We start from the raw sequence: 72089 nt of genomic DNA, 5'->3' as shown, positions 1-72089 counted from the left end.
CTACTGATTGCACAATTTCATCCCAGTATGTATTTTGCATGCTGCTAAGTGATAGCCCCTCGTTGCATTACTTCTAGGCCACAACATAGCGTGAGTTACCACAGCTCAAAGTTTTTTCAGAAGGCTAAGAAATAAAAATGAGGATAAATCTGAAAATGCGTATTCATTCCTTCTTTCCTTATCAAGTACAGTAATAACAGTATAGGGTACCGATCATGTGCTTACAAAATCATCTGCTGGAGGAAATCTATTATTTAAAGCCCCCCCCAGTATGGGAGGGGGATCAGTGAGAGACGGCTATGTAATACTTTCTGAATTGTAGTCAATGCTGTTCATGGTGGTGATCAAAAGGCCAGTATACAGTAGGTCCCTGCCTATCTTAGATATGGCTAACAGATACCTATGCATTTTATACTATATGCAGAAACAGTTATAGGAAAAATAACAGTGGTTTACATAGACATGTTAGGTATTGTCATACTTGTAATAACCAGATAAAATATTATTTTTTCTCAGTTAAAAAAATACAAAAAAACAAAACAGACTTACCTTTATTGCTCCCCTGCCAACTGACAGTGTCCTGAAGGTCCAGTCCTTACTGTGCAACACTTCCAGGTTCAGGACTACAGGATATTTTGGGGTAGTATATGCCTATAATCTAAGCTGTTCTGATCTGTTTGGAGGTGTTGGGATTAGGTTGCATGAAAGCAAAAACATGGCGAGAAACCAAATTGGAATGCCTCTGCGCCTCTACTCAACCCATACCACACGCGATCAGCTCCCTATACACCCTCCTCATAGATGAGACCTCTGTCCAACCTCTAACCTTCAAATCGGGCTGGGAGAAAGAATTAGGACACCCCATCCCTGAAAGAGACTGGCGTGTAGCCATGAGGAGCTGTCACAAGTCCACCCTCTCCTGTAAAGCACAGGAAACTAATTCTAAGGTGCTGACCAGTTGGTACAGGGTCCCCTCTCTGCTGGCGACCTTCTATCAAGGGGTGTCGGACAGGTGATGGCGCTGCAACAAAGAAAGAGGCTCCATGCTACACATCTGGCTCACCTGCCCCTCCCTTACTAACTTTTGGGCGCAAGTAATAGACGTCATTACACGCATCACTTCGGTGTGCTTAGACCCTTCCCCAGAAATTGCTCTCCTGTCCATACTCCCCCCCCATGATGCCTTTACCCAGACGCCGGTTGACCTCCTTCCTATTATTAGCAGCGCAAACAGTTATCCCCCGTTTATGGAAATCCTCTACCACACCCACCATAATGGACTGGCTTAAGGAAGTATCCCATATCAACAGAATGGAATAACTTACTGCCACCCTTCGGAACGTCTTACCATGCTACACCACGATCTGGCAACCCTGGACCGCCGATTTCCAGGCCTTTCTGAACTTTACTTCCCTGCACCTCACTTTACTTCCCTAGCACTCCTACCCCCATGCTTTCAGATCACACAACCTCACTCCTCCACACCCATACCACACATATCCCACACTGACTTACCTATTACTATCATTGACCTAGGGTTCTCTCTAGATGTCATAGCAACCTGGAGTCTCACCTGCATGCGAGGTAAGCTGGTCTTCCCTCTTAGGTCCTACCACACTCTCCCTTTCTATGCTCTCCTCTGTTTCTCCTCTTCCTCCCTGTCTTCTTTACTATTATACCTCTTTAGGATGCTTTGTTTCAAGTTATTTTGTTATGAGATAACATGACTGCTGAATACTTCTTGAAGACGCCTCATTCAATTTACCTCCCATGCCGATTTGGTTCCCAACCCAAGTCTGACCCTACCAACTTGGGAGAACATGTGAGCCTCAGTTGAGTGATTTATTTTTTAGTTTTCTTATGCAGTCGCCATTGTTGTTGCATTTCCTTACCAGACAATGTATGTTTGTTATACTTTATTTCTAGTTGAAAATACTTCAATAAAACTTGAATTTGGAAAAAAAATTTGATTGTCCAACAAACACGAGTACCCCCCACAATTTCCTTGTCCACCATGCAGACACAGATGGCACAGTTTTTACATATCCCTGTCTCCGTCCAGACCATTTCCAGGTGCTTATCAGAAGGACATTTTCTGTCACAATGCCCAATACATTTACAGATTCAGCAACTTACAAATATGAAGGCAAATATGCCTCAGGATTCCATACAGAACTTGTATGTCTCCATATTGAACTGGGGTTGGCTTAACATGGTACTAGAGCCTTATTTTAATTGTAAAATTTTCCCCAATAAATATATCTTTTCGCTCCAATATTATAACTACTTACATAGTTCATCATTCTATTCACACATATAAAGTTTCAATTGATTCCAACTCATTTCATTTGATTCCAGCCTCTCATCACAGTAATAAATAGATCAAAAGGTATTTTACATATTAACAGATGCATATTATTATGCATACAGGTCTAAGGGCACATATAAATTGACCAAAAATTTGCAATTGCCCGTGCGGTTTAACTAACCTTATACTTTAAATGTTTGTACATTCACACATGCGGCGGTACCACATATAATTATTTTTGTTACATTATTTTATTTCAAAAATGGGAAAAGGGGGGGGGGAAATCAAACTTTTATTAGGAAGGGGTGGATTCGCTTTTAATAACTTTTTATTTTACACTTTATTTTTTATTTGTCCCCATAGGGAACTATTACATGCAATCTTTTGCTTTGCCTCAGCATTGATCAGTGTTATCGGTGCTTTGCTTCTCTAGCCTGAGGCTTCCTGGAGACGCAGAGCACTGATCGGACAACGAGGAGGCAGGTAAGGGCCCTCCCTCCATCCACTTAGTGTATCGAGACATCCCAATTTTACCTCAATGGTCCTGATAGGCTCCGCTGAACTGCCAGGATTGTTAACCCTGCATTTTAGACACCGCAATCAACTTTGTTTGTGGCATCTAAAGGTTTTAACCGTGCGTCCTGGCTACTGATATCAACCAGGACCCACTAGGTATGAAGTGTGCTCAGCTCATGTGCACGTTTCAAACACCGGTAATCGGACCAGGACATACAGGTATGCCTTCAGTCCCTAAGCACCAAAGACCAAGGATGTACTGGTACGCCCTTGGTCCTTAAGGTGTAGAAGGGAACATGTTATCAGAGAATGACCTATAGGATAAATTAAATTTAAGGTTAGACAAATTTTTAAGAATTTTTGATAATGTTTTTCTAATTTTAAATTTTACTATTATATTATAAAATATTCCTGAAAACTTGCACTAAGCCTATTCTGGCCACTAAGCCTAATAATTAGCGACACTTCCTTTTCTGTAAAGAAAACATTTTATATCATCACATGCAGGATTATGGTGAAAGGTGACACCAGTGAGTAGATAAGATGGGATCAAGCAATAGGTGATTTTAGAGATCAGCCTTACCTCTTCCTTATACAATAACCACTGAAAAGGCACATAGCATGCATAGAAAACTCTCCCACAGAATTAAATAGGGGATCCCCTCCAGTCTATTGCTCCTATGTCCATGGGGCTGGTGTTAAGTCTATCTCTAAATGCTGATAATTGCTGCCCAGGAAAGATAAAAATAATAATGTACTAAAATTAAAATGTTAATTTCATAACATTTTATGTAATATTTAAACATTTAAGGCAAAAATAAAAAGTTAGTATAAATCAACACTGTGACTCCCAAATATTCAGATTTCAGCAGAAAGTCCTGCAGTGCCATGCTAGACTGGTAAATTTAGCTTGCTTCTGCCTGATATCTGAATGATAGAGAAATAGAGAAAGATGAGATATCCAGGAGAGAGGACAAGTGTCAGATAATAGGGGGCCTGTTCTCAATAGTGGTCAGAACCACCCACCTCACCACAATCTGACACTTACAGTATTTCCCATCAACTAAAAGTAATTTAACCCCTTAACGACCACGGACGTAAATGTACGTCCTGGTTTGGCTGGACTTCCTGCACCAGGACATACATTTACATCCTGTGTATGACCACGAACATCGGAACAGTGCTTGCGTCATTCACGGCAGGTTCCAGCTGCTAGTAGCAGCTGGGGACCTGCCGGTAATGGCCGACATCCGCGATCGCGGGGATGTCCGCCATTAACCCCTCAATACAGATCACAACATTTGCGGCAGTGCGGTTCTTTGAATGAGTGATCGGATCGCCCGCAGCGCTGCCGCGGCGATCCGATCATCCAGCATAGAGGCCAGAGGTCCCCTCACCTGGCTCCAGCCATCTCCCGGGGTCTTCTGCTCTGGTCTGAGACTAGAGCAGAAGATCACCGATAATACTGATCAGTGCTGTGTCCTATACATAGTACTGAACAGTATTAGCAATCAAAGGATTGCTATAGATAGTCTCCTATGGGGACATAAAAGTGTAAAATAAAAGTTGAAAATGAAAATTGTCAGTTTTTCCCATTTTACCGCCAAAAAGCGTAATTTTTTTAATAAACATATTTGGTATTTCGGCGTGTGTAAATGTCCGTACTATCAAAATATAATATTAATTATCCTGTACGGTGAATGGCGTAAACGTAAAAAAGTCCAAAAATTCTGCATTTTTGTCACATTTTATTTAAAAAAATTAATAAAAATGATCTAAAAGTTTTATATATGCAAATGTGGTATCAATAAAAATTACAGATGACTGTTCAATAAATGAGCCCTCATACCGCCCTATATATGGAAAAATGAAAAGTTATTGGTGGTCAAAATAAGCCGATTTTAGATTACTGATTTTGTACAAAAAGTTTTAGATTTTTTTTAAGCGGTACAAAAATATAAAAGTATATATCCATGGGTATCATTTTAATCGTATTGACCCACAGAATAAAGCACAAATGTAATTTTTACCGTAAAGTGTATAGTGTGAAAACAAAACCCTCCAAAATGCACAAAATTGTGTTTTTCATTTAAATTTCCTCCCTAAAAAAATTTTTTGGTAAAATGAGAGGTTTCATTACAAAGTACAATTGGTCGTGCAAAAAACAAGCCCTTATATGGGTCTGTAGATGGAAATATAAAGGAGTTATGGATTTTAGAAGGCGAGGAGGAAAAAACAAAAACGCTAAAATAAAATTGGCCTGGTCCTTAAGGTGAAAATGGGCTTGGTCCTTAAGGGGTTAAGTTTAGTGGTAAGATGAGCACTTTTTATAATTATTCAGTAATATGATGTATTCCTCCCTCTTAAAACATTGTATAAGAAAATAATTTGTAGTTTTTGCTCCTGTGGGTTTTATTTAAGCTGATAAATTCAAAGCAGGAATAAAAAAAATAAAAAAAAAAAATAAAAAACACTTCAGCTGTTTATAGACTGTACCATGAAATATGTGTTCACTTTACATATTGAAATATATTTACTTCAGTAGATAAACTAGAAGTTAGTTCACTGCTCCAGTATGCTGGCCACCGTGACCATAACAATAATGCATGGAGCTCTAATAATAAAGCTATAGGGCGCACTGGTATGATAATTGCTGCCATCCCAGGGACCTGTAAGACGCTTGCTGACATGTTGAGTGAAATGTTACACTGTTTTAATAACGGTTTTGAAGGAAATCAGAAAAGTTAATCATGTGTAGACAGAGGGTTAAGAAGCAATGTAACAGACTATTAACTTTAATATAAATATGTAATATAAGCATATGCAGACAGTCATTAGCATACATTCATGCAGCAGGAGAGCATTGTAGCATATAAGCAAATGGATTTATAGAGTGGGGTGGCAGCATTCAATCACTGGGTCACAAAGTCTCATGCCCGGCTCAGGGAGATTGACATCGATGTAAAATATATTTTTTGTTTTTACTTATTGCTTCGCTGCTGGAAATGTATTTCTACTTTTGTGGCTTGTAAAATGCAATAAAAAAAATATGCCGCAATGGTTTACTAAACAATTATGTACTCTTTATCTAACCAAAATTTTACACTTTATATAACCATGCAATTTTATGTCCATTATTATTACAGATGAAAAAAAAAAGTGCTATGGACTGCTTTGGGGCTGTTTAGTTGCAAAAAAAAGGGAAAAAGTCAGGGGGAAAAAAAACTAAAGTTTACAAACATACAAAAATTGGTTAAAATTTTTTCCAAATACTGTACCAGAAAATATGTCTGAAAGGTTGAGACTCATTTTGCCTGCTAACATTTATAAGGCTTATGACTCTCAAATTACTGTGTGTGCATAGTCTATTAATAATAGATACCAGGGAGAACAGTTGCAAAAAAAAAAAAAGGGGGGGGAGGGTTCTTGCCAAAACTCTAGCTCCTCTAGAAAAAAAATATATATTTAAAACATCCAAATTTTATTAAACATGATAAAAAAAATAGAAAAAATCAAGGGTAAAAGCTAGGTAGAAATGCCAACGGTATGGTTCTTAGTCATGGCACAACACGACTGATCACTAGCCTTCAATTTATATTCTTTAGTCATTTCAGGGAACACCCCCATTCGAACGTACTTCCTGGGATGAACCCATGACATCACATGGAAATTAAGTGAACCAAAACACAGCAAAACAAAAAATAAAAACATGAAGACACATCAAAACAAAGGTTTTGGCACATACAAAAATAAATAAAGAGGAAGAAAATAAAAAGCCTTGCTTTTAAGACATAACATTACAAGGAAATGTAATGAACTCCAGCATTGAAACATGCTTATACCATAAGCCAACTTCGGGAAACAATATCCTGCACTTTTCTAGTTGTCATCCAACCCATACAGTACGTAATCTCCCGATAGGGGAGTTCATTAGGGCAAAAAAGATGATAAATCATAAGAACACACTTACAATGATTTAACAGATAGACTAACTAAAAGAGGATACCCACCTAATGTTTTGAATAGGGCAAAAAATATTGTCCATTCCAGAACTAGGAACTCATACTTAGAGGATAAAACTAGAAAAAATTCACAATCCTCCCTGACGGTCACATTCTCGATTTAATACAGTACACATTTGTGTGATATTAATCGGATTATCAATAAGAATCTACCGCTACTGTATGAAGATGAGATTCTATGCAGGGTCCAGGGCTTCTAAAATGGCGGATCCACATGTCAGTACATGGGGAAAGGAACGCTGGGAATGTGGGAAGGCAAGGCGGGAAAGGAAGTATTGGCATGACCCTGAATCAAATGCAGGATGCAGCCTATCAGGATGCAGCATATCAGCAGCCAGTCACCCCTGTGATGTCAAAGCCCTATTTAATCGGCAGCCATCTTGCGGCCATTCACTTCATCACAATACACTGCAGAAGGATCATAGGACACAGAGCCTGTGTGTGTTACAGCAGATAAAAGCACATTCCAGCAGTGTTTAACATCCTCCTAGTCAGATCAGCGTTCTCGTGGACGGAGAGCATTGTTTTTTCACTGAAAAGGATTTTTGCTGCAGGCATTAATCTCCCAGTCACTTTCTTCAGCATTCTTCAGCAATTCAGTGTCTTTGTTCCACAAAAAATAATTTGCTGGTTATACTAGTCTGTAGATGGTATAATAACCAGCAGTCCATTCCTAATAGTGTTTGACAGAGTGCAATTTTGTGTTTAGTACACAGTTTTTTTTGGCTGCAGCACTGTTGTGTACTGTTGGTGTTTTACAAAAATAGATTTTTTAAGGGTACTGTAGCACATTTTTCTGCCCTCATAAGTGCATCCCGCATACGTACATCTAAGTAGTGCACTATTTTGTACCTGTTAATCTGTCAAGGGTCTACATACTATGAAAGGACAGACAAAAGTAATCACCTGCTGGTGTTTTTAAAAAATAAAGAATTTTTAGGCTTTGTAGCGCATTTTTCTGCCCTCATAAGTGCATGACGCATATGTTGTAATCAGATACTTTCTAAGTGTACTATAGAGCATTTTCCTGCCCTCATCAGTGCATACCAAATACTTACATCTAAGTAGTGTACTATTTTGTACCTGTTAATCTGTCAAGGGCCTAGATATTGTGAAAGGCCACCCAAAAGTGCACACCTGCTGCTGTTCTAGACAAATACTGTTTTAAGCGTAGTAATGCGTATTGTACTCCCCTCATATACGCACTAAGTATGTCAGGCAGAGAAGTGCCAGTATGTGCACAGAGGTGTGGCAGAGGCCTAAATCCTTCAGGCAGAGGTCACAGCAGACTAGGGGTGAGTGGCAGCAGGAATCGCAGCAAGAGGCCTGAGCTCCCATTATCAGCTAGCGGTCGTGTCTCGACCAGCAACCCATCTGCCGTCGTCGATTGGTTAACATGATCCTCCACTTCATCACAAGTGACATCTGACACCCCCAGTCAACAGTTGGTGGGATCCTCAGACACAACCCTCAGTTGGCATGGCCCGGGAGCAGTCCCTGTCCTCCCATTTCCTCTATCCTATGCTGTTCCCTCCCCTACAGAAGTAGTTGTGGGTTCAGCTCCACTATTCACTGAGGAAGATCTAATAGAGGACAGTCAGCATCTACTGCCCAGCCAAGAAGTGGAGGAGACATGAGCCGCTTCCTCCGCTAGGCAGGCAAGTAGTGATGAGGTGAGTGACGTGGGAGGCGGTGTTGCCAGGGTTCAGGGTCCTGAAACAGACACTGTTGAGGAACCTGAGTGACGTGCAGACACTTGTTGATGATGATGAAGCCAATCACAATTGGGAGCCGGGTGCAGAAGGGGCTTCATCATCATCAGGAGAATTAAGTTGCAGGTTGCTTGTGAGGTAGCAGCTGAATCAGCAAGGCGGTAGCATGGTTGGCAGTCAGCGTGGTGGAAGAAGAGGAAATTCTGAAGCAAAACGTGTCCAAGGGAGACCACCTGCTTCGCAGCAGCCTACTTTCCCGGAAGGTAGTGGAACAGGGGTTCCTGGAGACGACGGCAGTAGCAGTCAGTTAATGCGGACTGTTGGTGGGAAAATCAGCTACTCAGCGGTGTGACAGTTTTTCATCTAGCATCCGGAGGAGGTTTAACATAGCCACAAGCAAGATATGTCGGCAGAAGGTGAAGCGTGGCCAGGGTTCCATTGTTGGCACCACGGCCCAGCGTCAACATATGCTTTGCCACCATAAAGTGGCCTGGGAGAACCGTGGCTCTGATGTAGGGGTCCAGCCTGCTGCATCACCCAGTGGCACGCCGCTCCCTCTTTCAGCCAGCCAAGGCTCCACCATCTCAGCCGAAGGGAGCTGTGTGTCATACCCTCCTTCTGTCGCTTAGGATGCTCCTGCTCCTTCTACTTTTAGTCAGCCATTCCACCAACAATCCATCAGCGAAGCCATGTCCAAGAGACAAAAGTATGCGCCCACTCATCCAACGTCGCATAAACTGAGTGTGCTCCTGTCTAAGTTGCTGGTGCTGCAGTCCCTCCCATTTCAAGTGGTGGACTCTGCACCTTTCAGAGAACTGATGGCTTGTGCCGAGCCTAAGTGGAGAGTGCCAAGCTGTCATTTCTTTGCGAAGAAGGCAGTACCAGCCCTGCACAATTTTGTGGTAGAGAAGGTGGTCCAGTTCTTGAGCCTGTCCAGTTCAACCCTCAATTTAAATAAAAAAATCTTACATTTTAAAATCATAAATTTCAATGGTCTCCTCGTGATTCAGTCAACTCCAGGCTGTGTCATTCAGGCAATACATGGTTTACTGATGCTGCTGGGCCTGGGTCTGGGAATAAAAATGTTGTTATGGTAGCACTAGCTACCCAAAATCTTTGGTTTAAGATTGGCCCTAGTGTCTACTCATGCTGCTGCCAACTCCTGGCTGTGCCATTCAGACACTATATGGTCTTCTCATGCTTTAGCCACCTCCAGGCTGTGTCATTCAGCCACTATATGATATCCATATATTGACTGTGTATTGAAGGAAACATGTGGGTATCCTTGAGTTACTCTCCCAGCATCATTGCCATGTTGATACCAGACCAGTAATAAAAGGAATATTGCCAAGGGCTAGCAGAAACAGGGAACTGTGGATACTGACCATCGGCTGTTGGAATTTACTAACTATCCCAGGTGGTAGATTTACCATTTTGATGTTCCTCAGTTCCAGTAGGCTTTAAGTCGTTCATTCTTTGTTGTGGCTCTTCAGTTGCAGAATTAAGTTGAATCATGTTTTCCTGTTCCTCCGATGAGCTAATGTCACTGGAACACACAATACTCATATTGTCATCCAAAGAAGGATCCTTTTCTTCAGAGGACGTATGTATCATTTTATTATTTTGAATGTCAGGTGGTATTCTGACAGTTTCTAATTATAAAGGAATTTTGAATCTGGGACACAGGTAAAAATAAGTATTTTTAAGCATACTGTAGCACATTTTCCTGCCCTCATAAGTGCATAAAACATACCTACATCCATAGGCGTGTGCACGGGATGTGCCGGGTGTGCCCTAATCAAGCCCAGGGCAGGGGGGGGGGGGGATCCACGGCTGCCACTGAGCAGCCCGCAGGGGTCCCCTGCTCAGTCACCCAACCTGCCCGCTCAGTCACCTTCTTACTGGTCCATGAAGGGGGTGGTGAGTGACTCGTGCCCCGACAGACACCGCACATTCAAATATCGCCAGCAGAATAGCAGCGCCCGCCCCAGCGCCCTGTTGGTTAGCGGGACACAGTGCTAAACTACGGTGGCCGGTCACAGTCAGATACAGCCTGTGCGAGTATGCACTGTGTCACAACCACTTACTGCACCTGCCTTCATCCTCAGCCGTCTATGAGCTCATCAGAAAGCAGGCCAGGTGAATGGAGAGTGGAGCAAAGAACCGAGGAGACGCCCGGGACAGGTAAAGAGAGGGGTGGGTGAGGGGGAAGCAGGGAGAGGCATCTGTAAAGGCATGTCTGGACAGTATTTGTGTCTGTGTATGATAGATGCATGACTGATTTACAGTGTATGTATAATGGATGTATGATTGCTGTATAGTGTATGCATGATGAATGTATGACTGCTGTACAGTGTATGTATAATGAATGTATGACTGCTGTACAGTGTATGTATAATGAATGTATGATTGCTGTACAGTGTATGTATGATGAATGTATGATTGCTGTACAGTGTATGTATAATGAATGTATGACTGCTGTACAGTGTATGTATAATGGATGTATGACTGCTGTACAGTGTATGTATGATGAATGTATGATTGCTGTACAGTGTATGTATAATGAATGTATGACTGCTGTACAGTGTATGTATAATGAATGTATGACTACTGTACAGTGTATGTATAATGAATATATATTAACTACAAGCCCAACGCGGCTAATAATTTAATCAATAACCTACAAAATTAGCCCAAAGATATAGTCAAAAAATTCATCTTTATTATGTATACAAAAACAGGTAGAAAAAACACCCATAAAATGACCCACCCTTAAAAAACCCCAACACAAAGCTAAGCAGGATATCACTGGGATATATACAGTAATCGGTAATGCCAATATACAGTCTAACAGTATTAGTTTGGTCAGCACATAAGAAAACAATAACTTAAATCAACACAATACCTAATTGTGACATGCTGACGGCTTCCCAGTGATGATCCTGCAACCTCGACACGTGTTTCGGATGATTCCTTTCTCAAGAGGCGCTACATGAGGTAGGAACTAGTGTATGTATAATGGATGTATGACTGATTTACAGTGTATGTATAATGGATGTATGACTGATGTACAGTGTATGTATAATGGATGTATGACTGATGTACAGTGTATGTATAATGGATGCATTTGATGTGAATGTGCAAAAAATGGTAAGTTAAATGGTAAAACTCATGTTTTTCTTTACCTGGCAAACAGAAGAACGCTTTCACTATAAGATGGTGGAACAGAGGGGGAATATTCCAAATTGAATTTTTTTTTGCGCCAGATTGGTTGAAAAGTGATGTGTAGTTTTGCCTTTTATGCACCATTGTGCACCATTTTTTTTCTTGTTTTTTTTTTTATTTATTATTATTTTTTATTATAAATACCTATACACATGCTGTATCTGATATTCAAATATCGCCCGTGGAATAGCAGCGCCCAGTGCTCTGTTGGGTAGCGGGACATAGTGCTAAACTACTGCAGACGGCCACAATCAGCTCTAGCCCGACAGAGCGCAGTGTGCCGCATCACTTTTTCAACCAATCTGGTGCAAAAAAAAATCTATTTGGAATATTCCCCCCTCTGTGCCACCATCTTATAGTGAAAGCGTTCTTCTGTTTGCCAAATAAAGAAAAACATGAGTTTTACCATTCAACTTATCATTTTTTGCACATCCACATCAAATGCAGCCCTATAAACACCGACCAGCAAGCATACACACAAGTGGGAGGTCTAGTCAGGGCTGGTGCATGGATTTTTGCCCCTCTAGGCAAAACATAATTTTGACAATGCTTTGGCTCCACCCATTGAACCCCTTAGCAAATATAAGATCAGGGGTAGAATTAGTTCCGTAAGCCTCATGGTAAATTCTAGACTTGCCCTCCTCCCTACAATTATAACTATACTGCACCTAATGTGGGGGAACTATACTGCACCTAATGTGGGGGGAATGTACTGCACCTAATGTGGGGGAACTGTACTACACCTAATGTGGGGTAATGTGGGGGAACTGTACTGCACCTAATGTGGGGGAACTGTACTGTACCTAATGTGGAGGAACTGTACTGCACCTAATGTGAGGAAACTGTACTGCACCTAATGTGGAGGAACTATACTGCACCTAATGTGGGGGAACTGTACTACACCTAATGTGGGGGAACTATACTGTACCTAATGTGGGGGAACTACAACCTAATGTGGGGGAACTATACTGCACCTAATGTGGGGAACTACAACCTAATGTGAGGGAACTGTACTGCACCTAATGTGAAGAAACTGTACTGCACCTAATGTGGAGGAACTATACTGCACCTAATGTGGGGGAACTATACTGCACCTAATGTGGGGAACTACAACCTAATGTGGGGGAACTGTACTACACCTAATGTGGGGGAACTATACTGCACCTTATGTGGGGGAACTGTATTGCACCTAATGTGGGGAACTATACTGCACACCTAATGTGGGGGAACTGTACTGCACACCTAATGTGGGGGAACTATACTGCCAACCTAATGTGGGGGAACTATACTAACTGTGTGTGTATATATATATATATACACAATATACACGCGCGCAGCGTGAGTTTGTGCCTTAGGGTGCACACCCTAATGCAATAGGCTGCGCACGCCTATGCCTAAATCTAAGTAGGCAAAGCAAGTTGTCGTTCAGCTCACCACCGCCGCCTCCGTGCACGAACTCGTGCGGACACCACGCACACAGTCAAAGTAGAAAGAGATTGTCCAGCACTGTAAGCACGATGCAAAAGATGATTTATTGTAAAATCTCACAGCAAACAGCAACAGGGATCATGAAGTGACGCGTTTCAGCGACCTTAGCCACCTTAGTCGTACTAAAGTATGTCCAGATCTATCTGCCTCCTATAGTGGATCGCACCGCCCTCCCCCACCAGGTGCATGCACCTGAGCGGATTAGGGTGGCGCACCTCCACACCAAAGAGGCAGATTTACAAACGTATTCACATTGTATAAAATGAACACAATTTTTGGTACAAAGCACAAGTCAAAAGAATTATGACAACAAAGAAATACAAAGATACAATATCAGAAACAAAAAAAAAAACTTTTTTCTCTGTGATAATGCAGAATAAATCAATCAGCTTGTGACAAAACAACCATATAAGAATATAACAAATCTTCTTGTGTGTTCTAATCCACCAATGGTAAAAACAAAAAAGAACGCATATCCTCAGTGATGTTAAATTATGCCAAGCAACAACCTAAGTTGTGCCTAGTATACTTAAAAGAAAGAAGAAAAAAATCCAAATCACTGATAAAAATGATAAAATCTTATCCCATATACTGTGCCAATAAAATATATGTTTTAACCATAATACTAGGACAATATTGGTTTGGCACAGCACATGAAAAGAACTTAATGTCCAGGGTTCTATAGGAGGAAAATGGGGAAGGACCATTGATCCGAGACATGTATATGTATATATAAATACAGAGCCACACAATATTATTACAGATGTATATAAAAATAAAAATTGTTACCATATTGTGGCAGATATAGGTCAGGGATATCACTCAATGAGATGGGGGGAGGGACTACTAATACTGGGTGGTTGTGACACAGAAGAAAGGTAACTGGTGGTAGTGTATTGAAGAACCTCAAAAATAACAACAAATAGACTCTTCAATGAAAGCACAGATAATACTGTGCTCCACAAAATATGGGGACAAAAGAAGGACACCTTGTAACTAACTTTAATATTACAGTGATGTTTAATGGAAATATAGGCCTAAAGTATAACATGGTGTCCTGTCTCCTGTTCCTACCCATCGGAAACCTCGTATGTAATTTCAGAATCCAATAGACCTCTCGGTCTAGTAACTTCCTTCTGTGGTCTCCACCTCGCGGAGGTGCAATGACTTTCTCTATACCTTGAACACAAAGGCTACGAAAAGAGCCTGAGTGTTTTTCGGCACAGTGACGACTCACCATAGATATGTGTCGGGAGTTAAAATGGGGGATGTCCGACATGCCTCCGAAATCTCACTTTCAGTGTCACAACCACCCAGTATTAGTAGTCCCTCCCCCCCATCTCATTGAGTGATATCCCTGACCTATATCTGCCACAATATGGTAACAATTTTTATTTTTATATATATCTGTAATAATATTGTGTGGCTCTGTATTTATATATACATATACATGTCTCGGATCAATGGTCCTTCCCCATTTTTCTCCTATAGAACCCTGGACATTAAGTTCTTTTCATGTGCTGTGCCAAACCAATATTGTCCTAGAATTATGGTTAAAAACATATATTTTATTGGTACAGTATATGGAATAAGATTTTATCATTTTTATCAGTGATTTGGATTTTTTTCTTCTTTCTTTTAAGTATACTAGGCACAACTTAGGTTGTTGCTTGGCATAATTTAGCATCACTTAGGATATGGGTTCTTTTTTGTTTTTTACCATTGGTGGATTAGAATGCACAAGAAGATTTGTTACATTCTTATATGGTTGTTTTGGCACAAGCTGATTGATTTATTCTGCATTATCACAGAGAAAAAAGTTTTTTTTTTTTGTTTCTGATATTGTATCTTTGTATTTCTTTGTGAATACGTTTGTAAATCTACCTCTTTGGTGTGGAGGTGCGCCGCCCCTAATCCGCTCAGGTGCATGCACCTGGTGGGGGAGGGCGGTGCGATCCACTATAAGAGGCAGATAGGTCTGGACATACTTTAGTACGACTAAGGCGACTAAGTTTGCTGAAACGCGTCACTTCATGATCCCTGTTGCTGTTTGCTGTGAGATTTTACAATAAATCATCTTTTGCATCATGCTTACAGTGCTGGACAATCTCTTTCTACATCTAAGTAGTGTACTATTTTGTACCTGTTAATCTGTCAAGGCTCTATATACTGTGAAAGGACAGCCAATAGTACACACCTGCTGCTGTTCTAGACAAATACTGTTTTAAGCAAAGTAAAGCGTATTGTACTCCCTATACGCAATAAGTAAGTCAGGCAGAGTAGTGAAATTTCTATTTTAAAATCCTTCATTTCAATTTAAAAATCTTAAATTTAAAAATCATAAATTTCAATGGTCTCCTCATGCTGCTGCCAACTCTAGGCTGTGCCATTCAGACACTACATGGTCTCCTCATGCTTCAGCCAACTCCAGGCTGTGTCATTCAGGCACTATATGGTTTACTGATGCTGCTGGGCCTGGGAATAAACATTTTATTATGGTAGCACTAGCTACTCAAAATCTTCGGTACAAATTTCAGAATTCATCTTTTAATCTTAGGGATTGTGAAGCCCTAGTGTCTACTCATGCTGCTGCCAACTTCTGGCTGTGCCATTCAGACACTTTATGGTCTCCTCATGCTTCAGCCAACTCCAGGCTGTGTCATTCAGGCAATAAAAATGTTTTATGGTAGCACTAGTTACCATAAAGTTTCAATTTAATTTTCAAAATTCATCTTTTATTCTTAGGGATTTTGAAGCCCTAGTGTATACTCATGCTGCGGCCAGCTCCAGAATGTGTAATTCAGCCACTATATGGTCTCCTCATGCTGCCAACACCTCCTTGCTGTTACACACTGTGCTTCGGCTGCAAGCACTGGCCGTGAGCGCAGTGTCCCTGTGTCCCCGACAGCTGGTTGGCTGGGGTTCGCATCGAGGGACGCGCCCACATACGAATCCGGGCTCGTCTCTTACCATGCTCCGCTCCTGCAGCTCCTTCTGTCTCTCAGCTCCGGTATATGCATCTCCATCCCTTAGGACGCGCGTACCTGAGCTCTGAAATTTAAAGGGCCAGTACGCCCATAATTAGTGAATACACCCGACACCACATTATAAGTTGTTTGCGCCTCCCACACTTCCCTGCTGGATCTTCAGTGCCTATTGCCTGAGAGAAAGCATTCCTATTGCCTGTTTGCCATACTTGTGTACCTTCCTGCTACATTTTTTGACTATGAACCTTTGCCGCCTGCCTTGACCTTCTGCTACGTTGACTATGCTACTGCTTCTTCCTTCGGTACCTCACCGTGCCCAGTTACCTGTGTGGTCTAGCCATGCGGGGAACTTTATTGATGCCTCCCTAGTGCATAGGTATCATCTGCCAATGTCTCGCCTCTTAAAGCCATTGTGCTTCTCTACGGTCAATGGAGAAAGACTGGACTGTACCGTGCTTTATCGCACAGAACCCCTGTCGATGCAGATCGGTTCCTGCATGAGGAGAATTTGTCCTACATACTCCACACTGTACTTCTCCTCTTTTGCTTGGCCTACCTTGGTTGCAGCTTCATGCCCCACAGGTGGATTGGAAAACTGGAGAAGTTCTTTGCTGGGGTCCGTACTGCAACAACCACTGTATTGACATACATGTGTCCAAGTTGAAATCATCATCTAGTCCTCTGCCCAGTACCTTCATTCCTCCAGGACTTTGCTGATGTCTTCAGTGAAAAGCAAGCTGAAATTTTGCGTCCACATTGTCCATATGATTGTCCCATTGATTTACTGCCTGGCACCCAGGCCATGTCAATCTACCCCTTCTCTGTTCCTGAAACCCAGGCCATGTCAACCTACATCCAGGAGAACCTTCAGAAGGGATTTATCAGAAAATCCCCTTCTACTGCCGGAGCAGGGTTCTTCTTCATTGAAAAAAAAGATGGGTCGTTGCGTCCTTGCATCGACTACCGAGGACTGAATAAAATTCCAGTAAAAAATCCTTATCCCCTTCCTTTAATCTCAGAGTGGCTTGATCGGCTGCGAGGTGCCAGGATTTTCTCCAAACTGGATCTCCGTGGTGCCTATAACTTGATTCGTATAAGAGAAGGGGACGAGTGGAAGACTGCATTTAATACTCGAGACAGACATTTTGAGTACCTTGTAATGCCATTCGGTCTATGTAACACTCCAGCAGTCTTCCAGGAGTTTGTCAATTACATTTTTCGGAACCTTCTCTACTCCTGTGTTTTTGTCTATTTGGATTACATTCTCATCTGTTCGCCCAATCTCCACACTCATCGTCTCCATCTCCGTCAAGTTTTACAGCATTTCCGAGACAACCAACTCTATGCAAAACTTGAAAAGAGTACTATGAAAAAAACAGTCTTCTGTTTTTGGGGTATATTGTTACCAGTCAAGGACTACAAATGGATCCTAACAAATTATCCACTGTACTGGAGTGGCCTCAATCTTCTGGCCTGAAAGCGATTCAGCGCTTGCTTGGCTTTGCCAATTTTATTTGGCATTTTATTCCTCACTATTCCACCTTGGTTGCCCCCATCGTATCTCTTACCTACTGCCAATCTGAAACTCTGGACTCCAGAGGCCGAAGAAGCTTTTAAACACTTAAAGTCTGCCTTCGCTTCTGCTCCGGTGTTGTCAAGACCTGAACCGGATAAGTCATTTACTTTAGAGGTGGATGCTTCTTCAGTTTGTGCCGGAGAAGTCTTGACACAAAGATCTTCCAAGGGAAGGACTGTGACTTGCAGATTTTTCTCTAAGGCCTCCTCTCCAGCGGAGATAAATTATACTATAGGAGATCATGAGCTCCTGGCTATTAAGCTGGCCTTGGAAGAATCGTGACATCTCTTAGAGGGCTCAGTGCATCAAATAACCATCTATACGGATCACAAGAACTTGCTCTATCTTCAGTCAGCCCATCGTCTCAACCCTCGACAGGCTCGCTGATCCCTGTTCTTCTCCAGGTTTAACTTTTTTATTTATTTTTTTATTTCCTTCCATCTAGATCTTTTGAGGTACAAGACCTGGAATTACATCTTCAACATATTGTTCCTCCTGATCGTCTTATTTCCGCTGCACCAGCAAGTCTTCAGCATCTGCCCCCTGGGAAGACTTAGGTATCTCCTCGTCTGAGACTCTGAATTTTAAGATGGGGTCATTCCTCTCTGTTGGCTGGTCATGCCAGTATCCGTAAATCCTTGCAACTAATTTACTGACAGTATTGGTGGCCCACTCTGAAACTGGATGTCATTGACTTTGTTCATTCCTGCTTAGTCTGTGCCTTGGACAAAACACCATGTGCCAAGCCTGCCGGTCTTCTACATCATTTGCCTGTCCCTGACCTGCCCTGGACTAACATTGTAATGGACTACATTACTGACCTTCCTTCTTCTAGCGGCAATAATGTCATCTGGGTTGTTGTGGATCGATTTTCTAAAATGGCTCATTTTGTGCCCTTGCCTGGTTTACCATCTGCACCTCAACTAGCTAAACTGTTCCTTTCCCATATCTTCAGTATCCATGGATTACTGACACATATTGTCTCTGACCGGGGAGCCCAGTTGGTCTCCAAATTCTGGAGGGCCCTCTGCTCACATCTTCATGTTAAGTTGGATTTCTCCTCTGGCTATCATCCCCAATCTAATGGTCAAGTTGAAAGGGTGAACAAGATCTTTGGAGATTACCTTCACCACTTTGTTTCTGCCCACCAAGACGACTCGTCCTATTTACTACCATGGGACGAGTTTTCTTACAACCATAGGGATATCCACAGGAACTTCACCCTTCTTTGTGGTCTATGCACCTCATCCTCGTCCACCTTTGCCCTTGTCTTCCCCCTCCAGTGTCCCTATGGCAGATGAACTTGTACGTCGCTCCCTTCTTCGTGCCATGACCCGTATGAAATCTCAAGCCGACAAGAAAAGGCGTCCTCCTCCTGAATACTCACCCGGGGACAAAGTGTGGTTGTCATCTAAATATATCCACTTCAGACTACCCTGTTACAAACTGGGTCCACGCTATTTGGGTCCTTTTAAAGTCAAGAAATGACTAAATCCAGTGGCTTATTCTCTTCATCTGCCTTCTTCCCTTCGGATCCCAAATTCTTTTAACGTCTCCCTCTTGAAACCCGCCATCCATAACCGCTTCTCTAAAAGGGACATTCTTCGTACTCCCATCTCAGGTACCTCTGATGTATATTCTGTCAAGGAAATTCTGGACTCCAAATTCATCAGAGAAAAAAATGCAAACGTAAATTTTTAAACAGGGATCAATTTAGGTGGGCGGGCAGGGACCTAAAAATTTCAATTACAAAAATGTAGAAAGGGGCCATTTAAATATAAAAATAATATTTATTTTTATAATTAATTTAAAAAAAAATGTTTTATTGGTAATGTATTAATATATATTTTTTAATTAATTAATTATTGCGTTTAATAAAGTAATAAAGTATGTGTGTATGTGTGTTTCACTTTTTTTCTAAATTTTTTACATTTTTTTAGGTAGTGCTACTACACCCAGCATGAAACAGACTGTTCCATGTTGTGAGCTGTAATACATGTACTAACAGACAAATCACAGCAGGTATCACTCCTGACTCCCGGTGCAACTGTCCTATTTATTGCAGAGATGGAGCTGCTTTCTCCTGCGCTCGCATCACTGCACTATACTCTGGCCGACCAGTGATGTGAATAGAATTCACATTACTTATTCATATTTCCCGCCGAGAGCTTTGATTGGCCAGATGGTTCAAACCACTTACAGCTCTTTGCGGGAAATATGAATAATAGATATATACAGCATATACTCATACTACAGTGGGACCAGAGAAGAGCGGCAGGCTGCCTGCATCTATACATTATACAGGACCATCGCATGGGGTGTCAGAAGTGACACTTGCTGCGATCTGTCTATTAATGCAGGTACTACAGCTCCCAGCTCCTGACACCCGCATCTATACATTATACAGGAAGATTGCAGCGGGTGTCAGGAATGACACCCGGGGCAATCTGTTTATTAGCACAGGTACTACTACTCCCATCATGGAACAGACTCTTCCATGCTGGGAGTAGTAGTACTACCTAAAAAAAAAAAAAAAAAATGTAGAAAAAAAGTGAAACACACACACTTTATTAAACACATTATTAACATACATTACTAATAATAATTCACCGATAATTTTTTGGGGAACAAATCGATTCTTTTTTATTTATTTTTTTATTCAGTGATTCGCCTGAATCTAATTTTTAAAAAATTTGCTCATCTCTAATGATGAGCTGGTTATTTTTTCCTTTTTTTTTGTGTTGTATATTAATACTAGACCTGCTGTGCTTCTCAACCTGTTTTACTTTGGGTCAACCCTAGAAGCAAAATATATCTAGGAAATCTCTAGAATTTCCTCCTTTAGTCTACTTCTGCATGTGGAAACTGGACTAGATTAGATGGTAGCAGGTTATTCTGTATTGGTCATAGTGTGAGCTATAGATTGCCCAGCAGACCAGAAGACATTGGTGTGATGTACCAAGGGGTCAGGCAAAAATTGGGGTCTATTGGTTTGCCATGCAGGGTAGCCAAAAAAATTATCATAGCCTTTAACAGGCAGAAGGATCATGGCAGATGGCACAAATTCATGGTCAGCAGACTGGATCAAGCACAGAAGAGTCAATATTGTACTGGAGGATCAGGCAGACAGGGGAGATGAGAAGTAAGGAACAGGTTAAATACAGGATTACAGATCAGCTACACAGAATACCTACAAGACCTACAACTAAAATATTGTTCAGGTACAGATGAACTGGTGGAGCAGCCTTAAACAGGTGAGGCTAGGCAGGGATAGGTGGAGAACAGATAAAGAGTGTGCTCACTGGCCCCATAAGTAGCAGGGAGAGCACATGCACACCCTATGGGCCACACCAGAAACCACATCAGGAGGAGAAGAAGCATGGGGGTGGCTAGGAGGAAAGAGGGTGGCACAGACAGAGTCCCAGCTTTACTGAATATGGGAGTGACTGAATGCTGATGGGGATTGACCACTGGCAGTACACAACAATTATGGATAGTGACAATTTAGATATCTAAACTGTATTTAAAATGTCATAACAAATGATTAGTTTAATTAAAACGCAAATGGAAGGGAAATATGTATATTCCTGAGTCATTGCTACCACTTCCTATGTAATTTATCTAAACATGGACTGATGTTACATTGGACTACCGTCTCTTTTTGTTTTTAGGCATGTCTCCCTTTTGTCCTTTAAGAAGTCGTAGATGAGAAATAATCATCTTTTTTTCCCCCAGAAACAGCACTATTCTTTTTCAAAATCTGAATATAATACTCCCACACACTGTGTACCCTGAAGCTCCACAAGCTATACCTCTGAATATAATACTGCCACACACTATGCTGCTAAATATAATACTGCTTTATGTTGTCGTATACGGCTCATCTTTCATTGCTTAAATTGCTTTAATAAAAAAGTTGAGCTATGATTTGTGGCCGTCTATCTGACATATCTGATTTGAAATGTGTTTGATTAGATTTTTGTCTGAGCTTCAAATGAATTATAACATTCCCCTAAAATGTATTCTTATACACCCTGTGCTACCTAAAATGAATTATAATACATGCTTTACACCCTGAAATGAACTGCATTATGTAGTGTACCTCACTGAAATTAGTTTTCATAAACTTTGGAGGGAATTTATTAAGGTGTATGTGATGTACATGTTTACATGTGGTGTATTTGATGTGGCTGGGACTCATTTTTCAAATGGTCACAGAGCCTTTCACGTATTGTAATAGTAATGTCTGAAAAAAAATTGCGCTGTATGCACACTTTTTACCATATGGTCAGATTAGTTGTGCATAAATTAGCAACTTTTTACAAAGTGGCAAATGATAAATTGATGACCACTGTAAAAAACTTCTATGGTACACGCAAATGCAGTGGCATTTAAAAATTGCTATGTGAAATGTCTAAAAAAAAGGCTGCTGCACAGGTTTCTGCAACTTTTTAAGGGACACTTTTACACACCAAAAACATGATAATTGTCCCATTGTGCCCCATGAAATTATTTATATTATACAGTGTGCCCCCCGATGTTAAAGGGGTATTCCAGGCAAAAACTTTTTTTTATATATATATCAACTGGCTCCGGAAAGTTAAACAGATTTGTAAATTACTTCTATTAAAAAATCTTAATCCTTCCAATAGGTATTAGCTTCTGAAGTTTTCGGTCTAACTGCTCAATGATGATGTCACATCCCGGGAGCTGTGCATGATGGGAGAATATCCCCATAGGAACTGCACAGCTCCCGGGACGTGACATCATCATTGAGCAGTTAGACAGAAAACAACAACTCAACTTCAGAAGCTAATAACTATTGAAAGGATTAAGATTTTTTAATAGAAGTAATTTACAAATCTGTTTAACTTTCCGGAGCCAGTTGATATATAAAAAAAGTTTGGGCCTGGAATACCCCTTTAATTTAATAAAATAAAAAAAAAATAATAATATTTTCTGTGCTCCCTAAAAATTATATTTGCCTCAGCTGAAGGAAAAAATGCTTACTTGTTTACACTCTGTCATGGTGAGGCCTCTTGGCCTGCTATGAATAGGGAATATTTTTCCAAAATGAGAATAACCCTTTCTTAATCCATCCTCTAAAACATACAAGTTGATGAAAGGAAAGCCATAAAAAGATAAGAAAAGTCACTGCCTAACAAAAGACAAAACAGGATAGTGGAAGCTGGGTGTCCTAGCGTGGACTAGTAATAAGATTCTAGCAACTGGAACTGTCTTGAACTGGAACAGTTTATTAACTAGGAATAAGCTTCACTGGCGAGGACTTGCAGGAGCAGACCTCAGAAATTTCTTCACACTTTTCTGGTGTCTGACTTGTTTGGGTCCAACCCTCTGGGGGGGGGGGGGTAGACTTGGGATCTACTCCCTCAGCCCTTCTAGGAGTTTCTACATAGAAGCCAATTGGGGAGAGTCATGTGACCTATGATCCACTCATACAGTACAAATGTGATTCACAAATGGTGCCAGTGAAGAGGGCAAATGTTAACCCCTACACATTCAATCCATATTACTTCAGAGTAAGCAGAGCCACAATATAATAGCAATTTATGCAGATACAACTCACAATACTGAGACTGACAAAGTTTTACTCCTAAGCCATTTGACACCTTTCCTCTGTAGCAGCTGGTAGATGGTACTGGTGAAAAGTTGATTAAAATGATTCTGGCTGCCGATCTTTATATATATATATATATATATATATATATATATATATATACTTATAAACTTGGATGCCATTGCTAATGCTGCAAAAAGATGTTTGTTACCCACCCTTAACCTATAAATCAGCTTGCTATCTGCTTGTGACTAAGATGGAAACCTTGGGATGATGCCAGAGGAACCAAGATGAGAAGTCAAAAGACAAAATATTTGAGGAAGATATAGAAAGTGTAGAAGGGCAGAGAGATCTGGTATCTTCTGGTAGAATAGGGGGATGGTGGACTACGGCCAAGAAAGAAATTATCAAAAACATGATAATTGTCCCATTGTGCCCCATGAAATTATTTATATTATACAGTGTGCCCCCCGATGTTAAAGGGGTATTCCAGGCAAAAACTTTTTTTTATATATATATCAACTGGCTCCGGAAAGTTAAACAGATTTGTAAATTACTTCTATTAAAAAATCTTAATCCTTCCAATAGGTATTAGCTTCTGAAGTTTTCTGTCTAACTGCTCAATGATAATGTCACATCCCGGGAGCTGTGCATGATGGGAGAATATCCCCATAGGAACTGCACAGCTCCCGGGACGTGACATCATCATTGAGCAGTTAGACAGAAAACAACAACTCAACTTCAGAAGCTAATAACTATTGAAAGGATTAAGATTTTTTAATAGAAGTAATTTACAAATCTGTTTAACTTTCCGGAGCCAGTTGATATATAAAAAAAGTTTGGGCCTGGAATACCCCTTTAATTTAATAAAATAAAAAAAAAATAATAATATTTTCTGTGCTCCCTAAAAATTATATTTGCCTCAGCTGAAGGAAAAAATGCTTACTTGTTTACACTCTGTCATGGTGAGGCCTCTTGGCCTGCTATGAATAGGGAATATTTTTCCAAAATGAGAATAACCCTTTCTTAATCCATCCTCTAAAACATACAAGTTGATGAAAGGAAAGCCATAAAAAGATAAGAAAAGTCACTGCCTAACAAAAGACAAAACAGGATAGTGGAAGCTGGGTGTCCTAGCGTGGACTAGTAATAAGATTCTAGCAACTGGAACTGTCTTGAACTGGAACATTTTATTAACTAGGAATAAGCTTCACTGGCGAGGACTTGCAGGAGCAGACCTCAGAAATTTCTTCACACTTTTCTGGTGTCTGACTTGTTTGGGTCCAACCCTCTGGGGGGGGGGGGTAGACTTGGGATCTACTCCCTCAGCCCTTCTAGGAGTTTCTACATAGAAGCCAATTGGGGAGAGTCATGTGACCTATGATCCACTCATACAGTACAAATGTGATTCACAAATGGTGCCAGTGAAGAGGGCAAATGTTAACCCCTACACATTCAATCCATATTACTTCAGAGTAAGCAGAGCCACAATATAATAGCAATTTATGCAGATACAACTCACAATACTGAGACTGACAAAGTTTTACTCCTAAGCCATTTGACACCTTTCCTCTGTAGCAGCTGGTAGATGGTACTGGTGAAAAGTTGATTAAAATGATTCTGGCTGCCGATCTTTATATATATATATATATATATATATATATATATATATATATATATATATATATATATATACTTATAAACTTGGATGCCATTGCTAATGCTGCAAAAAGATGTTTGTTACCCACCCTTAACCTATAAATCAGCTTGCTATCTGCTTGTGACTAAGATGGAAACCTTGGGATGATGCCAGAGGAACCAAGATGAGAAGTCAAAAGACAAAATATTTGAGGAAGATATAGAAAGTGTAGAAGGGCAGAGAGATCTGGTATCTTCTGGTAGAATAGGGGGATGGTGGACTACGGCCAAGAAAGAAATTAATGTTTAATATGCTAATGTATACAGACACAAAACTCAAATAACCAATCAAAACATAACATGATGATTTTGACATGATAACTAACCTCCCCTTTTTGTCAAATGTAAAAACCTTACGTACTTCCGTGTATTAAACAGAACTCTCTCTGAAAACTCTCTGAGTTTCTTGCTGAGAGAGAGTTTTATACCAACTTTTTGTCTGGTGTATATTTCTTGTGTCGATAGCAGTCACGCACATTTTAAGGCCTCATCCGCACCCATCCTTGACACTGGGACACTGCATATGTACTATGTACCTCCTCCAATCGAGCAACCAGCTCCTCCCCTCCAATAACTTGAAAAGACAGAGATACTGGAATATTTTTTATTTTTTAATTTGGTTGTTGGTCACAGTTTTTATAAATATCCAAAAAGGCTTGGTTCTCACTACAGAAGCGGAATTCTCTTTTGAAATTTCACTCGGAAATTCTTGTGCAAGTGAGTCCCATTGCTGGCCACGGAATTCCCCCTTACAGTACACACTATGGAATTTTAGTGGCGGATACTTCATTGCTAAAATTCTGCCGTCAAAAGGATGGCATTGTCTATTCTTTAGGTAGAATCCGCTCCACATACATTACCATCTATAGAGACTTTAATGTTGGTGCTGGCTGCACTCTCAGTGTGAACCCAGTGAAACATTGCCCACCACTGACATTCCCTGCCCTACAGAAATAGTTTCCTTGCACCATGTTGGTGCCATGTCACTGGGACCCAGACGTCACAATGACAACATATGAACAACCAGCTGTGACATTCTTATCACAGTACAGAACATTTGGAATAAAGAATTGAATAAAAAAAATGTACAACAGTGAAAAAGAAACAAGTAAAAAAAAAAAAGGATAGGATGGGAAGTCTTGAAAATGACCATCAATGGAGCCCTGGCAATATATGGGTACTCTATACCTCAGGGGTAAAGCTGCTAGAACTCATGCCAGTGCAACCTTGTTTCTTTCACTATCTCTCTTCCTTCTACATTACCATATGTTAAAGGGGTACCCCGCCCCTAGACATCTTATTCCCTATCCAAAGGATAGGGGATAAGATGTCTGGTCTTGGGGGTCCTGCCGCTGGGAACCCCCACAGATACATTGAGTCAAATAAATGAATAAATTATTATCACTGGCAGAGATTATTCATTTTGGAACTGTTGAAAAAAAAGAGCAAATACAATATAATATCAGAACGTGGGCAGACACATACATTTGTAGACTTGTGGGTTTGGTGAGTGATTCCGCTGCAATAGACTTGATGCTTGAAAGTCTCTTAGTATATTTATACTACTGTTTAATTCTAAATCAATTTGGCATTAAGAAAGAGAGTTACTGGAATGGATTTTTTTTTTCTTTCAGATCCCGAAGGACGATATTTGTTTGTTTATTTGCCTGTCTATTCATTTTACATTTTTGGCAGGAAAAGAACAACATATATATAGAGTGATTACTAGGTGGCCCAGCTGCGACAATGTGATACAGAATCTTGCTGCAGCTAAAGCCAAAGCTAAAGGCTCATGCTACAATCTTGCACCTATGTAAAACTGGAAAAACGCCAGTCCAATGCATTAAACCACACTGTCATATTCTCCTGATATAAATAACATTGTCATCAATTCCAAAAGTCACTAGTTTTGTCTGTTTATTGAAAATTTTGCAAACCTATTTCAGAGTGCAAGTTATGATTGTCCTGCACATCTTTTCTTTTCATCTTTATTTTTACTTACTGGTGCCATGTTGTAGAATTACACAAACATTCGTTATCTACCACTGAAGCCATTATTCCTCAAGGGAAAATTTAAGTAAGTAGAGGTGTCAGAAATAAAACATTTTTTATTTTTTTTATTTGGATGGATTACAAAATGGAATAAGTAGTGACTGTTCACATGGACATAGGAGGAAATGCATCAAATCATATGCAGAGGAAAAGTTGACCAGTTGCCCATAGCAACCAGATTGATTCTTTAGTTTTAACAAAGGCTTTTGAAAAATAATAGAAGCAAAATCTGATTGGTTGCTATGGTTAACTTTTCCTCTGCACTGGTTTTAATAATTGTCCACTTTTTAGTTGTGCATATTGGTTGTAAGGTAGTTCTAGGAGTGTCAGGGTATCTACAATAAAAAATAAAAATAAAAATACCATAATCAACTTTGAAAAAGTTTTTGATTTAACATATCTTACAATTTTTTGATGGAATTGCCATTCAGGAAGGCTGTTTTCAGCAGAAGATGTACGAGAGTACCTCATGTAGTAAATAAAGTTCAGGAAACAGGGGGTTGGGTTTAAATAAACACTCTGGGTTTTGATAATTTTTGCCCATATCATGCATACTCACCATCACTAGTCATACAACACCATTTGTTTTATTCTAGCACAGCTGCATCCATACATTTCATCACTCTAATTTGGTCACATGATCACCAGATTAGTGAGATTAATGTGTCGCATGGAAGTCAAGTCTTGGGTCAGCTGACTTCCCTGTGAACTACAGGAGGACATCATCACCTACCAAATCCCCTCCTAGCAGCTCACACATTGCATCTGTTGCTGCAGTTTTTTTCTGTTTTTATAATGTGTGGTATTTTTACAGCAATTTTGGAAAATCGCAAAAAACAGGCAAATTGTAGCAAAAATTCAATATGCAAACTCATGACAATAGTTTTCGAAAAAAACACACTTTGAAGAAGATGAATGAAAACGGGAACGGACCTCAATCATAAATGAGTCTAATGAGTTCTCCTGGGATAACTTCAGCATAAGCAGTTTGATTAGATGAACAAGTGCAGTGATCAAATGCCATACCCTCATCCAGAAGATTTATGGGAAATAATGGCTACATTACAAAATCACTGTGATGAATTTGCAACCAAAATGGAGCATATCCCCGCCCTGCCACATCCGGTAAAATAGGTAAAAAGAAGAACCTCTACATTATTCCTTAACCCGTTAAGGACCACAGGTGTATGGGTACACCCTGACGCCCTGGTACTTAAGGACCAAGGGCGTACCTGTACGCCCGCGGGAACTTCGGTCCCCACCGCGTGCCGGGTGGGGACCAGGGTGACTGCCTATATCGATCAGCAGGCAGCCCGTGCAAATGCTCAGGGGGGTCATCAGACCCCCTCATGTCGGCGATCGCTGCAAATCGCCGGTGAATTCACTCCAGCGTTTTGTGCCGATACCGGGTCATACGGGTCTATGGTGACAAAGTGACCCGGAAAATAAGGGGGATCGGGGTTATCCAAGACACCCAAGATCCCCCTGAAGGGATAGGAGTGAGGTGGCAGGGGTGCCACACCTCCTATCCCTGCTATTGGTCGTCAAGAAGCAACAATAGCAGATCGGGGGCGGGGGGGGGGGGGGGGTTAACTTTGGGTTTGCCAGTCCTGCCCATCCACAATAGGCTGGGCAGAATGGGAAAACAGACGAGACGAGGACCGGCGTCGAAGTCCACTTACCCATCATCGGCATTGGGCAGCGATCGGCGGCAGAAGAGGATGGCGATGCTGCTCCCTGGACCCTACGGAAGCCGGTGAGTTGCCTAGCAACATCTGGAGCGCTACAGTTTGAAAACACTATACAGTGTTCTCTAAACTTTAGCCCTTCAGATGTTGCAAAACTACAACTCCCAGCATGCCCAGACAGCTGTTTGCTGTTCGGGCATGCTGGAATTTGCAGTTTTGCAACAGCTGGAGGGCTACAGTTTGGAGATCACTGTGCAGTGGTCTCTAAACTGTGGCCCTCTAGATCTTGCAAAACTACAACTCCCAGCATGCCGAGACAGCTGATTGCTGTGTGGGCATGCTGGGATTTGCAGTTTTGCAACAGCTGGAGGGCTACAGTTTGGAGATCACTTTGCAGTGGTCTCTAAACTGTAACCCTCCAGATGTTGCAAATGCCAGCATGCCTAAACAGCAAACAGCTGTCTCAGCATGCTGGGAGTTGTAGTTGCGTATCTCCTGCTGTTACATAACTAAATATCCCAGTTTTGCTACAGCTGGAGGCCCGCTGGTTGGAAAATATTGAGTTAGGTAACACAACCTAACTGAAAGTTTTCCAACCAGTGTGCCTCTAGCTGTTGCAAAAGTACAACTCCCAGCATGCATGGTCTGTCAGTACATGCTGGGATTTGAAGTTTTGAAACAGCTGGAGGTTTGCCCCCTCATTTGAATGTACAGGGTACATACACACAGGCAGGTTTACAGTGAGTTTCCTGCTTCAAGAATGAGCTGCGGCAAATTTTTTGCTGCAGCTCAAACTCCTAGCCAGAAACTCACTGTAAACCTCCACCTGCGTGAATGTACCGTAAAAACACTACACTACACTAACACATACTAAAGGATAAAACACTACATATACACCCCCTTATACTGTGTCCCCCCCCCCCAATAAAAATGAAAAATGTATTGTACGGCAAAGTTTCCAAAACGGAGCCTCCAGCTGTTGCAAAACAACAACTCCCAGCATTTCCAGACAGCCACTGACTGTCCAGGCATGCTGGGAGTTTAGCAACAACTGGATGCACCCTGTTTGGGAATCACTGGCGTAGAATACCCCTATGTCCACCCCTATGCAATCCCTAATTTAGTCCTCAAATGCGCATGGCACTCTCTCACTTCGGAGCCCTGTCATATTCAAGGAAACAGTTTAGGGTCACATATGGGGTATTTCGTACTCAGAAGAAATTGCGTTAAAATTTTTTTCTCCTTTTACCCCTTCTGAAAAGGAAAAGTTGGGGGCTACACCTGCCTGTTAGTGTAAAAAAATAAAAAAAATTACACTAACATACTGGTGTTTCCCATACTTTTTATTTTCAGAAGTAGTCAAAGGAAAAAAAGACATAAAAAAATTTGTAACACAATTTCTCCTGAGTACGAAAATACCCCACATGTGGACGTAAAATGCTCTGTGGGCGCACAACAAGGCTCAGGAGTGAAAGCGCACTATGTGCATTTGAAGCCTAAATTTGTGACTTCACAGGGGTGGCTGATTTTACAGCAGTTCTGACATAAACACAATAAAATAAATACCCAAATGAGACCCGTTTTGAAAACTACACCCTTCACGGAACATAACAAGGGGTATAGTGAGCCTTGACACCCCACAAGTGTTTGACCAATTTTTGTTAAAGTTGGATGGGAAAAAATAAAAGAGGGGGTGTAGTTTCCAAAATAGTATGCCATGTGTTTTTTTTTTTTTTTTGCTGTTCTGGCACCATAGGGGCTTCCTAAATGTGACATGCCCACCAAAAATCATTTCAGCAAAATTTGCTTTCCAAAAGCCAAATATGACTCCCTCTCTTCTGAGAATTTTACGTCCTAACATGGGGTACTTCCATACTCAGAAGAGATGGGGTTACACATTTTGGGGGGCATTACCCTTTTGTTACGTGCCTTGAGGGGTGTAGTTTCCAAAATGATATGCCATGTGGGGGTCTGCTGTTCTCGCACCATAGGGGCTTCCTAAATGTGACATGCCCCCCAAAAACCATTTCAGAAAAACTCTCTCTCCAAAATCCCATTGTCGCTTCTTCCTTTCTGGGCCCTCAACTGTGCCCACCAAACACTTAACATACACATATGAGGTATTTCCTTAATCGAGAGAAATTGGGTTACAAATTTTGAGAGGATTTTTCTCCTTTTACCTCTTGTAAAAAATCAGAAACTGGTTCTACAAGAACATGCCAATGTAAAAAAAGATTTAGAATTTTCTCCTTCACGTTGCTGCTATTCCTGTGAAACACCTAAAGGGTTAACACACTTACTGAATATCATTTTGAATACTTTGAGGGGTTCCGTTTTTATAATGGGGTCATTTTTGGGGAATTGCTAATATGAAGGACCTTCAAATCTACTTCAAAACTGAACTGGTCCCTGAAAAATTCAGATTTAGAAAATTTTGTAAAAAATTTGAAAATTGCTGCTGAACTTTGAAGCCCTCGGATGTCTTCCAAAAGTAAAAACATGTCAACTTTATGATGCAATAATAAATTAGATATGTTGTATATGTGAATCAATATATAATTTACTTGGAATGTTTATTTTCCTTATAAGCAGAGAGCTTCAAAGTAAAAAAAAATGTAAAATTTTAAATTTTTTCATCAAATTTTGGAGTTTTTCACCAAGAAATTATGCAAGTATCGGCAAAATTTACCACTCACCTAAGGTAGAATATGTCATGAAAAAAACAATCTCGGAATCAGATTGAAAAGTAAAAGCATCCCAGAGTTATCACTTTGCTTGAAGTGATGGTGATCAGATGTGCAAAAAACACTCTGGTCCTACTGTGAAAATTGGCTTGGTCCTTAAGGGGTTAATAATAGCCTCTGCTGCACAATATAAGCAAACAAAATAAAAAATAAATATATACATATAGTTCTTCTTTAATGGAGCACATCTATACTGGTGCAGATGCTTGGTGGTTACAATGTCTATATACAAAGAAGCAACGTCACTATTGTAGCTTGTCTCGTGTATAGTTTGCCGCCTATATTTCTCTTAAAAAACATTCCAGGAAATGATTATGTTTGTGTAGTGAAGCAATGTAGAGATTCTTGTGTATGCCTTATGCTTTTCTGATGTGGTGTGCATGACATAAACTCCATATTGACACCTATTCATGCTTTGAGAAATCTGCTGTACACCAGGAAATATGCTGGGCACTATGCTATGAGCAGAAACACACGGCTTTCCCCGCCTCAGTTTTGTGTGTGCAGTAAGGTTTTCAGGTGGGCCCGTGCATCACAATCATGTGGGCATGCTTGGCCCGCCTCCAAACCTTACAGCACACAGTGCTGCTGCGGAGAAAGCCTGTGTGGTCTGCTCGTAGCAAAATACATAGCGTATTCCTGCTGTGTATAGGATTTTTTTTTGCAGTGTAAGATATGCTGCTTATGGGACTTTCTGATCTCTTTTTATTAATTCTTTTCTGATATATGAACTGACCAAAAATTCTTGACTTTGGTAATTTTTTACATCTACACCATTCACTATGCAGTTTAACTAACATTATATTTAACTAGTTCAGACATTTACGCACATGGCAATACCACAAATATTTATTTTTATTTACATTAATATATATATATATATATATATATATATATATATATATATATCATACATTTATTCCCTGCAAAATGTGGTGCTGCAGTCAAACTTGTCAATCTATTTTTATTTTATTTTTAGCATAACATATGGTGGGTTAGCAAGGGATAACAAAAACTTACTCTGTCATGTCCTTTGTTGTCATGTCCTTTGTGGCTAATTTTCTAACTTGCAAGAGCACCTTCAAATTCATTGATATATGGGCATTCCGGGGAAGCACTCCTTCATGAATATTCATGGGGGTCTAATGTTAAAAAAAAAGGTGGTAGCGCTGAGTAGTAAAATAAAAGAAAGTGAAAAGTTAGTAATATTACTCTGTCCTTATTACTATTAGTATAAATTAGGCTAGGCTCTTCAAGGGCATTATTTAATTTTTTATAGTTTTAGGTGACATAAGTACAGATGAGCGAATTTTTTTAAAATCCGATTCAGCCGATTCACAGAATTTTCAGAAAAATTTAGTTTGGTCCGAATTTATTTGCGGTGAATCACTATTAAAAACGGCTATTTCTGGCCTACAGAGAGCCTCAATAGGGGTGTATTAGACTTTGCCTTGCTGTAACATGCATAGGGTATGTGCTGGGTAAGTGAAATAATACTTTTATTCAGTATGACATGCAGATTCCTTTGGAAATGTCCTACATGCCATAAGAATGTAGTGACAAGAGTTACCTTCCATTCTGGTCTTCTTACCTGGCTTTTATGGATCAAAATTATTTATTTAAATTCTATAAAATTTTATTTCAAAAGTCACTTTTCATAAATTATAAAAATCTTTAAACAAAGTCTGCAAACTACAAGGCAATCAGATAAGTGCTAAACATTGTTACATGATGTGCATTACAGACAGAGCTGTAGCTAGCTCTTTTTGCTCCTGAGGCAAGAACCTGAGTGAGGGGAACTCTGAGATTAATGTTTTGCCACCAGTTGGTTTCAAAACAATTTAATCCAGATTTTCTTCTACTTAAAAATCTTAACACTTCCACTACTTGGAGCTGGAAAAACCACGGCTGCTGGCACCAGACTTGCCCTACAATGGGTCTTTAAAGAAGGATTCAAAAAAATTAAAGTAAATGAAAATTTAATTAAATTACACACACACACACACACACACACACACACATATATATATATATATATATATATATATATATATATATATATATGTATTAGCACTTCCTACGATAACTTAAAATTAAGCTGCCAGGTGTTTTTTATGGGTCCCTGTAAATTTCAAGCTAAAAAGAATAAATAAGTAAATACCAGCGATAAGAATAGTACAAATGTTTTTATTAATAAATAGATAAAAAATTATGAAGTATCTCTCAGTAGCTGATTATGTCCCTGGAACTCAATGGCATTTCGAAATTTAAAGGACAGGGCTGCTATAACAGAAACAATGTAAAAAAATGTGTGTAAGAATATAGGCTAAAAGTTGCAAGTATACGCAGGGGATAAAAGTATGCTTTACATACCTATTTGGACGATTAGCTGTGATTTTTCAAGGCTGTCCCTAGTGGAGTGGCTACATGCAGAAAAGGTGCAATAGTGCAAGCCTGTATGAATAAATAATCAAAATATGTAAGATTAAATATATGTACAGTTCTATATTTTTGTACACAAAAAATTTAAAATAGAAAAAAGAGAGGCTTTCTCACTTGCTCCGTACCTATTTATTGTCTGAGGAAGATGGGACAACTAAGAGACACGGGTTCATCCAATTACTGACATTAATATAGATGTTTCCAATGATGCTTGTCTATAGTTGATGAAGAAAATTAATATTGTTAGCAATTTTTATAATAAATAGTCAATGTAAGTTTTTGAAAAAAAAAAAAAGAGAAAACCACGTACTGAACATGTTATAGATGTCCTGTATGTCAGTTGTTAATTAGCAGTAGGTGGGAAGTTACATTTATATATATCCCGTTATTCCTTGATGACATGCAATATGCAGTTGATGTCCCGCTTTTTTAAAATGAGTTCTTTTGGAGAATACACAGAGAAAAAAAAAAAGGTTAATGTTCTTGTTGAAAGCAGAGGTCCTCTGCAGTATTACAGTGAGCACTCTGTTAGATTGCTATAGATGTTAGGGGCCCAATATAATAAGCTTGCTGCTCAGCTGATTGTTACTGAAAAAATGCGTCTCACTGTAAAAGATAGGCTTAGTAGGAACTTAAGTTACTGGAAAGGGGATGTAAAAGTGGGTGCGATAATCTGCAGCTATGTCCAAAGCCCCGTGTAGTAACTAGTGATGTCGCAAACATAAAATTTTCCGTTCGCGAATGGCAAACGCAAATTTCCACAAATGTTTGTGAACGTGCGAACCGGGTGAACCGCTATAGGCTTCAATAGGCAGGCTAATTTTAAAACCCACAGGGACTCTTTCTGGCCCCAATAGTGATGGAAAAGTTGTTTCAAGGGGACTACCACCTGGACTGTGGCGTGCCGGAGTGGGATCCATGGCAAAACTGCCATGGAAAATTACATAGTTGATGCAGAGTCTGGTTTTAATCCACAAAGGGCATAAATCACCTATTATTCCTAAATTGTTTGGAATAACGTGCTTAAGGTGTGTTAAGTAGTACTATTCCTATCAGTTTAATCCCTGTTACATCCCCTATCAGGGGACATGTATATGGCATTGATTTTAGGAACCGGGAGATTGAAAAAGATGCTTGGTCGGTCCTCCTACTTCAAATTTGGGGCACTGCGCGTGCGATCTAATGTGCCACCACACAGGAGTGGTGTGTTAAGTAGTTCTAGTCTTATCAGTTTAATCCCTGTTACGTCCCCTATCAGGGGACGTGTATATGGCATTGATTTTAGGAACCGGGAGATGGAGTGACACTGAGCCCTGCAGGCCCAAAAACTCTCAAGTGTTTTGTAAACTGACTGATTTTATTTCACAGCCAAAAAAGTTTTCTTTTTTTTTTTTTCAAATTTACACTACTGTTACACCAAATATGACTTGCACTGGTGTGACACTGAGCCCTGCAGGCCCAAAAACTCTCAAGTGTTTTGTAAACTGACTGATTTTATTTCACAGCCAAAAATGGTTATATTTTTTCAAATTTACACTACTGTTACACTATATATGAGTAGCACTGGTGTAACACTGTGCCCTGGCAGGCCCTGAAACGCACTTGTGTGATGGAAAGTGACTGCTATTTTTTCACAGTCAAATTTTTTTTTTTTTTTTTAAATGTGCACTACTGTTACACCATATATGAGTAGCACTGGTGTAACACTGTGCCCTTGCAGGCCATGAAATGCACTTGTGTGATGGAAACAGACTGTTATTATTTAAAAGTCAAAAAAGTTTTTTTTTTTTTTTTTTTTTTTAAATATACACTACTGTTACACCATATATGAGTAGCACTGGTGTAACACTGTGCCCTTGTAGGCCCTGAAATGCCCTTGTGTGATGGAAACTGACTGTTATTATTTCAAAGTCAAAAAAGTGATTTTGTTTAAAATGTACACTACTGTTACAACATATATGAGTAGCACTGGTGTAACACTGTGCCCTTGCAGGCCCTGAAACGCACTTGTGTGATGGAAACTGACTGTTATTATTTCACAGTCAAAAAGTGTTTTTGGGGAAAAAAAATGCAGACTGATGTTTGAGCCCTAAAAAGGTCTTTTTTGGGTGCTGTCCTTACAGCAAAGATCAGATGAGTCATTCAGAACTTTTGTGGACACTGAATACTGTAGTTGCTTGAAAGAAAAAAAGTTTTCCACCGGAGTACCCCTTTTAACCAGTGGTTCCCAACCAGGGTGCCTCCAGCTGTTGCAAAACACACATGTGAAAGAAACTGACTGCTATATTACTGCTATATTGCAAGCTATTGTGACAGCAGATATGAGTGGTGCCACTGGGCAAGTGGGCACAATATACGCTGTGAGTGAGCCTGCCACACACGCAGCCAGGCAGGAAAAAGATATTAGAGTACATAGGGGAAAAAATGCAGATTGATGTTTGAGCCCTAAAAAGAGCTTTTTTGGGTGCTGTCCTTACAGCAGAGATCAGATTAGTGCTTCAGGAGTGTAGTGGACCCTGAATAAACCACCTAGCTATCGCTTTCCCTATAAAATCAGGAGCTGGTTCACTAGCCCTCCTCTCTCTAACCATGCAGCTTCAGAATTAAGCTAAAATGGAGTCCGTGAGAGAGGTGGGAGGGTCTGGAAGGGAGGGTCTGCTGCTGATTGGCTGTAATGTGTCTGCTGACTGTGACACAAAGGGTCAAAGTTTCTTGCAATGATGACGAATAGGGGGCGGATCGAACATCGCATATGTTCGCACGGCGCGGCGAACAAGCTGTGTTCGCAGGGAACCGTTCACCGGCTAACAATTCGCAACAACTCTAGTAGTAACCCTGCTCAGTGCGTTACTAGGGATACTTGCAGTTTACTGTCTTTTTACCTGTAGATACAAAAGAACCTTTATCCTTGATCCTGGGTCACTTTTTTTTAAGTAGATACTGGCTGCTAAAAGGAGAACAGAAGTGCAGGTGTAATGATCTGCAGCTGCACTCGTGCTCTCGAAAGAAAAGTCCCCGCTCTGTGATTCTTATAGAGATGCCTGTAATCTGCAAGTGACTTGTACATTTTTAAATAATATTTAATATAATTTAAACAAATAATTGCTATACAACCCACTGACTGTTGACTGGGGGTGTCAGATGACACTTGAGATGAAGTGGATGACCGAGTTAACCAATTAATGAGGGCAGATGGGTTGCTGGTCGAGACACGACCGCTAGCTGATACCGGAAGCTCAGGCCTCTCGCTGTGACTCCTGCTGCTACTCGCCCCTAGTCTGCTGTGACATCTGTCTGATGAATGTAGGCCTCTGCCACTCCTCTGTGCACGTTCTGGCACTTCTCTGCCTGGCATACTTAGTGTGTATATGAGGGGAGTACAATACGCTCTACTACGCTTAAAACAGTATTTGTCTACAACACCAGCAGGTGTGTACTTTTCCCTGGTCCTTCACAGTATCTAGGCCCTTGAGACTTTAACAGGAACAAAATAGTACACCTCTTAGATGTACGTATGTGGTATGCACTTATGAGGGGAGAAAAATGCGCTACAATACGCTTAAAAAAGTATTTGTGCACAACACCAGTAGTACACACCAGTGCTGCAGTGCACAGTCGCTGTGTACTACATCATAGATTGCACTTTTTCTTTCTCAATCTCACTCCCTTCTCTATTAGTGCTTCTAGACAGGATTTGTAATTGAGCTGAATCGCTGCTGTTCTGTGCAACACACTGTGCAACACACTGCTCTCTGTCCCTCTCTGTAATAGAACGCTGTAGACAGTGACTGGGAGGTAAATCGCTGCAGTAAGAATACTTTTCTGTGAAACACACACTGCTCTCTGTCCCTCTCTCTGTGCAATAGAACATTGACTTGACTAGGAGGTGAAACACTGCGGGAATAAAGCTTTTCTGTGCAACACACAGCGCTATCTGTCCCCATCTATCTCTCTGTAGTGAAAGGCTGAAGTGACTGGCCGCAATATGGCTTCCGATAATATAGGGCTGTGACATCATAGGGGTCACTGGCTGCTGACTGGCTGCTGATAGGCTGCATTCAGTGATGTGATTCAGACTCTGATTCAGGGTCATCCCGTCTACCCTTATTCTCGCATTCCCAGGATTCTTTGTCCCATATCCTCACATGTGGATGTGCAATTTTAGATGCCCTGGAGCCTGGACTGCACTAAATGGAGTTTAATGAAGTGATATTCACATTCATTGCGAATCAAATTTTTCCTGAAATTTGTAACTAATTCCGATTCGTCAGATTCGATTTGCTCATCCCTAGACATAAGCTATTTAGAGGGTTTTTCCAGGACTTTCTTTTTTTATTATTGATGGCCTATCCTCATCCATTAATATCTAATTAGCAGGGTCCAATACCAAGTACCCCACATTTCAGTTGTATGCCAAGGACACAGTGTTCGCATACACAGAAAAATTATTTAAAGGGGTTATCCAGGAAAAAACTTTTTTAATATATCAACTGGCTCCAGAAAGTTAAACAGATTTGTAAATTACTTCTATTTAAAAATCTTAATCCTTTCAGTACTTATGAGCTTCTGAAGTTAAGGTTGTTCTTTTCTGTCTAAGTCCTCTCTGATGACACCTGTCTCGGGAAACGTCCAGTTTAAAAGCAAATCCCCATAGCAAACCTCTTCTAAACTGGGCGTTTCCCGAGACAGGTGTCATCAGATAGCACTTAGACATAAAAGAACAACCTTAACTTCAGACGCTCATAAGTACTGAAAGGATTAAGATTTTTTAATAATAGTAATTTACAAATCTAAGGAATATGGATACCGATCTCACCAGCGCTGGACACCTCTCACACCTGTGCTGCGGACTGCCGGCACCGCCTCCGGCAACTCTTTATGCTAGAAAGAACTCCGTCCGGCACCAAGGTATGGGGTAAAAAAGGCTTGTCTTTATTTATTCCACTGCAGGATACATACAGATCAAGATGTCTGACGCGTTTCGCCCTTTACAGGGCTTAATCGTAGACTCGATTCGTGTCCTGTAGTTCTTGTGTTGTTTGCCTACCCCCTTTTTTTTTAATGCTGTTATCTATGTGTTTTGGTTAGGCAGTTTATACGCTGGACTCAGCACAATTGACCTCGCTAAGTGCCTTTTATGTACATATGCCCTATGCAGACAGAGGTATGTTCTTTCTTGCTGCCCTGCTTAGAACAGTTATTTTTCGTATATTGTGTCCGTACATGGTGTACCCTTTTCTAATGATCACTCACGCTGTGTGTATACTTATCGCTCGGTTTTTGGCGGATGCTGTTTGTTTTTGTATTGTTTTTTTTCTTTTTGTTAATAAACTTTTTGAAATCGAAAAAAAAGTTTTTTTTTTCCTGGAATACCCCTTTAAAGCACATAGCTCTGTTGATTGTACAGTGTAGTGCTCATACTGGGTTACTGCATAGTAAATGTAGTGGAAGTCACATAAGATTGGTGCACCACAATTATGGTAAATTTTTAACAGTAAACTTGGTCGATAGAATGTTAATTAATTTTGGTCAATGTCAATGTGACGCTCTTACATTTCCCCACTTAGTCCAACCTCTTCCATTACTCAGTGTCAAAGCTTTATAAATGCAGGAAAGACAAATAAAAATGGCTCTTAAAATTGCATAAACAGCCCAAAAGCATATGATTTCTTTTCATCACTGGGAAATTCTTCTTACATTACATTTCAATAAAACTCACCGGCCCTCTGTGTATAAGCAATCAATGGGTTAAGATAGATCAGTAGCGTATGTTCCATGACCCCGGAATGCTTTATAAAATGTACTCATTACCATCCGAGCAAGCGAATGAGTAGCTGTGTGCTGCAGCTTAAGCGCTGATGGGATTGTGTGTAAGCCCTAACGTGGCCGAGGTATTTAAATTTTGATTTTTGTAATGGGTTTTGACATGTTTCATTTCCTCTGAGGGAGCACTGGAGACCTCTGAAAGTAAATGTTGCTAAAAAGTCATCAAGCCAGAATATTAAAATGCCATCAAATGAAAATTTCACTAATGCGATCGGCCAGGGCATCAGGTACCAGAGCGAAAAGGGGAGAGGCAAAGGTCCCGATTCTTATAGTGAAACATTATTTGTTCCTCTTGGCTGACTGTTTCTCCAAATAAATTATTTAAAGTCTTATTTCTTTTTCTCATGGGCCTTTTAAAGTCCAACGTCGCAGAGATTTTTTTTTATTTTTTTTTTTGCCTGAGCCCTGTTTGCATTGGTTCATATAGCAAGGTAGCTTTATTCTGCTGTATGATCTTCTTCCTTATGCCAAATCCTATCTATATTAATATTATTCTGCTGATGAAGTTAATTACTAACCAGTGGGGATGCGTAATGTGAATACTTAATTCTTGAATAAGCAAACCATAGCAAATAGAGCAGATGCACACGAGACTATGGATTTGTATAAGATTAGTGTATGCATTGTAATGCTTAACCTCCATCTTTGAAACATAGCTGGTTTTCAACAGCCGAGATCTATCTTCTGAAAATGATAGTTTACCTTTCTTATTGACAGTATGCCTTAAAGGTCTGTGTTGGGAATCTTTCGTGAATATAGAAATTTAGAATATATATATATATATATATATATATATATATATATATATATATATATATTAGTTAAAAATACAATAAAATAGGGTAAGGCTTATAATATTAAAATTGTATTTATTACTCAATATTGAATTACTACAAATTTTATGGCCTGGTCCAATGACTGGATAAGAATTGAACTATATGCAGGATATATTAACCACTTCTTAAAATCTGAAGCACTTGTCATCGAGCAGTAGAGGATAATTACATTGACCACCACTCTATGATTACTGGACTATGGTACTATATGCTTTATTCAGGGCTTATGATGCAGATCTTTATTAAGACTATTCCATAACATCACTATGGCTTATAGCCATTAGCTCTGACATCACTTTTATTTTTTCTCTATATATTTCATGACAGATTGCACATGTAATACCTCTGTACAGTGACCTCACTGTGTGTATTATGGCATCACTAATATTCTTTTGTTGATAAAAATGTTATTTTTATTATCCCTCTGCTGTGTTGTTGAGCTGTTCTGTGATTAGGTCCCGATTGATCACTAGAATACGCTCTCCTCTCCCTGCTCTGTGTCTATGTGAGACGGTCCCATAAACTTGCATTATAAAACCATTTCAATCATGGGAGCAGAAGCAGGAGAGAATGCGCTATGCACACTCTTCTCACGGATTGAGGGTTTGGTTGGACTTGATGGACGTATGTCTTTTTTTATATGATACTATACTAAACTATACTATATATTTGTTGGAGTCTGAACCCTTAGATACCAAATACTCAAAAAAATTATATATATATGTTTTTTATATGTTTTTTTTTTTTTTTTAAATGACAGTGCCCATTTAAATTTGCCCCGTACTATATTTGTTCTCCTTATGTCATGGTTCATTTTTCATATACACTATTGTGACATCACTCACAGTGTTTATTACCTATTTAGCACATATCACAGTGTTTTTATTATTTATATACCACAGATCACAGTAACATTATTGTGCTTAATACCCCTGTGAAGAAAATATGATTTTGTACAATATCCAAGTTCTATGACATAACCATAGAAATGATTCCTGTGTAGTGATATCACTATGTGTAATTTCTATAAGAATAACTTACCAGGAGATAAAAAAAAATAATAATAAAAAAAATCCTGTTTTTTTTTTTTTTTCAAGTCACAAGAAGGCATCAAAAAAATGTATATGTCTCCACTCAGCCCATTGGTTCATACACACAGCCCTAGTATGGCTCAGCCGTAGGGAGGCCATATGGGTGCATGGCCCCTATAATGTAAAATTGTGGCATGGTACATTGGATTTCATGTGCAGTAATTCGAGCAGAAAATCTCTCTGTACACACAGGGAGTCTGATGAAGTCTGTACAGCACTATATGAAGTTCTGAATCCAGTGTGCATGTGGGCTAGTTGAGGTATTGTTGAGCATAAAAAAAAACAGAAAGTAGAAAGAAAGAACAGTAGACAATTGCAGTGCATCACTTTATATCCTGTGTGGTCTCTTGGTTTGGTGTAGCTAAGTAAATGCCTTGTTTTCTGTGCACTGGCATTTTTATTATTGTTTTTATAATGTTTTGCACTACTGTCTTGCCTTTATTACATTTATACTACTTGTAAATAAAAGTAAGGGTTTAACCAATGTTCTACGCAGATCACTATGTATTTACACAGAGAACATTCTAGAGTAGGTAAAAGCTTGCTCTAGGTCACACCCCCTCTAAGGGTATGTTCAAATTGAGTAATGTGATTAGAATCTCCGCTTGCAGAATTCCGCAAGTGGACATTCCATCTGGTAGCCTCTGTGTTGTCATCATTGATGGCAATATAGGGCTTGCAGACTTCAGTGTAAAAAATTAACATGTTCTTTCTTTGCGCAGATCAATTTCATTGGCGGATTGTCTGCCGCAGACATTCCACAGTGTGAACAGGTCCGAGGAATACCCATTCACACTGAAGTTAGTGCGCGCCAACTCCTCAGTGTGAACATACCCTAATGAGGGGGGAAAAGTTTACTTTAGTCTACGCCAGCTTCCCAGAAGGGGAGGACATGTGGAGTCCAGTGTAGCATCTCTGTTGGAGGAGATTGGCTTGGTAAGCCCTAAAATCCAAGATCACTTGGGACTTAACATTTACTTTGTCCAGGTAATGCATCCTATTTCACCCTGAGGAAGAAAGAGAGGGGAAGCAGAGATAGTAAAGTGTACAGAGACAAATTGGGGAGAAGTTGGACACCCACACCATAGTTATCCAATGACCCTGAAGTGCCTCGGGCCAGACCTGAACATTTACTTGAACTAAGGTGCTCCAAAAGCAATGTTTTTTCGGAGACCTGCACCCTGCAGTGGGCATTTCAGCTGAGTGAATACAGACATTTATGCAATTCATTGGAAACCAATCAGTTGAATTACACCCCTCAGGCAGAATAATTAGTGCTACAGTGTGGGCTTGAGAAAAGTCTAAAAGCTTCAGGAACCTCAGCATTCTAACATAATTTACCTTAGAAGGGGTAATCCCTGCTCCAGCCAAGCTTGTTCACTGTGTCTTTAAGAGACTATGTCAGCCATATTGTGAAGCAACTATTGAACTTCATCAAGTAAAGACTATGTGTTTTAATACTCTGGTGTTTGGCTTACTTTCTGCACCATAATATCAAAGGCACCACACATGCTATGAAGCTGGACACTTTACCGGTGTGCATGCCTGGGGAACCATTATAACTGTACCAGCCCACAGAGTGTGGGACAATGCTATAGAAGCCCTCATGGCAAAAGTGTTCCCATAAATGTGTTTTGTGTAGGACTAAAGGTTCCAGCTAGACCACAGACACCCTCCAACCCCTAGCAACTTCACTCTGAGACAATCTATTATTGACTGCAAAAGGACCAGCTAAAACCACATATACTTATGTGTTTTTCTGACTATCTATCTATCCTATTTATTTATCTACTAGCTGTGTACCCGGCGTTGCCTGGTTTTTCCTTCCTAATCCTTGTTGGGGAGGGAAATAAACAAAGGAGGAAGCTTTTGACTTCATATCCCGTCCTCATATATTGTTGTCATATCCCGTCCTCCTATCCCGTCCTCCAATCCCCTTCTCCTATCCCAACCTCCTATCTCGACCTCCTATCCCGACCTCCTATCCCAACCCCCTATCTCGACCTCCTATCCCGACCCGTAATTTCCCATTGATTTGCATCGGACTTTAAACAAAAACCCCGACCCTCACAAATGGGGGTAGTTAAGGGTTAAATTAACTATCCTATATTTTAAGTGGACACATAAGTAACATGTGGCCAAGCATTATCAAAATATCTCCAGCCGTTTGGAAGTTATGCAGTAACATATAATTACCATAGATTTGTATGGGACTTTAAACAAAAACCCCGACCCTGGCAAATGGGGGTGAGTAAGGGTTAAATTACCTGTCCTATGTTTGTTGTTGACATGTAAGTAACATGTTGTTACGCCGAGCGCTCCGGGTCCCCGCTCCTCCCCGGAGCGCTCGCTTCACTCTCCCCGCTGCAGCGCTCCGGTCACGTCCTCTGACCCGGGGCGCTGCGATTCCGCTGCCAGCCGGGATGCGATTCGCGATGCGGGTAGCGCCCGCTCGCGATGCGCACCCCGGCTCCCCTACCTGACTCGCTCTCCGTCTGTTCTGTCCCGGCGCGCGCGGCCCCGCTCCCTAGGGCGCGCGCGCGCCGGGTCTCTGCGATTTAAAGGGCCACTGCGCCGCTGATTGGCGCAGTGGTTCCAATCAGTGTGTTCACCTGTGCACTTCCCTATATCACCTCACTTCCCCTGCACTCCCTTGCCGGATCTTGATGCACTTGTGCCTAGTGAAAGCTTTCCCTTGTCTGTTCCTAGTCCGTGTTCCTGACCTCCTGCCGTTGCCCCTGACTACGATCCTTGCCGCCTGCCCCCGACCTTCTGCTACGTCCGACCTTGCTTCTGCCTACTCCCTTGTACCGCGCCTATCTTCAGCGTCTTCAGCAGCCAGAGAGGTGAGCCGTTGCTAGTGGATACGACCTGGTCACTACCGCCGCAGCAAGACCATCCCGCTTTGCGGCGGGCTCTGGTGAAAACCTGTAGTGGCTTAGAACCGGTCCACTAGCGCGGTCCTCGCCATCCCTCTCTGGCACAGAGGATCCACTACCTGCCAGCCGGCATCGTGACAGTAGATCCGGCCATGGATCCCGCTGAAGTTCCTCTGTCAGTTGTCGCTGACCTCACCACGGTGGCCGCCCAGCAAGCCCGACAGATCGCCCTTCTAACCCGTCAGCTGTCGGAAATGTCCACCATTTCGCACCAACTTCAGTCGCAACTTCTCCAGCAATCTTCTCCTCCGCCAGCTCCTGCACCTCCTCCGCAGCGAGTGGCCACTCCTAGCCTCCGCCTGTCCTTGCCGGACAAATTTAATGGGGACTCTAAGTATTGCCATGGCTTTCTTTCGCAATGTTCCCAGCACTTGGAGATGATGTCGGACCAGTTTCCTACTGAAAGGTCTAAGGTGGCTTTCGTGTTCTGCCTTCTGTCTGGAAAAGCCCTGTCATGGGCCGCACCGCTCTGGGACCGCAATGACCCCGTCACTGCCTCTGTACACTCCTTCTTCTCGGAAATTCGAAGTGTCTTTGAGGAACCTGCCCGAGCTTCTTCAGCCGAGATTGCCCTGCTGAACCTGGCCCAGGGTGTTTCTTCCGTTGGCGAGTACGCCATTCAGTTCCGTGCTCTTGCTTACGAGTTGTCCTGGAATAGTGAGGTTCTCTGCGCGACCTTTAAAAAAGGCCTATCCAGCAACATTAAAGATGTTCTGGCCGCACGAGAGACTCCTGCTGACCTACATGAACTCATTCATCTAGCCACTCGCATTGACATGCGTTCTTCCGGATGGCGTCTGGAGCTCCGCCTGGATATGGACTTTGTTCGCACAAAGCGTTTTTTCTCTCCGGCTCCTCTCTCCTCTGGTCCTCTGCAATCTGTTCCTGTGCTTCCCGCCGCGGAGGCTATGCAAGTTGACCGGTCTTGCTTGACACCTCAAGAGAGGACACGACGCCGCATGGAGAATCTTTGCCTGTACTATGCCGGTACCGAACACTTCCTGAAGGATTGTCCTATCCGTCCTCCCCGCCTGGAAAGACGTACGCTGACTCCGCACAAAGGTGACACAGTTCTTGATGTCAACTCTGCTTCTCCACGCCTTACTGTGCCTGTGCGGATATCTGCCTCTACCTTCTCCTTCTCTACTATGCTCTTCTTGGATTCCGGATCTGCAGGAAAATTTTTTTTGGCCTCTCTCATCAACAGGTTCTACGTTCCTGTGACCAGTCTCGCCAGACCCCTCTACATCTATTGTTTTTACAATAAAAGATTGGACTGTCTCGTACGTTTCCACACAGAACCCCTCCTAATTTGCATCGGACATCATCACGGAAAAAAATTGAGTTTTTTTTTCCTCAGGTTCTTTGGCCCCAAGAAGAGGGGGAGACCCAAGGGGGGGGTACTGTTACGCCGAGCGCTCCGGGTCCCCGCTCCTCCCCGGAGCGCTCGCTTCACTCTCCCCGCTGCAGCGCTCCGGTCACGTCCTCTGACCCGGGGCGCTGCGATTCCGCTGCCAGCCGGGATGCGATTCGCGATGCGGGTAGCGCCCGCTCGCGATGCGCACCCCGGCTCCCCTACCTGACTCGCTCTCCGTCTGTTCTGTCCCGGCGCGCGCGGCCCCGCTCCCTAGGGCGCGCGCGCGCCGGGTCTCTGCGATTTAAAGGGCCACTGCGCCGCTGATTGGCGCAGTGGTTCCAATCAGTGTGTTCACCTGTGCACTTCCCTATATCACCTCACTTCCCCTGCACTCCCTTGCCGGATCTTGATGCACTTGTGCCTAGTGAAAGCTTTCCCTTGTCTGTTCCTAGTCCGTGTTCCTGACCTCCTGCCGTTGCCCCTGACTACGATCCTTGCCGCCTGCCCCGACCTTCTGCTACGTCCGACCTTGCTTCTGCCTACTCCCTTGTACCGCGCCTATCTTCAGCGTCTTCAGCAGCCAGAGAGGTGAGCCGTTGCTAGTGGATACGACCTGGTCACTACCGCCGCAGCAAGACCATCCCGCTTTGCGGCGGGCTCTGGTGAAAACCTGTAGTGGCTTAGAACCGGTCCACTAGCGCGGTCCTCGCCATCCCTCTCTGGCACAGAGGATCCACTACCTGCCAGCCGGCATCGTGACACATGTGTGCCAAGTTTCATGTTCATATCTTTAGCTGTTTGGATGTGATGCTGGAACATACACACACACACACACACACACACACACACACACATACATACACACATTAGGGAAGATTTATCAAAACCTTGTCCAGAGAAAAAGTTGCTGAGTAGCCCATAGCAACCAATCAGATTGCTTCTTTCATTTTTAAGAAGGCCTCTGCAAAATGAAAGAAGCAATCTGATTGGTTGCTATAGGCAACTGGGCAACTTTTCCTCTGGACAGGTTTTGATAAATCTCCCCCATTGAGTTTCATATATGTAGATTTGTAATTTAAGTTACAGCAAATATTTTACATGTGCTCCCTGTTCTCCCTGTGCGGAGACCCTCACCAATAAGTAAAATGTAACAACTCTAGTGTTCTTCAGAAAACATTGCTCTTTCCTCTTTGGCTTAATTTATAGGAGGTGTAAATAAGATGTGCAATGCATGTCTTTATGACTCCTTCACCTTTCCCAAATGAAGCAGAGGCCGATGAGAGCCCCAGAGACCAAGTGTTCTGCACAACCCCTCATCAATGTTTTATATTGAACAATGTTTTTAATATATTTATTGGAGAGTATTAGAGATGAGCGAATCAAATCTGACGTAGTCAAATTTGTTCCGAATTTCATGAAAAATTTGATTCGAACCGAAAACAAACTTCGACTCGATTTGAAATAACAAATTTCTTCATTAGCGACACCCCTGAGAATGTCCTGTATAATGTATAGATGCGGGTGGCTTTCTCCTGTGCTCACATATCTGCTATAGAAAGGATCATCACATCGGGTGTCTGCAGTGACACTTGCTGTGATCTATCCTCAACTGCAGGTACTACTGCTCCCAACATGGAGCACACTCTGCTCCATGCTGGGAGTTCTAGTACCTACATTAATAGATCACAGCGGGTGTTACTTCTGACACCTGATGCAATAGTCCTGTTTAATGTATAGATACGGGCGGCTGGCCACTCATCTCTGCTCCCACTGTAGTATGAGTATATGCAGTATATATACCTATTATTCATATTTCCCGCAGAGAGCTTTGAGTGGCTGGAACCATCTGGCCAATCACAGCTCTCTGCGGGAAATATGAATAAGTGATGTGTATTCTATTCACATCACTGACCGTCCGGAGTATAGTGCAGAGAAGCGAGTGCAGGAGAAAGCCGCTCCATCTTTGCAATAGATAGGAAGATTGCATCGGGTGTCATGAGTGTCTATTAGTACAGGTACTACAGCTTCCATCATGGAACAGTCTGTTCCATGCTGGGAGTAGTAATACTACCTAAAAAATTAAAAATAAATAGAGAAAGAAAAATGAAACACACATATACATACACTTTATTAAACACACTATTAAATACATTACTAATAAAAAAAAAAAAATTATAAAAATATATTATTTTTTACATTTAAATGGCCCCTTTCTACATTTTTATTATTGTCGGCTAAATTTTTAGGTCCCTGACCACCCACATAAATTGATCCCTGTTTAAAAATTAACATTGACATTTATAAAAAAAAAAAAAAAAACTTTGGGTGGCTTTATAATTTTTTATACACCCAAGAATGGAGTCCACATTTTAGGCTGCTTTTACACTATGAGTATTCATCTGTTATTAAACATCCATTTTCTGTATTGTATAATAATGGATGTATAATAACGGATGAAATAACGGGTGCTTACGCCTGAATCATGTTCTTCAAATTAACGGGCATATTCATCCGTTAAGACCCGTTATAACATCATTTATGTACTGTTATTTTATGGCCTTTTTAACATCTCTGCCTACAGACTCCAGCAGCTGGGACTACTACTACTCCCATCATGGAACAGACTTGGTTCCATGATGGGAGTAGTAGTTCCCCGGCTGCGGGAGGCTACATTAGTGTTTGTACTACTACACCCATGATGGAACAGACTCTGTTCCATGATGGGGGTTGTAGTACATGGGCTGAGGTATTGATCGCACCGGGTCTCACTTCTGAGACCTGAGGCAATCAGAAGTTATTGAACAGGGGTGCGTGCGGCATGCTCCACTCCCCTGCGATGTACAGTGTATTTTTACTTTCACTTTTAAATTCCCCCGCCGGGAGCCCTGAGCTCCCAGAGGGGTTTTTAAACTAATGATTTGACCCCTAAATGTATGCCTCCCATGCATATTTATAATAATTAAATGGCCCCAGTGTATTTTTAATAATTAATTGGCCCCAGTGTGTTTATAATAATTTATTGGCCCCAGTGTGTTTATAATAAATCATTGGCCCCAGTGTGCTTTTTCTTATCCCCCCCCCCCCTCCCCAGTGTCATTATTTCCCCTCCTACTGCCTGCTCCTCATATGCTTGGAGCAGAGCAGCATGGGACATGTTGGGAACCGGCGATGGGGAATGAATGAAGCTGACATGTACAGCATGTAGGCTTCATTCATTCACCGCCGCCGCCCGACATGTCCCCGCTGCTTACCTGCTCCTAGCACAATCAGCACACCGCTGGGACATGACTATTCTCTGCTGCTCATCTCTGTATGAGGAAACAGGGTGGGGGGGGGGATAAGTATAAGCACTGGGGCCAATGAATTATTATAAAGACACCGGGGCCAATGAATTATTATAAAGACACTGGGGCCAATGAATTATTATAAACACACTGGGGCCAATGAATTATTATAAAAACACTCTGGGGCCAATGAATCCTGAGCGGTGGCCATTCAGGGCTCCAGGCAGGGAATTTAAAAGTGAAAGTAAAAATACACCATACATCGCAGGGGAGCGGAACATTCTGCCCGCTCCCCTGTTTAATAATTTCTGATTGCATCGGGTATCAGAAGTGAGATCCGATGCAATCAATCCCTCAGCCCATGTACTACAACCCCCATCATGGAACAGAGTCTGTTCCACGATGGGGGTAGTATTACAAACACTAATGTAGCCTCCCCAGCCACCGGCAGTCTCCTGCAACTGGGGAACTACTACTCCCATCATGGAAACAAGTCTGTTCCATGATAGGAGTAGTAGTAGTCCCGGCTGCGGGAGTCTGTAGGCAGAGGTGTTAGAATGGCCATAAAATAATGGTACATGACAGATGTTATAACGGGTCTTAACGGATGAATATGCCCGTTACTTTGATGAACATTATTCCGACGTAAGCACCTGCTATTTCATTCATTATTATACATCCCTTTTTTAGGTATACAATACAGAAAACAGATGTTTAATAAGGGATGAATACTCATAGTGTGAAAGCAGCCAAAAATGTAAACTCCATTCTTGGGTGTATAAAAACATTTTTTAATGTCAATTTATGTGGGCGGGCAGGGACCTAAAAATGTAGCCGACAATAATAAAAATTTGGAAAGGGGTGATTTAAATGTAAAAAAAGAATATATTTTTATAATGAATTACATTTTTTTATTAGTAATGTATTTTATTATTATGTTTAATAAAGTGTGTGTATGTGTGTTTCCCTTTTTTTCTCAATTTTTATTTTTTAGGTATTACTACTACTCCCAGCATGGAACAGACTGTTCCATGATGATTGCTGTAGTACCTGTATTAATAGACAGATCGCCCTGGATGTCACTCCTGATACCCAAAGCGATTGTCCTTTCTATTGCAGAGATGGGGCGGCTTTGTCCTGCGCTCGTATCTCTGCACTATACTCCGGCCGGCCAGTGATGTGAATAGAATTCACATCACTTATTTATTTTTCTCGCAGAGAGCTGTGATTGGCCAGATGGTTCCAGCCAATCACAGCTCTCTGCGGGAAATATGAATAATAGGTATATATATGGCATATACTCATACTACAGTGGGACCAGAGAAGAGCATCCGGCCGCCTGCATCTATGCATTATACAGTACGATCGCATCGGGTGTCAGAAGTGATACATGCTGTGAACTGTCTATTAATGCAGGTACTACAGCTCCCAGCGTGGAGCAAAGTGTGCTCCATGTTGGGAGCAGTAGTACCTGCAGTTAAGGACAGATCACTGCAAGTGTCACTCCTGACACCCTATGCGATCATCCTATCTAGATGCGAGAAAGCCGTCCGCATCTATACATTATACAGGATGATCGAAGCAGATGTCAGGAGTGATACCCAGAGCGATCTATCTATTAGCACAGGTACTACTACTCCCATCATGGAACAGTCTTTTCCATGTTGGGAGTAGTAGTACTACCTAAAAAACGCTTTGTTAAACACATCATGAAAACACATTACTAATAAAAATTTGTTGAGAATTTATCCGTATCAAGTCGATTATTTTTTTTTCATTCGGCGAATCAGCCGAATCAAAATTTTCAAAAATGTGCTCATCTCTAGGGAGTATACACACTTTGATATATACGAGCTGGAACTTTATGGTTTATAATAGTAATAAACTTAGGACAAATGTAATACCCGGCTGGAAATTGTCCTATACTTTTGTCATTATTGGTTTATTATAAATTCAATAGTGGCAGTCAGACTGCATCCACAAGTCATAACTACTGATATAAGCCTCCTGCCTTCACTATCTTTTTTCATGGCTCTTATTGGAGTATTGATAGATCTATAAGAATTGATGGGCTATGCCTTTATTTTACCGAAACTGCACCTGTGAGCAGATAATAAGTGTGGAGATTTGTATATCATAGCTACTCTATTATCATCAAACAGGAGAACAATGATTTGCTTATTTATGGGCTCAAAAGTAATATTAGTCAAAACTTCATCTGTAAATAATGTTTCTTTATGTGAATTTTGTGAAATGTGAAAGTGTATTCTTCTTGAAGGTAAATTATACAGACAAGCGAACATTGATTTATTAATTTTTTTTATCAAAACATTTTTTTTTACAGTTTTAAAAGCAGATAAATATTACTGCTCATCAAATTTTAAAGAATTTGCTGAAAATGTTCTCATAGATACATAAATACACTTATGTTTTATTATTATTTTTTTTTTTTTTTCAGGAGATGAACAAGCTTAGGCCCCTTTCACACTACAGGTATCATCCTGCTTTTTTACTGCCATTATTTTACAATAACAGATGAAAAGAATCGGATGCAATGACTGGTAATAACAGATGATAACGGATGACCATTATCCATTATTTTTAATGGGTTCTTTCTGAAAAAAAAAAACTGATGTTGTTCATCAGTTATCATCCATTATTACCAGTTACATCCTTTTTTCTTTATCAGGTTTTTAACCCTTTTTTTTGTAAAGCTGTACTGAGCATGCTCAGTACAAAAACGGATGTTAAAAAAACAGACAATAATGGATGATAACGGATGTTTTTTTTTTTTTTTTTTTACTTCAATGTTAAAATGTAATGGCCGTTTTTTCACCATTATTTTTGCCGGACCAAAAATTAGTGCATGCACTGTCTTTTGTGCCGACAAAAATAACAGACATTGGTAAAAACGGACATACCTGATGCAAAAGGATGGTCAAAAAATCCCAATGACATGAATGGGATTTTTTGACAGCCGTTTTCAGGACTTTTTGCCGGGAGTAATAACGGAGGTTTTTAGAGGATGATACCTGAAGTGTGAAAGGGGCCTTAGTCTGGCAAACCGAGTTCAAACTGGCAATGGCACTATTATAGGAGAAGACATGAGAAACACATGGCGTTTTGGTGCGGGAATGCATTATAGGATGAGGAAGTAACACTGACCTGCAGCTAGCCAATCATTCCTTGCATTATGTAATATATAGCTTCAAGGCCAATGAAATGACAGCTTGGGGTGGGTTATAAAGAGTAAAAAGAAAAATGCAGAATGGAGAGAAAAATGCAGAATGGCTCAATTATCACTAAATGCCACTAACTAGACTGAGCAATGCAACCTAACACCTATACCCAAGGTGTAAAAAGGAGAAGACAATAAATAAAAATATTGTTGGAGCTCAAAGACTATAAATATTGGGACTCTGATGTTATATCAAAATATTCAATTTATTATTAATACATAAAATATTACAAACACAGGTGGATTACAGGGCCCTTTGATACCACCTCATAAAACCAAATAATGAAAACCACAATAGAAACACAATAATGCCACCAGTAGATAAAATCTTGTGTCAAGCACAAGATTTAGTCATGCATGTTAGACTATCCTCTGATAAATGCATAATATTAAATATTAATTCCAGTAAGATGTACTTATGTAGACGTATCTACAAAACTTAAAAGTTTCTTAGTGTTGAAATTCCAAGCTTAAAAGCATGGGTTCAGTGCATATTTCGACCTCTTGACCGATGTCTATATATATATCAATGAGTTCAGTCCGACATTAATAATTCCGGACCACATTATTAATGTCACCTCGTCATTCCCCACGCGCACTTCCTGATTTTGGTCTTCTGCCAGGCAAGGAAGAGACCAAATTAAATGTTTGACTTGCATACAGGTACGCCCGTGGTCCTTAAGTGCCAGAACCCAAGGGCGTATCCATATGCCCTTTGTCCTGGAGGGGTTAATCAAAAATATAGCATTTGTAGCCAGGTTTAACATAAATACGCATTGAAAGCTTTGAGAGTAACAGTTAACTGGCAGTTTCTTTACCACTTGACTAGATTATGAGTGACAAATCACCCCAAAAATAACCTGCAAATATATATATTTTTTTATAACAAGTATTTTTTTATAAATTTTTCCAAAACTTTTAAAATATGGAACACTTTTTGAATTTGAGTGTCAATCTTGCACATGCTAATCTTCTCTGTATTGTTCCAATTTTAGTATATGTGCTGCTGATAAAAATAAAAAAATCTGGTTAAGGAATGGTTAGCTGAAGTTGGGGTGGAGAAAAGAGCATCCCTGTCCTCTGCCAGTAAACATGTTAGTGGCAGTAGCAGCACTCTGGGCACCCACTAATTTGCCCAGGCAAAGTACAGGTAGCAGCGGCAGCCAGGTGCCTGGTTGTGGCAGTAGTAGCAGCATCAGCATCAGCAGCAAGCCAAAGGTTCTCCAAGTCTTCCAGGGTTTGTGATATTTCGGAGGATAATATGACTATTATGGACTGGTTGGCTCGTTCTTGGTTATCTGCTATACATGGGCTACTACATTTCCCACCAGTCCAAAACTACAACTCCCACCAATCCACCACTGCCTGCTATCTTGTCCAATAGCTACTATACTGTAACTCCCACCAGTTCACCACTGCCTGCTGTCTGCTGGCTACTACAACTTTCCCTATTCAACCACTGTCTGCTGTGCTGCCTGCTGGCTACATTTACCACCAGTCTATTACCCTCGCTGCTGCTAATACCAGCCAGGCTCATACAAAAGCTATGTCTTCTTTACTATTATGGGACATCAATCCTGTTGCAATTTTTAGAACTCTTGGAAAAATCTATTGTGTTTCCAATTGCCAGACACAAAACCTGTTGCTACTCCCAAAAAAGGCGAATATTTGGAATGCTTGGAATAAGCCATTGCGATATCTCCATATGCATTTTAACATTAGCAGGCATCTGCCAACAAACAGATACTTTATGCCTCTTTATTTTAGTATGAAAAAGCATACATAACATTGACATTTGCCTTAAAACCACTTAAATATTTTGTGAACACATTCCTAGGTGACCCTAATAATGTCTTACAGGGCTTTAGAGCTCTGTGGCAGTGTTTTACCTGCATTCCCAGGCTTTTTGCATTGCTGGTTCATGGAAAACCCTTTTCAAAAAGTTCTGAGAGCCATGATTTAACCTTTAGGCTTAGCTTTCTTGTTATTACATCATATGAATACTTATATGAAAAAACATAAAAATGTATTCATGGCTTTCAAACTAGTGTATCCATTGTGCAGTGTACTTCTTTGTATATACTTTCCAGTTAACATGGCTACCACAAGGTTGATGACTCTACAAACGTGTCTGATTGTCAAAACATATTTTTAAATACCCTCATTGTATTTGGGATTAATAGACAAAATCTCTCACTCAACACCTTTATTACTTAGCTAGAGTATTTACAAAGTATGCAAATATAACATGACTACATACACTCCTAACCACATGAAAAACCAAAAGAAATACTACAGACAGTGATAGAATTTAGGAGACACCCGCACCCAACGTGTGGTCATCCTTGTGTCTCTTTGTAACCTCATTCTGACCCTGACAGATTTCTATTCCTTGTGTGTCTACAGAGATTAGAAGTAATGAGTGGCTTGTGAGGTATCTGAACAATGCAGCTACTGCATGTAGATGAAGTCATACCCACACATGACTCACGCTTACCAATGGCTGCATGATTTTTGCCAGAAAGATTTTAGCAACATGTGGATGTGGCTTCATTTGCATACCGTAAATGCATTGTGATACCACACCCTAGGGGTCCAAAATACCCACCTGATGAATCCTGGACTGGCATTCCATGTGCAGCAGGCACTGCCATAATGAATCAGCACTGAGACCATGTAGACATGCACCATCCCCACTGACGACAATGCAGTTCTGTGCGGTATTCCACCGAAAAAATTAACATGTTTAAAGTGTACTTTATAAACTTTTTATATAATGTAGATAATACCATTATATGTACTGTACATTTGCAATATACCTTGGTTAAAAAATGTGTATATTTTTGGGTGAAAAAAAAAATGATATACCTGCAGCTATTGCCTGTGTGTCTCTGTGCGGAGACCAAATACAGGAAGTGAGGACAGGACAAGCAGGGCTCTGTGCAGGCTCCTGATTTGTCAATCATCCTGACGTGTGATCCGGGAGCCTCACAGAGCCTCACTGCACAAAACCCTGCTTTTCCTCACTGCACAGAACCCTGTTTGTCCTCAGTGTACAGAGCCCTGCTTGTCCTCAGTGTACAGAGCCCTGCTTGTCCTCAGTGTACAGAGCCCTGCTTGTCCTCAGTGCACAGAGCCCTGCTTGTCCTCAGTGCACAGAACCCTGCCTGTCCTCAGTGCACAGAGCCCTGCTTGTCCTCAGTGCACAGAGCCCTGCTTGTCCTCAGTGTACAGAGCCCTGCTTGTCCTCAGTGTACAGAGCCCTGCTTGTCCTCAGTGTACAGAGCCCTGCTTGTCCTCAGTGTACAGAGCCAATCTTCAGTTCTCGCCTCAGGTGCAAAAGGAGCTAGCTACAGCTCTGTATAATGGTATTATTTACATTATCCCCTCTAGGACCAAGGGTGTACCTGCACCTCCTGGTCCCGCTCTCCTTCTATGACGCGATCACTAAGCAGCTGGGCAGCTGGGACTCGTGTCTAATGCCGGGCATCACCCCTTAGACGCTGCTATCAAAGATGATCGTCATGGCATAGCTTTGAACAGTGTATGCAATCAGAAGATTGCATGTAATAGTCCCCTATGGAGACGATAAAATAGTGTAAAATAAAAAGGTAATATAAGTTTAAATCACCCCCTTGGTACCGCCGCATGCGTAAATGTCCGAACTATAAAAATATAATGTTAATAAAACCGCATGTTCAATGGCGTACACGTTAAAAAATCCCACAGCCCAAAATTACATATTTTTGGTCACTTTGTATACCAAAAAAAGTATTAAAAGCAATAAAAAAAATACAAAACAAAAATGCTACCGATAAAAACTTCAGATCACAATGCAAAAAATGAGCCCTCATATAAAGTTATAGGGGTCAGAAGATGACAATTTTAAACATACTGTTACGTTATGTGCTCCGGCCGCACATGCATGGTCCGCAAGCGCATGGTCCCGTTACCTGCTGCTGCCGGCGGGGCTGGAACTTCCCTCACCTGGTGCTTCTCCTGCCCCCGCCTCTGCCTCTCTGCTCCAGCGTGCATGTCCCCGTCCCCTAGGGCTCGCTAATGCCAGATTTTTAAGATTTAAAGGGCCAGTGCGCTCATTAGTGTAATTCACCTGTGGCTCAATGATTAATTCCTCCACCCTCCTCACTTCCCTGCCAGATCTTTGTTGCCTTGTACCTGAGAGAAAGCAAGTTGCCTTGCCTTGTATCTGATCCTTTGCTCTGTGACTCGATCTTGCTCCTCTGCCGCCTGCCTACTGACCTCTTGCTACATCCTGACTCCGCTAGTGCCTTGACCTTCTGCTACCCTGACTACGAGCTGCCTTATCCCACCTGTGCCTCGCATCTCCTCAGCCGCCTGTGTGGTCGAGCCGTGCCAGGGGTAGCGACCTGGTCCATTAGAGTTTGCCGGTTTGCGGTGGGCTCTGGTGAAAACCAGTGGCACCTTAGACTCCGCTCCTTTCTGGTGACGTTATTACGCTGCTGCGCCGGCACGGCGTGCGTAGTGCCGTAATAACGACACCGGAAAGCGAGGCCCGGACCCTGGAGAAGATACAGAAGACACCGGTGGATCCCGAAGTGGACCTGGAGCAGCGGGGATAGGTGAGCGAACCTGTCCGGGATGCTTAAACTTCTATCCGACAGCAGCTTAAGCATTTTGCGCTGTCTGATAACAGTTCATGCGATGGCCCCGACATGTGAAAGCATCGTATGTCGATGCTGAGAGGCCATCGTATATGTCGATTTCATCATATGTCGGGGCCATCGTAGGTCGGGGGGTTACTGTACTAATTTTGGTGCTTGTAGTTATAATTTTTTTAAAGTAGTAAAATAAAATAAAACCTACAAAAATTTGTTATCCTTGTGACCATTTGACCTACAGAATAAAGATAAGGTTTCAGTTTTACCGAAAAGGGCACTGTGTAGAATTGGAAGCCCCCAAAAGTTACGAAATGGCATATTTTTTTCTTCAATTTTAACCCCACAAATATTTTTTTTCTGTTTTTTCCGTAGATTTTGTGGTGAAATGATTGATGGTATAGCAAACAAAAATTGGTGGCGCAAAAAATAAAAAAAAAGCCCTCATATGGGTCTGTAGGTGTAAAATTGAAAGTGCTATTGTTATGGTCACGGCAGGTGGTGGATCCTTTGGGCCTGTGTGGATGATGACGTGAGCCATGCCAGGGAGCGGAGTCTAAGGTGCCGGTGGTTTTCACCAGAGCCCGTCGCAAAGCAGGATGGTCTTGCTGCTGCAGGCGGCACCCAGATCACTACCCCTGGCACAACTCCTCCACACAGGTAGCTGGGAGGTGCCATGGCACAGAAGGAGACTGGCAGGACGTGGCAAGATGGCAGTAGGTCAGGGCAGGAACACAGGTGCAGGATAGGAAGGTAGCAAGGAAACAGAGACACAGAACTTTCATTATGGTAATAGACAACCAAAGATCCGGCAGGGAACCAAGGGAGAAGCTGATATTTAAGGACCAGGGTTCAGGTGTAGACACTTAATTAAATGAGCACTAAACCTTTAAGAGTGAGAGCTCTGGTGGGCGCACCCTAGTAGTCGGGGGCATGCGCGCCGGGGCTGCTGGGACATGGAGAGGTGAGTGACGGGCAGGGATTCACATGCGGGCGCGTCCCGTGATCCGAATCCCAGCCCCGCCAGCAGCCGGGACATGAGCAAAGAGCGCTCGCCACGTCTGGCGTCTCCGGCCGGAGCACAGGCATTACAGCTATGATTTTTAGAGGTGAGGAGGAAAAAACAAAAATGCCAAAATGAGAAAACCTGTGGTCCTGAAGGGGTTACATAAAAAGTTTTTCGTTGACAACAGGTACACTTTAATTTATCATCAGAGTCTGGAATCTGCATTTCCAAGGCAAAAATTCTGTAGTGTGAACAGTGCAGCAGAATCCCATTGAAGACAACGGTACGCTGCTGCATAGGAAATTTTGTAGCGTACATGGACTACAGTGGGGATCAAAAGTTTGGGCACCCCAGGTAAAAATTTGTATTAATGTGGATAAAGAAGCCAAGGAAAGATGGAAAAATCTCCAAAAGGCATCAAATTACAGATTAGACATTCTTATAATATGCCAACAAAATTTAGATTTTATTTCCATCATTTACACTTTCAAAATAACAGGAAAAAAAATGGTGCCTGCAAAAGTTTAGGCACCCTGCAGAGTTTATAACATGCACTGCCCCCTTTGCAAAGCTGAGACTTGCCAGTGTCATGGATCATTCTCAATCATCATCTGGGAAGACCAGGTGATGTCAATCTCAAAGGTTTTAAATGCCCAGACTCATCTGATCTTGCCCCAACAATCAGTACCATGGGTTCTTCTAAGCAGTTGTCTAGAAATCTGAAACTGAAAATAGTTGACGCTCACAAAGCTGGAGAAGGCTATAAGATTATAAGAATGTCTAATCTGTAATTTGATGATTTTTGGAGATTTTTCCATCTTTCTTGGCTTCTTTATGCAAATTGATACAAATTTTTACCTGGGTGCCCAAACTTTTGATCCCCACTGTATAACAGTGAGAAAAATGAGAGGAGGAGCAAAGAGCAATCAATAACACACAGGTGTCTAATAGATTTAATTTACTTCTCACTTATGAAAAGCCAGACATATACAGATTTTGAAAATTTAATTTTGCATTTAGAAAACAAATTAATAGGTACAAAAATCAGGTAACCAAAGTATGACAATATGTGAGGCATCACCACCAATGGCTGCATGATTTTACCGGAAATATGGTGACATCACCTGTAAAATTGTTGGGCCATTGGCCACCACATGTGGGCATGGCGTCATCCTACTTTGTCTCTACTACCAAACCTTGGAATACCAGGTAACTTTCCAGGTATCTGTTTTAATGCTATACATGGCTGCTGGGTTTTTCTTTGTGAGCTCTCTATAGCTTGTAGTTTATTTTTATATATGAGACTGTAACAATTCATTTATTGTTTATCTACCTGTAGATTTACCAGTGCATTGCACAGCTGCAGGGATCAGGATAGATAGATAGATGCCTATTAAACCCTTTTTAAAGGGCCTATCCAGTGTTTTCTAAAAAATAATATTGTGTCAAACTTACCTAGCCCAGGCACCCTGCTGATTCCCTGCAGCTGCAATCCGGCTGCATCTGGTCCCTCTCTTCTTCCTGCTTCCAAGACGTTTCTGCACTGAACTCTTGTCTTGAAGGCAGGAAGAAGGGGACAACTAGTATCATATTTTGTGCTGTTGGGGGGCATGTAGCAGCTTCCAACATAACTGGGGGCATGCTGGTCTGTTTCCTTGGCGCCACTCTGTTTCTGAATGATATCAGATTGAATAGCTGAGATTGGAATTAGCAGGGAAACCTGTCATTTGTATGTCCTCATTGAGGTTGTGTAGGCCTCTGTGTGACTATATTCAATTGCCTTTTTCACCAGAAAGATATACTGATGATGCAATAGCAATGCTTGAAATCTCCTTTAGTACATGAATAGGGGAATTAAATGGTGAATCCCATTGGAGACAAGGTCCAGTGTCAGAGAAATCATTCTGTGTATATCTGTGTACATTGGTAATAAAGAATAATAGGAAATAAATAATTGCGCTATATGTAATTTCCTTTTTAAATAATAAAGATGTCATTGTAGAGCAGCATCGAACGCAGCAGCTCAGCAGATTCTTCTAAATTTAATGGAATCTGATCAGTAGCAATGGAAATGTTACAGCCCATTAAGTAAGATCTAATTTTTACATAATATTCTCTTTGTTTAATTGAATATTCAATTACAATAAAAATTACTTTGCATATTGCAAATAAAAATATCATACATTGTAATACAGAAGCTGCACTGGCTTTGCCAATGAAGCCAAAGTTTTTAAAGAGTTTTGCCTTTACCTATTTTTGCCAAAAAGTAAAATATTAAAGAAAATCTGTCATCAGTATCATCCTCACTAACCTGTCATACAGGCTTGTAGTGCAAGTGATACTGATCAAAATTATACTTATGGCGTCCGGAACCGCCACGCCGTTCCGCCGTTATTGCTGGTTTTTGTGGTATGCTAATTAGGTCCTTGGGGCATGGGTAGAGCTTGGACCCGAGCTCCGGGCACTCTGACGTAATCTTCGGCCGGGTGGGCTCTCGGCCCTGCTCATCTATATGCATAACCCCCTCCCTGCATGTACGGCCGTGCTACTGTACGGCGCATGCACTGCTCAGTAGTAGTAAGGGCAGGGGCTCAAACCCCCTATCTGTCTATGTGTGCACATCCCTGTGTTTAAATCAGACTTTCATGGTATTACATCTAAACAGCAGTTTTACCTCCAATATCACATGATCATTAACATTTCAAACAGCACTCCACTGCCCCAGCCTCCGAAACGTTTAGTTCAGAACACTGGGTGCGGGGGTCGTGATGTCATGGTGACGCCCCTCATGACGTCACACCCACTCAATGCAAGTCTGGTGACTTCACGGCCCCCACACCCAGCATTCGTAACTAAATGTTCTGGACACAGTACCCCTTTAACATGCAGCACTAGTGGCCACACAACAATCGGGATCACAAGAGGTAGCATTGTGTGTAAGAGAGCACTGATGCTCATATCGTGTGAGCCCAGCCATATACTGACAGTGACTTGTTATAGTTTTATATAATGTTTCTAACCTATCTCACATGTGCTGCATCCTCCAAGCCTGCATGACAAATAGGTAAGAGAGGAGTCACAAGTCTACTGGTTTCTGGGCTGTTACCATTTAAAGGGGTACTCCAGTGTTTTTTTTTTTTTTTTTTTTTTTTTATCAACTGGTGCCAGAAAGTTAAACAGATTTGTTAAACACTTCTATTAAAAAATCTTAATCCTTCCAGTACTTTTTAGGGGCTGTATACAAAAGAGAAATCAAAAAAAGAAATGCATTTCCTCTGATGTCATGACCACAGTGCTCTCTGCTGACCTCTGCTGTCCATTTTAGGAACTGTCCAGAGCAGGAGAAAATCCCCATAGCAAACATATGCTGCTTTGGACAGTTCCTAAAATGGACAGCAGAGGTCAGCAGAGAGCACTGTGGTCATGACATCAGAGGAAATGCATTTCCTTTTTGGATTTCTCTTTAGTATACAGCCCCTAAAAAGTACTGGAAGGATTAAGATTTTTTTTATAGAAGTGATTTACAAATCTGTTTATCTTTCTGGCACCAGTTGATTGAAAAAAAAAAAGGTATCCATGGGAGTACCCCTTTAAAAGCAGCACTTCTTGTAGTAATAGAAGTGAGAGGGTCATCTGGCATTACTACAGAAGTAACAGCATTTGCACCGAGTCGCAGATTTCCAGCGTCCCCTTTTAGGTTGATGAATGTTTTTTTTTCAAGCGTTCTGCTCCCTAGTTATGAGAAGGGTGACCCGGTCAGGAGACGACTTTATGAAACCATAAAAAATGTATGTCACTTCTGACTCTCTAATGTCATGTAAAAAAAGGGAAAAAAAATAAGAAAAAAAATGAAATAAATAAATAAAAACATTGTAAAGAGATGGCAGGGTAATAAGAAGTCTGCTTTTAAGCCTGAAAATGGTTTTCCCTTCACAATGCTGCTGCATAACCAGACTCAGCTGTCTATGGTGTCAACAAAACCCACTTCCTTTGAAAAGGCTTCTTTATTATTTTTATAGAAATCCAGGGAACAATGAGATATTTTAGATTTATACGGATTGAGGACTGAAAAGGATGCAGCGTTTATGTATATATTAAAAACAAATCTAGTCAAGGTGGCCCTGACTTTTAAGTATGCAGAACAGCCAGACGGAGAGAATTTTACCATAAAGCACATAAAGTACTTTGAAAGAGACCTTTTATCTAACATTTTATAAGGCCCTTTCTCTGTGTCATAAAGAATCAAAAACAGAGAGGTTTGCCAGGTACACTTGGCCTGTGCCTTTGGTCGAATACTCAGGAGTGTACAGATAGTGCCATGTAGATTTTAACAAAGACGGTCCTCAGTAGGTCCATAATTTTGCATTCATTGAATTTCCTCATTTCTTTTCTGCTTTGATATGCAGATCTCGGAGCATTAATGCTTTTTTCCCTGGGATGTAGCACATTTTCCTACTGATGTTAAAATGTTAATTTGCACAAAGGTTTATGACCTGCAGTGAAGAGGTTACAAGTTACTCCATGATTAAGGTTTCCATCAGTCATGGGTGAAACACATAGAATTGGCTTTGGATCAGACATGATCCAGTCAAAGGTCAGGGGAAATGGTGACCCTAGGTAAATCTTCTGCCTCCTTTAATGTTGATATTATAGGACATGACACTAAATGGTTTTAGTTTGAGATCTATGCACAAAGCCCATCCAAGTGGAGAAACATACTGTACATATGACAGATCCCTGAAACTCCTTAAAGGGATTATCCAAGATTAGAAAAACAAAGTCGATTTCTTCCAAAAATGGTGCCTTGCCTTTCCCAGGTTGTGTGTGGTATTGCAGCTCAATTGCATTGAAGTGACTGGAGCCAAGTTGTAATACCACACACAACCTAGGGACAAATGTGGTGCTGTTTTTGGAAGAAATTAGCTTTGTTTTTCTATTCCTGGATAACCATAAGGAAAATAGATATTTGACAAAAGAGAGTCTTAGAGACAGCAGATATGTCATTAGAGCTCGATAATGGCTGTGTGAGCTAGCCGAAACGTCGCCACCATGTCTATGTGAATAAAGACCGCTTATTTACACCTTATGGGAGTGCTGTCGCCTATTTGTCTGCTATATATATATATATATAGAGAGAGAGAGAGAGAGAGAGAGAGAGAGAGAGAGAGAGAGAGAGAGAGAGAGAGAGAGAGAGAGATGTCGCGAATTGTTTGCCAGCGAACAGTTCCCGGTGAATTTAGCATGTTCGCATTCGCATCGCCGGGAGAACATATGTGAAGTTCCATTCGCCCCCTATACTTTAACATTGCGGTAAACTTTGACCCTGTGAATCAGAGTCAGCAGACACATTACAGCCAATCAGCAGCAGAACCCTCCATTCCAGACCCTCCTACCTCCTGCACGGATGCCATTTTACCTTCATTCGGCATGCTGCAGGCTTAGAAAGTGGAGGGACAGAGAAGCTGCTCCTGCTGTAATAGGGAAAGTGATAGCTAGGTTGCTGCTAGGTGGTGTATTCAGGGACCACTTTACTCCTAAAGCACTAGTCTAACATCTGCTTTAACCCCTTAAGGACCAGGCCATTTTACACCTTAAGGACCAGAGCATTTTTTGCAAATCTGACCACTGTCACTTTAAACATTAATAACTCTGGAATGCTTTTAGTTATCATTCTGATTCCGAGATTTTTTTTTCGTGACATATTCTACTTTAACTTAGTGGTAAAATTTTATGGTAACTTGCATCCTTTCTTGGTGAAAAATCCCCAAATTTGATGAAAAAAATGAAAATTTTGCATTTTTCTAACTTTGAAGCTCTCTGCTTTTAAGGAAAATGGATATTCAAAATAAAAAAAAATTTTGTTCACATATACAATATGTCTACTTTATGTTTGCATCATAAAATGTATGAGTTTTTACTTTTGGAAGACACCAGAGGGCTTCAAAATTCAGCAACAATTTTGAAATGTTTCACAAAATTTTCAAACTCACTATTTTTCAGGGACCAGTTCAGTTTTGAAGTGGATTTGAAGGGACTTCATATTAGAAATACCCCATAAAAGACCCCATTTTAAAAACGACATGCCCCAAAGTATGACATTCAGTAAGTGTATTAACCCTTTAGGTGTTTTACAGGAATAGCAGCAATGTGAAGGAGAAAATTCACAATCTTCCTTTTTTACACTCGCATGTTCTTGTAGACCCAATTTTTGAATTTTTGCAAGGGGTAAAAAGGAGAAAATTTTTACTTGTATTTGAAACCCAATTTCTCTCGAGTAAGCACATACCTCATATGTCTATGTTAATTGTTCAGTGGGTGCCGTAGAGGGCTCAGAAGGGAAGGAGCGACAAATGGTTTTTGGGGGGCATGTCACCTTTAGGAAGCCCCTATGGTGCCAGGACAGCAAAAAAAAAAAAAAAAACACAGGGCATACCATTTTGGAAACTAGACCCCTCAGGGAATGTAACAAGGGGTAAAGTGAACCTTAATATCCCACAGGTGAGTCACGACTTTTGCATATGTAAAAAGATATATATTTTTTTTACCTAAAATGCTTGGTTTCCCAAAAATTTTACATTTTTAAAAAGGGTAATAGCAGAAAATACCTCCCAAAATTTGAAAACCAATTTCTCCTGATTCAGAAAACACCCCATATGGGGGTGAAAATTGCTCTGCTGGCGCACTACAGGTCTCAGAAGAGAAGAAGTCACATTTGGCTTTTTGAAAGCAAATTTTGCTCTGGGGGCATGCCGCATTTAGGAAGCCCCTATGGTGCCAGAACAGCAAAAAAAAAAACACATGGCATACCATTTTGGAAACTAGACCTCTCGGGGAACGTAACAAGGGGTAATGTGAACCTTAATACCCTACAGGTATTTCACGACTTTTGCATATGTAAAAAAAAAAAAAAAAAAAATTACCTAATATGCTTGGTTTCCCAAAATTTTTACATTTTTAAAAAGGGTAATAGCAGAAAATACCCCCCGAAATTTGAAGCCCAATTTATTCCGATTCAGAAAACACCCCATATGGGGGGTGAAAAGTGCTCTGCTGGCGCACTATAGGTCTCAGAAGAGAAGGAGTCACATTTGGCTTTTTGAAAGCAAATTTTGCTCTGGGGGCATGCCACATTTAGGAAGCCCCTATGGTGCCAGAACAGCAAAAAAAAAAAAAAAACACATGGCATACCATTTTGTAAACTAGACCCCTCGGGGAACCTAACAAGGGGTAATGTGAAGTTTAATACCCTACAGGTGTTTCACGACTTTTGCATATGTGAAAAAAAAAATTCACCTAAAATGCTTGGTTTCCCAAAATTTTTAAATTTTTAAAAAGGGTAATAGCAGAAAATACCTCCCAAAATTTTAAGCCCAATTTCTCCCGGTTCATAAACAACCCCATATGGGGATGAAAAGTACTCTGCTTGCGCACTACAGGTCTCAGAAGAGAAGGAGTCACATTTGGCTTTTTGAAAGCAAATTTTGCTCTGGGGGCGTGCTGCATTTAGGAAGCCCCTATGGTGCCAGGACAGCAAAAAACAAACAAACACATGGCATACCATTTTGGAAACTAGACCCCTCGGGGAACGTAACAAGGGGTTAAGTGAACCTTTATACCCCACAGGTGTTCCATGACTTTTGTATATGTAATTATTATTTTTTTTTTTACCTAAAATGCTTGTTTTCCCAAAAATGTTACATTTTTAAAAAGGGTAATAGCAGAAAATACCCCCCAAAATTTGTAACACAATTTCTACCAAGTACGGCGATACCCCATATGTGGCCCTAAACTGTTGCCTTGAAATACGGCAGGGCTCCAAAGTGAGAGCGCCATGCGCATTTGAGGCCTAAATTAGGGACTTGCATAGGGGTGGACATAGGGGTGTTTTACGCCAGTGATTCCCAAACAGGGTGCCTCCAGCTGTTGTAAAACTCCCAGCATGCCTAGACAGTCAGTGGCTATCTGGCAATACTGGAAGTAGTTGTTTTGCAACAGCTGGAGGCTCCATTCTGGAAACAGTGGCGTACCAGACACTTTCATTTTTATTGGGGAGGGGAGGGGGGCTGTGTAGGGGTATGTGTATATGTAGTGTTTTTTACTTTTCATTTTATTTTTTGTTAGTGTAGTGTTTTTAGGGTACAGTCACATGGGTGGGGGTTCACAGTAGTTTCTCACTGGCAGCTTGAGCTGCGGCAGAAAATTTGCTGCAGCTCAAACTTGCAGCCGGATACTTACTGTAAACCTTCGCCCATGTGAGTGTACCCTGTACGTTCACATTGGGGGGGGGGGGGGGGACATCCAGCTGTTGCAAAACTACAACTCCCAGCATGTACGGTCTATCAGTGCATGCTGGGAGTTGTAGTTTTGCAACCGCTGGAGGCTCCGTTTTGGAAACAGTGACATACTAGACGTTTTTCATTTTTATTGGGGAGGGGGGTTGTGTAGGGGTATGTGCATATGTAGTGTTTTTTACTTTTTATTTTATTGTATGTTAGTGTAGTGTAGTGTTTTTAGGGTACAGTCGCACGGGTGGGGGTTCACAGTAGTTTCTCGCTGGCAGTTTGATCTGCAGCTCAACTCCGGCTACAACTCCCAGCATGTACGGTCTATCAGTGCATGCTGGGAGTTGTAGTTCTGCAACAGCTGGAGGCACACAGGTTGTGAAACACCGAGTTTGGTAACAAACTCGGTGTTTTGCAACCAGTGTGCCTTCAGCTGTTGCAAAAGCTACAACCCCCAGCATGTACGGACAGCGGAAGGGCATGCTGGGTCTTGTAGTTATGCAACAGCCGGAGGCATAAAACTTTGGCTGGGGATGCTGGGGATTGTAGTTATGCAACAGCTGGAGACACACTGGTTTGCTACTTAACTCAGTGTGCCTTCAGCTGTTGCAAAACTACAATTCTCAGCAGTCACCGACAGCCAACGGGCATGCTGGAAGTTGTAGTTATGCAACCACCAGATGCACCACTACAACTCCCAGCATGCACTTTAGCTGATTGTGTAAGCTGGGAGTTGTAGTTATACAACAGCTGAAGGTACACTTTTCCATAGAAAAATGTGCCTCCAGCTGTTGCAAAACTACAAGTCCCAGCATGCCCATAAGGGCATGCTGGGAGTTGTGGTGGTCTGCCTCCTGCTGTTGCATAACTACAGCTCCCAGCATGCCCTTTTTGCATGCTGGGAGCTGTTGCTAAGCAACAGCAGGAGGCTGTCACTCACCTCCTGCTGCTGCTCCACGATGCCACCGCACATGTCAGTCCCTCGCTGCCGCCGCCGCTCCTGGGGCCCCGATGCCAACAGGGACGCCGGGGATCGGGGTCCCCAGCACCCGGGGTCTTCTGCCCGCACCTGCTCACGTCCTCCGGAAGAGGGGCGGAGCGGGTTGCGGGAGTGACACCCGCAGCAGGCGCCCTGATTGGTCGGCCGGGAAACAGGCCGACGAATCAGGGCGATCGTGAGGTGGCACCAATGCCACCTCACCCCTGCTGGCTATGGCTGTTCGGGGCCGTCTCTGACGGCCCCCGATCAGCCAGTAATTCCGGGTCATCGGGTCACTGGAGACCCGATTGACCCGGAATCCGCCGCAGATCGCTGGACTGAATTGTCCAGCGATCTGCGGCAATCGCCGACATGGGGGGACATAATGACCCCCCTGGGTGATATGCCGGGATGCCTGCTGAACGATTTCAGCAGGCATCCAGCAGCGGCTCCGCTCCAGCTAGCGGCTGGGGCCGGAAATGCGCAGGGCCTATCCAAACGCCCTGTGTCCTTAAGGACTTGGAAACGGGGGCGTATTGATACGCCCTATGTCCTTAAGGGGTTAAGGACAGCACCCAAAAAAGCCCTTTTTAGGGCTCAAATATCAGTCCGTGTGTCTTGCAACAGCTGGAGGCGCCCTGGTTGGGAGGGAACCGCTGCTTAAGAGGGGTACTCCAGTGTAAAACTTACGTTTTTTCAAGCAACTAACTACAGTATTAAAAGGGCTATAAGTTCAGTCCATGTGTCTTGCAACTGCTGGAGGCACCCAGGTTGGGGACCTCTGGTTAAAAGGGAACTCCGCTGGCAACCTTTTTTGCTCATTGTCACACTAGTGCAAATCACATTTGGTGTGACAGTTGTTCAAATAAAAATAAAAAAATACCTTTTTTGGCTGAGAAATAAAACTAGTGCTGCCTAAAGGGGGGCTCTAACTATGTGCTGCCTAATATGGGGGAATCTATGTGCTGCCTAAAGGGGGGATCTAAATATGTGCTGCCTAAAGGGGGCTCTATGTGCTGCCTAAAGGGAGGCTCTAACTATGTGCTGCCTAACATGGGGGAATCTATGTGCTGCCTAAAGGGGGGATCTAGCTATGTGATGCCTAAAGGGGGATCTAACTACGTGCTGCCTAAAGGGAGGCTCTACCTATGTGCTGCCTAAAGGGGGGCTCTAACTATGTGCTGCCTAATATGGGGGAATCTATGTGCTGCCTAAAGGGGGGATCTAACTATGTGATGCCTAAATGGGGGCTCTATGTGCTGCCTAAAGGGGACTAAAGCACGTTATTCCAAAGAATTTTGGAATAATAGGTGATTTATGGCCTTTATGGATTAACACCAGACTCTACATCAACTATGTAATTTTCCATGGGAGTTTTGCCATGGATCCCACTCCGGCACACCACAGTCCAGGTATTAGTCCCCTTGAAACAACTTTTAAATCACCATTGTGGCCAGAAAGAGTCCCTGTGGGTTTTAAAATTCACCTGCCCTTTGAAGTCAATGGCGGTTCGCCCGGTTCGCCGGTTCGTGAACATTTGCGGACCAAAAATGTTATGTTCGCGACATCACTATATATATATATATATATATATATATATATATATTCAGGCTAGTGCAGGTGACCCTGCTGCCAGTTTCCCTTTCAAGTATGTCAACATTTTTTATCAGCCTCTTAATGCTGTATGACAAGTATTTGGAGAATACTAGTCATAAGAATCCCAGCCTATCTCACTTCTATTGTGCCTGAAAATCATATCCATGCCCTTGTTTGGTATACCTCTGTCAAGTGACATAGCATTTACCCCATGAGATTTGCACTGGTTGATATATCTGCAGGGGTTAACCAGCAACCAGCATTATGCAATTCACTCTGCCTACAAAACTCAAACCATCCTAAATTGACTCTTCTCAGTCAAGCAAGTGACCCGTCCTCCCCTATTCGTTTCTATGTAGAAATTTAGAGGAATTCCTGAGCAATGGAGCATCCAGGATACTCCATACCTGAAGAGAAAGAAGGTCTCCAGATGGCCACTGGTCCAGAACCTGCAAAGGACATGGTTTGCAAATGAAAGTGTCATAATGGTGTCAACTTTTTAATTGTTGGAATCAAGTTCTGATACTGGATTGACTGGGAAACACAAATGTTGTTGTTTTTTTTTTTAAATGTTTTTTTTAATGTCCTGTAGTGGATATATAAATCCCAATGATCTCATGGGAATCACCACTATAGCCACAGGATAAAAGGTAGAAGCATGACTGAAACACACAGCTAGGCTGCTACTGAAACTGCCAAAGTTGGCATGTAGCCTTAGCCTAATCTAAGTCTGGGGTAAACCCAATGCATATATCATTTCTACAGCCTTTGGCTGCCTGTGCATTCTGGGAGTTGTTGTTTTTAAACAGTTGGAGGCACACTTGTTGGGATATACTAACATAGAGTGTTTTTTGTAATGTCATGCTTGGTAGAGACTATGGTCACCAAAAAGATAAACAAAATCAATAGTGATACTATCTGTGGTTGCATCACAATATTACCACCAAAGAATTTAACCACATGATATATTTTAACGTGAATTAATAAAAAACATTATTGTTTAAAAACAAAAAACAAAGACAACATAAATGAGTAAAAAATAGACATGTGTTCGCCCTGTGCTTCGAAGATGCGCGTTTGGGGCTGTAGGTGAGATGTCTTTCCATTAGGTTCATAGTCCATTTATCCCTTTGTTAATAGTTTGTAGGTACGCAGCTTTTCTTTTCTTTTTCATTCATTTGTTTTGCTTTTCCTATTATGCTTATTACACCTATTTACCTATGATATTGTACCTTACCATCTATGTACTATTGTGACATCTCTCCCTTTTCTGTTTGTGCAATTGGCCGTGCCTGAACACATGTCTATTTTGTACTCATTTATGTTGTCTTTGTTTTTTGGTAGAGACAATCTCAAGCGGGTCCCCACTGTTAGGCCATGTTAACATGACGGAATTACTGTACTTAATTGCGCAGAAGAATTTGTCACAGACATTCCGCTGCAGCAGAGTCCCATTGTTTTCAATTAGTTTCTGCTGCACTGTTCAAATTGTGTGCAGATAATCCACTGTGTGAACATAGCCATAACCTGCTAAGGACACAGGGCGTACAGGTACGTGCTTGCGTTCCGGTACTTAAGGACTCAGGGCGTACCTGTACGCCCTGGTCCCGTTACCGGCTGAGCACTAGTGTTGAGCGCTATGAAAGATATAATTGTGCATGCCCACTATGCGAATTTCATTACCAATTTTTGCATGGAAAAAAAAACTAACATAGCGAATATGCAAATTTCGTGAACATAGGATGAATATTTGTCCATATATTCACAAAATATTGTGAATTTGAATATGGTCCCTGCCGTTCATCACTACTGAGCACGCTTTAAACTATCAGCAGAAAGGACCCAGAGTTAATGCCGGGCACCACCGATCAGTCCGATGCCCTGCATTAACCCTTTAGACGCTGCGATCAATGTTGATTGCGGCATCTAAAACGAAAGTTAAATGATCTTGGAAGCTCAGCAGAGCTGATCAGGACCATGGTGATAAAACAGCAATGTCCCGATCAGCTGAGTGGATGGCGGAGGGGGCCCTTACCTGCTTCTTTTCCTTACGATGGGCCCTTTGATGCTCCAGCAAGGAACTGAGGTTTTTTTATGGTACAGTCCTCTCATTGTTCCTAACTCCTTCACAGAAAGTTGCCATCATTGTCTACTATTTTACCAGAACTGCAGTAGAACTGCAGCCCTTACACTTCTAAAAATCTCCTGATACATTTGTCACCCTTTCTGCCTCTCCTCTTCTATGCTATATGAAGTATGCTTGCATGCTGCTGGATTCCTTGCTGTGGCTGCTGTAATCACAGGACCCTATTAGTAAGCATCTCCCTCTATTGACAAACAAACAGCTTGTTATTCCCTGTATAGGCAAAATGTTTACCTTACTTTTACTCTATGTAGCTAACATCAGCCGGGAGGAAGTAAATAGCTGCAGTAATTAAAATCTCCTTCTTCTGCCCTAAACTGAAATGGGTAAACTGTGCAGACAGCATGGCAATGAAGTTACCAAACAGTAAATAGCACTCATTTTTATATTCTAGATTAAAAACATACATTTACATATTGAGGTAAACAGGAGATTTTAAGTGGTTTACTGGATGTATGCTTTCAGCTTCATGTACCATGAGAAATGAACAGATGAAGTCTTAACTTGTGACCATGCAGCACTTCTTGCATAATGAGTGCTTGCCTTAGCTCAACACCTATTAATGTGTATATTGAGGACTTATTGTCTGTGCCAAATGTTGTCTTCACATCATATTCATAAGAGTCAGCTGACAGTTACTAGATTACATCCGTTTCACTATTATAATTGTTTAAACTGACTGATAATAAGTAGTTTTATAATCACCTTGCCCACAAATTCCTTCTGGAGTTTGAAGTTTGATGCATTTCTGCTCCTTTACTTTGGATTCCTAATTACAAAACAAATCCTGAGTACTGGATCCTGACAGCTCCTCCGAGTATCATTCTTTTCCGAACATG

General features: G+C 41.4%; 1 pseudogene; it reads right to left on the bottom strand.

Moving 5' to 3' along the window:
• Positions 1-53526: 53526 nt before the first annotated feature.
• LOC130268131 (U6 spliceosomal RNA) lies at positions 53527-53623 on the bottom strand (annotated as a pseudogene).
• Between the last annotated feature and the right edge of the window lie 18466 nt (positions 53624-72089).

This window comes from Hyla sarda, chromosome 4 (genome assembly GCF_029499605.1).
Source record: "Hyla sarda isolate aHylSar1 chromosome 4, aHylSar1.hap1, whole genome shotgun sequence".
Taxonomy (NCBI): Eukaryota; Metazoa; Chordata; class Amphibia; order Anura; family Hylidae; genus Hyla; species Hyla sarda.
The sequence above is the reverse complement of the archived record's forward strand: the minus strand, read 5'-3'. Positions and strand labels throughout refer to the sequence as shown.